Source organism: Cyprinodon tularosa, unplaced genomic scaffold, assembly GCF_016077235.1.
Source record: "Cyprinodon tularosa strain WSP-4 unplaced genomic scaffold, ASM1607723v1 ctg239, whole genome shotgun sequence".
Lineage (NCBI taxonomy): Eukaryota > Metazoa > Chordata > Actinopteri > Cyprinodontiformes > Cyprinodontidae > Cyprinodon > Cyprinodon tularosa.
Window position 1 is genome coordinate 1,737,411 of NW_024038892.1, and position 70,319 is coordinate 1,807,729.

The 70,319-nt window shown below is 37.8% G+C and overlaps 6 protein-coding genes across 12 annotated transcripts in view; 2 read left to right on the forward strand and 4 right to left on the reverse strand.

Annotated features, from left to right (window-relative positions):
- Positions 1-18,624: 18,624 nt before the first annotated feature.
- cbx5 (chromobox homolog 5 (HP1 alpha homolog, Drosophila)) lies at positions 18,625-21,887 on the reverse strand. Its single transcript, XM_038287438.1, has 5 exons — positions 21,733-21,887; positions 21,054-21,234; positions 20,693-20,918; positions 20,317-20,417; positions 18,625-19,559 (listed from the first exon to the last, which is right to left on the reverse strand). Exons 2-5 carry the CDS (start codon positions 21,182-21,184, stop codon positions 19,418-19,420), a joined length of 600 nt encoding a protein of 199 aa, XP_038143366.1. The 5' UTR covers positions 21,185-21,234; positions 21,733-21,887; the 3' UTR covers positions 18,625-19,417.
- A 791-nt stretch (positions 21,888-22,678) lies between these two features.
- On the forward strand, positions 22,679-25,199 carry LOC119785046 (heterogeneous nuclear ribonucleoprotein A1-like). The gene is made up of 10 exons (XM_038287436.1): positions 22,679-22,690; positions 23,164-23,280; positions 23,352-23,498; positions 23,584-23,794; positions 23,878-24,024; positions 24,098-24,145; positions 24,216-24,353; positions 24,443-24,580; positions 24,657-24,726; positions 24,894-25,199. Exons 1-9 carry the CDS (start codon positions 22,679-22,681, stop codon positions 24,713-24,715), a joined length of 1,017 nt encoding a protein of 338 aa, XP_038143364.1. The 3' UTR covers positions 24,716-24,726; positions 24,894-25,199.
- Positions 25,200-25,884: 685 nt separating this feature from the next.
- nfe2 (nuclear factor, erythroid 2) lies at positions 25,885-31,887 on the reverse strand. The gene is made up of 4 exons (XM_038287435.1): positions 31,190-31,887; positions 29,755-29,833; positions 29,504-29,641; positions 25,885-27,433 (listed from the first exon to the last, which is right to left on the reverse strand). The coding sequence occupies exons 2-4, from the start codon at positions 29,800-29,802 to the stop codon at positions 26,186-26,188; spliced, it is 1,434 nt and encodes a 477-aa protein (XP_038143363.1). The 5' UTR covers positions 29,803-29,833; positions 31,190-31,887; the 3' UTR covers positions 25,885-26,185.
- A 6,562-nt stretch (positions 31,888-38,449) lies between these two features.
- On the forward strand, positions 38,450-43,069 carry copz1 (COPI coat complex subunit zeta 1). 2 transcript variants are annotated; one of them, XM_038287308.1, is made up of 9 exons: positions 38,450-38,574; positions 38,993-39,061; positions 40,493-40,574; positions 40,672-40,763; positions 41,108-41,163; positions 41,250-41,327; positions 41,795-41,846; positions 41,936-41,974; positions 42,624-43,067. In XM_038287308.1, exons 1-9 carry the CDS (start codon positions 38,557-38,559, stop codon positions 42,669-42,671), a joined length of 534 nt encoding a protein of 177 aa, XP_038143236.1. In that variant the 5' UTR covers positions 38,450-38,556; the 3' UTR covers positions 42,672-43,067. The 2 variants fall into 2 exon arrangements, with proteins under 2 accessions (XP_038143236.1, XP_038143235.1); XM_038287307.1 differs by lacking the exon at positions 38,450-38,574 and having other exon boundaries at positions 38,957-39,061; positions 42,624-43,069.
- Positions 43,070-59,027: 15,958 nt separating this feature from the next.
- Positions 59,028-66,676, reverse strand: znf740b (zinc finger protein 740b). Of its 5 annotated transcripts, none has more exons than XM_038287392.1 (6): positions 66,555-66,661; positions 63,312-63,464; positions 62,892-63,125; positions 60,382-60,640; positions 60,104-60,222; positions 59,028-59,972 (listed from the first exon to the last, which is right to left on the reverse strand). In XM_038287392.1, the coding sequence occupies exons 2-6, from the start codon at positions 63,351-63,353 to the stop codon at positions 59,823-59,825; spliced, it is 804 nt and encodes a 267-aa protein (XP_038143320.1). In that variant the 5' UTR covers positions 63,354-63,464; positions 66,555-66,661; the 3' UTR covers positions 59,028-59,822. The 5 variants fall into 5 exon arrangements, with proteins under 5 accessions (XP_038143320.1, XP_038143317.1, XP_038143321.1 ...); XM_038287389.1 differs by having other exon boundaries at positions 62,856-63,125; XM_038287393.1 differs by lacking the exon at positions 63,312-63,464 and having other exon boundaries at positions 62,856-63,125; positions 66,555-66,676.
- Positions 66,677-69,844: 3,168 nt separating this feature from the next.
- csad (cysteine sulfinic acid decarboxylase) overlaps positions 69,845-70,319 on the reverse strand; it is an 11,971-nt gene continuing 11,496 nt past the window's right edge. Inside the window, exon 14 of one of the 2 annotated variants that reach the window (XM_038287424.1) lies at positions 69,845-70,176. In XM_038287424.1, the coding sequence (XP_038143352.1) occupies positions 70,003-70,176 (174 nt within the window). In that variant the 3' untranslated portion in view covers positions 69,845-70,002. The remainder of the gene's footprint in view (positions 70,177-70,319) is intronic. The other variant, XM_038287425.1, reaches the window with a different exon arrangement.

The following is a 70,319-nucleotide window of genomic DNA, read 5'->3' on the forward strand; positions in this document are numbered from 1 at the left end:
TAATGATGTCATTCATTTTTACTTGTTGACCATGTCTGGTTACACAGTTTATACAAATTAAATGACATGTTATGGTTTAACAGGTACTATTTATACCCAAGTAGGTTTTTTACCCAAAACTGTTTTGCTCTGTCTTAAGTATTGTTTGAATGACTACTTCTTACTTTATTTTTCTCTATTCGATAAAAATGTTTTGTATGACTCCACAGATATCCTCACATAAGAGTGAGGATAAATAGTTATTGCCTCAAATTGTCAGATGCATTACTACAGTTCTTCATAAAATCATGTACAACGTCTTTTTATCTATTTTTGCTCACAAACAAGCAAACCTGATTGATTCGAACTCAGACCACTAACTGGTCATTATTCTATTCACTTAAACATAAAAAATGGATGAGGGGTTCTACTGGATCCCATTCTTTATATGCCACATTACAACACTATGCATTCGCCTGTACAGGGATGCTTGACCATAAAAAGCTAGTTGCTTTGAAAATAAATCTCTTCTCTGATATCTAAGCAGCAACTTTTCATTGTGGAGTCACAGAACCTATACTTATCTCACTTTTTCTGTTTTGGGATTGTTTGTGATTTGTCCTTCACTGCTTTTCCCTCTGTTGCCTTTGATGCTAATGTACTGGCAAGCCTGACTTCAATAAGCCTTGTACGTAGCAAAAACATTTATGTCCTTTTTCTATTTTTCCCCTTTTCATCTTGCAGTGCTACATCACTGCACCAGCACCAAAGCGGAAAATAGAGCCACATTTGAGCTTCAAGCATTTATGTTTTCGTGGATGAGGTGACACCTAGTGGTTAAAGCTTAGAACTGCAGCCCTGGTCTAAATCTGACAAATGCAATTCATTGTACTGCTGGTACAGCTGGTTCTCAGCAGAGGAGTTGCCTGCAGTTATCATGTGTTTTGAATGAAGTGAATAACCCTCTTACAGAACAAAGCAGGACACGCACAGACACCTGCCACAGGTATCTCAGGCATTTCCAAGCACAAGAAGGCGTTCCTGGCCCTGATTCTTCTAATGCTTGTGAAATGACTTAATACAAGGGTGTGCATGAAGGTACGTGCGTCCCTTGGTGCTCTGCTTCACGTGAAACACCACCACGGACATTGACAGATCACAGGAAAATGTTCAATTGCAGGTTGTTGCGTCCTGCTGTCATTGGGCTCATCTGTCACGGGACATGGCTTGCTGGGAGGCAGGAGGAGGCAAGGGAGAGGGGGCGTCACTCTTCCTATGGATGATGATTACACCAGAGCTCCTGCCAAGCTGGCTGCTGGCCCTGTCTTGCTTCTGTCGTCCCTTGGAATTCCTCTCCTTTGCAGTCAGCAATAATATTACAGCCCTGACAGAGCACACTGACAGGAGTTGTGGGCAAGAGAGGGATTTCCCCTCTTGAATACACTACAGTTCTGTCTCCCTATCTTTCCATCTTTTTGCTATGGAGCTGTGTTGATGGCTCTGTATCTTTGCTTAGATTAATTTGCCAGCTTGGGGGCGTTGTTTTGGTTCAATGTGAAGAAATTTATCGCTACAAATGCCACACACAGATGCTCTGTTTCTAAGGATGAGTCAATGCTGAGCCCTGCAGCAACTTCACTGATGAGACATGCAGCCAAAGCGAGAGAGGTAGAGAGAACTCCAGTAACCTTTCACTGAGTCCTTTTTCTGCTTAAACATTTCTGTCACCACTTCCTCGCTATAAAATTCTGCTGGCATCCTGACACACAAGAGCTTTTCACATGTGCACCCTCTACAGTAAAAGTTGGGAAGTGACTGCATTTTCACATGAGAAAACATACAAACATAAAGGCCAATTACAACCCGACAGCCATCTATCTGTCAGGCATCTGACAGGAACATAGCAAAGCCAAATATACGACTGCCTCATAAATCACAGCATCTCTCTTTAACTATCCTGTCTCATGTGAATAATTAGCACTATCATGCAAAAGCATTTTGGAGTCCCAAAATACCATTAGATCACTTTACTTTTGATTTTCCATCACTTTTCTCCAAAATTCACGCACTTGAATAGCCAAATGTTCCTGAATATTTAAACATAAAACTGATTTAGGAGGCACTCAGCAAATCGATCATGCAACCAAATCGTTTAATGTTAAAGGAAGGGCCCTTTGATTTGTGGATGTGGAAGCAGAGTTCATATTCCACATTTTGAAGATTAAAAAAGAAAAGGACCTTGTATTTTCACAGTCAGTCCTATAACCATCTCATACCCCCTTGCAGCATTCCCGCCCTGAGAGCTCCACTATGAGTGCAGATGCTTTATGGGGGGCAATTTAGCTTCAGCTGCTATCTGAGCCATCTCAGGAATGGACACGCTTAGAATCAAGAGCAATAAAGCAGAGGGAAGTGCAGAGGAAGAGAGAGAGAGAGAGAAAAAAAAGAAACAGAGGAGAGAATATAAAGAGACAACAAGCTTGTCTGGACAGTCCCTCTGGACAAAAGGTTCGGGGGGGTAGGGTCTCCTGCAGACACACAAACAGTTTCAAAGCTATTTGGCTTGACGAGGTGAAGCCAAATACGTCTGCTTTTTCACATGAGCTTCCAAACAGAGACAAGATCTGATGTCATTGGCTACATGATGGGTTTCACTAGCTCAGTGTTAGGGATTAACAGAGGTTGTTTGTTTTTTCTTTTTTTCTTCATACGAGATTAAGTTTCCATACCCTTTAAAGCAGCTGATTTAAAACAAATATATATATAATAATAATCGTATCGCCTACTTTCTGACAGCATCTTTAGGGTTCAGATTTATAACATGCATTTCAGGAAACTACGGCTGTACAAAATGTGAAAAAACAGTCAATCATAATATTATTGATGAATATGGCAATTGATCTATATTTTCCACACTCTAAGCTTTAGTGAAGATCATTCCCCTGAATAACTTCATTATTGACATGCAAAGACTAAATGCATGGCACTTAAATTTAACTATTATATATTGCATCTAAGTCATTTTTTGCAATTGTGACATTGCATACATTTTATGTCTGAACCAAGCCTTGAACTTTGAGGGGTTGTCTTATCTCAAAAGTGACTCTTCTTACATCCACAAAGTGGCCAAATAGATTTCATTACTTAGGGAAGATAGCTTTCTGTGTAGAAAAAACACTACATTGTTCTCAAAATAATGTTCAATTCCTACACAAACACATGCAGCTATTTTAAACTGAGAAAGAAAATGGTATAAAGATCATAATTCTTTTCCTTTTAGTTATGACAGGCCATAAATTTTTACTGTGAATGATTGAAAGTGTTTAAATGTCTTTCATGTGCAAAGCAACTCTTAATAGAGCTCTGGTTAAAAAGAAAATAAACATAATAAAATCGGGTCCAAGAATTATCTGGTTTAAAAAACTTTGATTGGGTAACCTCAGATTATGATCATCTCAATATGATTTTTAAAACGATATTGATGTCTGGTTCTCCAAATGACTGGTTCTACATGAGAATTAATAGGATTTAAGAATTGGAACCTGGGAAAAAGAATGAGAATTTTTATGCATTTGAGTCACCAAGATAGGTCATTTCTAAATCCAAAGTGAGGGACCCCAAGGTATCTAAGACATGATGTTAAAAAAAAAGTCAATTTCTACTTAACTGTTAGAAACTTGCCTCCATGGGCCAATGGAAAAGGCTGGCCTGTCTTCAGATGTGTCCTAAGCAAGGGAGACCAACGTATCTGTGGAGATACCACTGCTTTGAGGAGCTGATACAGCGGCTTGGGTCAGGCCTGACAGGCAAGACTCATGTTTATCATTTCCAGGTTTGTATTCACATAGCAATTTAATTTCTGGAAAAAGAAAAAAAAAAAACATTCTTTTCCAATCCTTCTTAGTCAATTTCTTTTTTTTATGATCCAGACAAAATTATCAATAAAATTTAAATTTAAAGTTATCACTATGTAGTTTATTCTTTCAGTGAATATCACACATATAAATCTAATTACTGTAGATCTTTTTCTTTTCAAGTGCAGATTAAATCTAACTGGAAAGTTAAGGATTCATCTTCAGGCAACTTTAATTTCATGATGACACTTACTTGGTTTTAACAACCAATGACATTGTGTAAGGACGTATTAAAAATGACTCATAATAATAATTGCAAATTGTAATATCCATTTTTATTCAGTACATTTTGGGGACAGAGAATGTGCTTAGCTAAAGGGCGACTTAATAAAATATGCCAGTGAGGGTCCCACAAAGATCCAAGTCAAAACTTAGGCCAGTTAGTGTGTTTACCGTAACATTTGATGCTACACACTGGCTGGGGCTTTTGTTGAGTCTGCTGAGCACACAGGAAATCTCCAGAGACTAGGAGACAGATTTACACCCTTCCCCCTTGGAGGGCTTTAAAGCCTGGGACCCGACAGAGTGAGGAAGGGCCAAGAGCAGAGAATGAAAAGCAGTGTGATGAGACAGGGAGGGAAAGAGGGAAGGATAAAGGTAGAGAGAGCAGATGAAATATGGCGGAGGCCACGATTGTGATATCAATGGAATGTAGCATGGCTCCTATTTTGCTCACTGCCCTTCACCTCTACCCGCATACCCTCTCTGTCTTGTACCTTCTGTCTTTTGCCCTCAACTTATCCCCACTGCTCTCCAAGCTACAGACACACATAGAAAGCTGCGGCCATAAATCTGCCAGAGAGTGCTGCTGGGATAGAGAGACCAAAGACAGAGCCTGTGCTGTGTTTGGAGAGAATGCAGATGTACCTGCCTCCAGCGCATCATCGTCTGTCCCTTTCCCTCCTCTTCGACCTCCTCCCTGCTCCGTCTTTTTATCCTCTTGATCTCTTTCTGGAGTTTTCTGTCTCATGTTCTTAACCTCATTCAACCTTAACTTGTCTCACATCTAAGCTCTTAGTCCCAACCTCCCTTTTTCCCTTTGGCCTAGCTTTAAGAAGCAATGCTCCCCCACTTAGGAGGAACAAAATGACTCCAACTGAATCCCCTGCTTTTTGTGTGCTTAAGCAAGGCTAAGGCAACAGACAGGCGATACGGCAAAGAAACAATTCTCTCTACGAGAGGTGCCATGTGCTGCTGAGATACAAATACGGGGTCTGTGCAACCTGTGTGCTGCAGGTCCTTTGTCTTTGTGCCAGTATCCATCATTCTGTGACAGCCTAAGTACCTGCAGAGTGATAATTAGTAATAGCTATTCATAGCTATCCACCTGTACCTAATATGTGTGGAAAAAAAACTGAAAAGGTTTAGAGTGTTTTTCATGTTTGCCCGTAATGGCAGGTGTATGTGTTGAGGGGATCTATAAAACGAATCTTTGTTAGTCATGCAACACAATAAGCAAAGCTTGCGTTTCATCCCATCTGCGCGAGCCATGATGGCCTCCAGACAAATCAGAGTACAGCCAAACATTAACACTTATGCCTTGACATTATCACAGTTAGGTCTCACATTGTCTTCCAGCAAAAACAAAGACTCAAACACAGGCGCACAAGAGTAAACACACGCCATCCAAACAGATGTGGCCCAGTATGACCTGATTTACAGCGAAGTAAACGATTTAAGCTGCACATCTCACTTCAACACCTAAACACCTGACAGGGGTCTCATAAATAAGGCTGGCCAAAGACTACCTCATAATTTACACCTTGGTTATCTCCTAAGCTAACATGTAACAGGTCTACACTCCATATTTCACCAGCCAGAGCTGAGCTCTCAGTGGAAAAAGATAGACACCCAAAATGTAAGTCCAGAGGAAAGGGGGCAAGAAAACTTCAAAGACTCAGGGAAAGGATTACATTTAGGGATGTGGTCTGGATTGAAAGTAATGTATGTGTATCAATGACCCCAGCCCAGGGCGTAGCCTAGACTAGAACTAGCCACAGCCCAGCTCAGATCAAGGCCCATGTCCTGATGTCCCACTCCAACATCGCTCATAAATCGTCCTGCTTTTGTCTGTTCTCTCTTTTTCTTGGCTGAAACATATCCTCTTCCATTAAGAGTGATGGATCAGCAGCTCTAAGAGCGTGAGAGACTCTGAGGTTACAGGTCTTTGCTGAGATTGTACTTTGCCATAAAAATGTAAACGATATACACACACAAGCTTTGAAGATACAGTCTAAATTAATTTGGCTGTCATAATAATAATAATTGGAGCAGGATTTGTAATTTCATAATAAATCATTGTATCTTGGATTGGACAATAATCTTTAGTACTGTTATTTTGCTCTTTATTATTTTCTCAAATGGATCCATTCAGAATGACAGCATTTGTGTGCCCTCTGCTGGACATTTCCCGCAAGGATCCCTTCACATAACCTGATATGTTTATTAAACATCTTTAATATCAAGTAGAAAATTACAGTAACAACAAGTGGCAACAATTTAGCACACAAGACAGATGCTAAATTATACCAGCACACACAAATAGAAATAAGCTTTTCCTGCCAAAAGGACATGGTTGCAGATTTGTGTGTGCTTGCCCCTGAAGCATGAGGAAAATAAGAGTTTGGAAAGCATCATTACACGAGTTCCCCACCTGTTTGAACGGCAACTTCACTTCAGCAGCTGTGTGGCGTGTCCGTGGGTGGGTCTGTTTATTCTAAAACTTAGTAGCACTGACAGAAAAAAAAAATGTTCTCTATGTTTTGTGGGCTATGTATTAAAGCGAGGGCTGTTAAAAAAAAGATTAAACGCCCTGTATATCACCAAAGGGTTTTGATATGTTATCATTCATCATTTAAATTGCAGTATTCTGCCACGAAACAAAGCAGAGCTGCAGAAAAGTTGTAATCTTCTGGCAGTGACGTTAACTTAAGTGTTGCACAGATCAACTTTGCAGAACCCAAACAAATGCATGTTCAAATTTATCTCAGAGCTGTTGCGCAAGGCTGCAGCTGCAGGCTCCTTGAGTGATGATGCCCTCAGGTGGCGAGAGTGAGACACAGCAGTCCATCTGACGGCTCAAAGATTCACAATACCCCGCATCTTTTAGCTGCTTGTGTATGTGCGTGATATTTCTGTGTGGTAAATTGCTCTCCAATCCGTGGTGCTCATGCGCACTCCATTGGAACTGGAGATGGAGGCGGCCTTTTGTTTCGGAATGTTGCTGTCATGCGCCTGCGCAGTCTTTTGCCGGACAGGGGAGGCACATAAAGCCTGGTAAATTGCACTAGGGCAATAAAATGGCAATAAAATGACACAACAGTGCATTAATCCATCAGCAGGGAGCGCTGAAGGTACTGTAAAGACCTCTGGCTGGAGTCGGGGATGATTTCTAGGTTTATCAGCTGAGGGATGCAGCACCCAGGCAGTTTGTCAGGGGGCAGTGAGGAGCAGGAAAGGGCCATGACTGTCCCTAGCAGAAGGAACAAAAACTAAAAATGAGAAATGTAAGTAAGTAAACAGCAATACAATTGATCTCCAACTTTTTATTGAACATTGTAGCTTGTATTAATTACAAGACAATAATAAAAAAATATATATACAAATAAACAGCACTGGGACCAAGATGTAGCCCAATCTTTTCTTGCAGCAGTATCTCACATTCTGCCCCTTACATAAGCAAAGGTTTTGTGTTAAGGACCAATCCCTCTGGTATTCCACCTTCCCTCCGACTCCCTGCGGCTCCTGGAGAAAGACGATCTTTATTTTGGAGCACCTGGATTTATGTGGAGGAACAAGAAGCAGCAGGTGATGGAAACCGCTGGCACAGTAGGTTGGCTGTGGCCAGGGGGTTCTGGCAAGGTTGTAAGTGGACCCTGTGGGTCACACAGTCATTTCCTGTTTCCTTACCTTTTAGGTCTCTTTTTTTTTTACCATCTTTCTACTCCAGCCTGCTTAATCTACTGCCGTTGCTTTCCTGCCAACATTATTTCCTCCAATAGGAAACAGATGAGCAGCTCAGGGTCTGAAGTGGCCGGGATTTGCCCTTCCCATAGTCAAGGCTACACATCTGACATAGATTTTCACTTAGTCAAAGCAAAAATATCTCTTTTTGAAGTGATGCTGCCATGCTAACAAACAACAGATATTTGTCGGCTTATATACATCTGCAAAATCTTTCTTAAAGACTAATTTTTTAAGTTAATTCCAACAGGTAGCATTGAGTAAAACTCATAGAGTTGTTTTGATGCACTGAAAACATAAAAGCTGCATCTTACTGATTTGGTAATCAATCTGAAGAAAAAGTAACTTTTCAGTCTGTGGCGTGAATGTTTCAGCTGAAGCCCCAAGCTGGTCGCTATTCCATCAGAAAACAGAAAAACAGCTCTAAACTGAGCCAGGTGTGTACATGCCAGAGTTAAAAGGTCAGAAGTGAAAACACATGATTCCCTCTTTCTTCTTGTTCCCTACACTTCTGCCACTAATAGCTTCTGCCTTGTTTAAGGAATAACTTTCTTCCAAAATTGACCAATAAACATTCCAATAACACTTATGTAATGAGACATTTGGTGCCTGGTGAACAGATTTTTAAACCAAGCAACACTACTTTGGTAAAATTAAAGAAAAGAAGGGGGTTGGGGGGGTTGGGGATCAAAGTGGGTGGGAAGAAAGAATATATAACAGTTCCACAAAATGGTGGTTAGAACCATGTTTCTCACACTGTGGTACAAAATACAGCTGGTTCCATTTGTGAAGCCTTTTGATGTACCCAGAGGAAATCGTGTTTATTGTTTGGGGATGTCATGATCTTATTATTTTTTATCTCAAATCTCATTACAAGTCATTCAAAAAAAATCAACATCTGCTGAGACTAAACCTCAAGGTGATGCTTCATTAAAGTCTACAAATCCCTCCAATGTAAATTTAAGTTGGGTCCTAATCTTCATTTAAAGAACATAAGAGACAAATTTTCTACCAGCTGGATATTTATGTCCATTCATACTTTTGAGGTCCAAAGCAATTCAATTCAATTCAGTTTATTTATATAGCGGCAATTCACAACACAAGTCATCTCAAGGCACTTTACAGTTCAAGCAGATCATAGTCAAATTGATTCAAAGTTTGCTTTCTAAGGAAAACCAGTTGATTGCATCGACTCATTGACTCAAATGTTATCCCTTAAAAAGCAGTGGTTTAAAACCCAACTGAACCCATATTCAGGCTTGAATTCTGAAATTTCCTGTACCAAGTTCAATAGGAAATAATTTAGCTGTGTTTCAGAATTAATAAGCCTAAACAGCCAAACGGATGAGAAGCACAGTGAACACAGCTTTAAGCAGGATCCTCCATACACTGACAGAAATAGCGAAGATCAGTCAGGTTTATTTTTTGTTGTACTCAATTATTTGTAAAATTGCTAAAAGTGACTCAAGCTAATAGCAAACTTTATCTCTATGGTAAAGATCCACATAGATTTAATGAAGTAAGGTGTCAAAAGTTTCAACAAACTGTTTATTATAAGAGTTTATGTGTAAAATAAACCTGGACATACTGGTTTAGTTTGTCTTTCCTCTTTAACATTTTGTCCTCATTGGGCCTTCCTATATACATTAATATCTTAGAAGAAGGAAAGCGCTATTTTCAAAATGCATATTTAATCAACAGGAATTATTATTATTTTGTTTTTAGAGAAAAGACAATAAAACTTTGACCTCCGATTTGACAGATTGGTTGTTATTACACATCAAATAGGTGGAACAGCTGTAGCTCCTGTTATTTCACGCTAAACAGGCTAATTGTTGTAAGCAGTAAGAAAGCTGAAAAGCAACATTGTCATCAGTATCCTTTGAACATGCATCATAAATGGATAAGAATTTTGCCCCATTGTTTTTTTTTTTTGCAACAAAGAAGCAGAAAATGTCCAGCCGAAGCTGTTGTACTTTTCTGAATGTCTTGGCTGTGTTTTTGTATTTGGAAAAATAACCTTGTTAAGAGCTTTTTGTTATTATGGGATATATTGCGGAGAGCTGCAGTAAGAGGTGTCAGTGCTGTGGAAATGGCATGTGTTTGGTCTGCTCTGTTTCCCAGATTCCTTCACATCTCCTGGACCCCTCCATCACGCTGCTATGTCTGAGGTTTATTTCTGGCTGGCGGTGGAAATGAATGACTCAGTGTTTAGACATGAGCTGTTTGGATAAATTGGGCCACATGTGTCACAGATCCTGCAAGTAAAAGCCTGTCCTCCTGCGCCCTCAGAAGTTCGACGTCCAGGACACGTTATATTTCACCAGGCCTGCTCGTGAATCAGCTCACGGACCGTCCTAATCTATTTCACTAAGTTTTATTACGAATGTGTTTACTGCTAATCAGTGTAATGGACTCGACTAATAGCACTTCAATGTGTGTTTAACTTATATATTCCGTAAGCCTTGAGAGATGACAGGGCTCTTACAGGGATGGTGGTTGTAACATTGAATTATAAAACCTATTCAACACCCTGACAGGAGCGAACCTTATCTTATGAGGAGTAACATCTATGCCTTCTTTTATGTGTTAGATTTGTTATGCAGCATGGCTTCATAAAGTATTTATCAAGGCTTTATAAGACACTAAAATTCTAATCAGTTTTTGGAGCCACCCCCAGCAGAATGTTGTTGAAAGCTCTCTGTTCTGAGGTATGAGTCTTGAAAAAATTCAAATTTTAACACAGCCATTCCATGTGGATATATTCCCGTCCAGACTCCAAATATCCTTTTGAAATCAATATCTCAGCAAAAAATCGGAGGGATTTCATGGCGTCTCTGAACTCAAGTTCTTGGTAGAAATCGAAAGGATTTAGACTTCATGTTCATTTTAGCATCCTGTAATGAAAAAGTAAGAACTGTAGAGTTCTACAGCAGACAGATGTGATTTTTTTCCTACTCAAAAAAAAAATGAGCTGGAGTTTTATTACTCGGTTCTAATCCTTACTCACTGTACCTCAAGCATATTGTACTTCACATTAATATACAGTGTAACATTAGATAGTTTACAGCTCCGCATTATGTCAAGGCTGGCGATGGCTGGGAGCACGGATGGGGGTGGGTGTTATGGTCAGCTCTGGGTCAGAAACACTGTCAAAGCTCTGGGCTGGCAGGAGGCCAGCCAATGATACGTGTCTGCTCTGAATGTTAATGGATTAACACTAACCACCCATACAGACTGGCCTGGGAAACTCAAGATTACTTTTAACGTCAAAGGCCGCCTACAAGTCGCTGTCGTAAATTCAGGGACACATGCTGTCTGCGGTAGCACGTCCAGTCAGGAGGCACAGAGGAGCAGGTGGGTGCCTCATCATGACCTTGCCTCTACATCCAAATGAGATGTGATCAGATAATGTAGACTGATGTAGTTGCTCATCTAAAATGTAGACTTTCTGTTTGTACATTGGGCCTGACTTTTGCAGGGGTGGTAGCTTTGAGCTGTAAGGTTTTATGGACCAAAAAACGTAACTTTCTGTAGAAACCAAATACTGAATTTAAAATTTATATCACAAACAAAAAGAAAACAAACTCCTGAACCAGCAACTCTGATTGAACAACCGCAAGCCGATACTACCTATGTTTATGTATGACAATGAAAAAGTCTTTGCATTTATTTTTCTTCACTTAATGATGAATGAAGATGATAATCCCCATTTTAAAAAGAGCAAAGGTGGGCATAAATTAGGTATAATGTAGTGAAACTCCCACCCTTAGCTGGCAGAAAAGGGCTTTCAATAAAAATATGTTTGTTATGAATATGCACAAAACAGCATTAGTTCTGATTATAAACTATTAAGGCCACAAGTGATTGGAGTTGGATTTATGGCATTGTTACATAAAAAGAGTAACTAGTTGAGTATATCTGTCTTTGAAAATCAGAGTAACTAGTAACTGTGCAAAGTAACTGTTCAGTTACCTTTTTTTTTTTTTATCTTAAATGCAGATTAATTTGGGCAACTTTCATGTTTTTGGTACCTGAATTCCTTTTTTGAGTATAATTATTAGATACAACATGTTTAAGATAACTGAAAACAATGTACACTAGTCTACACTTTTTTAGTATGTTTAGTGGGGCGCAAAGTCAAGACACCTGAAAGCTGCAATATATTTATGAAAATATAAAATTTTAAATTCATTATTCACAATGACACAATATGTATTAGCACTTGATATTTCTGCACAAGCTATGCCTGGTATACTGCAGGTGTCCTATTAGAAAATCATACAAATCAAGCAATATAAAAAAAAAATCAATAGGACTCAACTTGTTATCTCTGTATGAACAATAGGTAGTAACACTGACAAATTAAAGAGGAATGCTTTGCACAAAATGGTGTTGTTGACAGTTGAGATGATGCGAGGTGCTTCATTACCTGTTGGTTATTCACATGGAATAAGTCTCTTTTTCTGGACACAGGGGCAAGTAACGGGAACATTGTGCCTCTGGCTTTAACAATCCAAAAATAGTGGCTATGCTTTTGGTTTTAGAAAGCCATCATAGATTTTTCAAAGTTCTATATCATTACGCTTTTTTTTTTTTCTTGCTCTCAGTTTATGAGAGCAATCAGCATTTGCTGAACACATACAGGTCTGGTGAGTCTTTGGCAAGTCTTTGTTTATGGATCATTTGCAGAGGTCATGCATGTTTATGAGAATCTGTTTGAAATACCCAAATAAATAGTGGCGTATGATGGCACAGCTGTTATTGGTGCTACCTTGCACCAATATGTTTTTTTTGTTGTTGAAAACCCAGCCAGGGTCTTTCTGGAGGGAGTTTGGATGTCTATAACTCTATCTCTGTTCATTATGTGTTGTAGATATCCATCAGCCCCTAGAAAACCTTACCAGGGATAGGTTGGTAAAGAAAATGAATGAGTGGTTGGACAAATACATATGATAACTGTTGAAAAAATGTTGAAAAAAATAAATTAAGTGAGAATGTGCCTACCTATTAATCCATTTGAGTTCCTATGCATAGGAAATAATCTTCTTTAGGTAAGCAAATAAGCTGACTCTCTTTCCCAAATCATGCTAAATCCAGCCCACCTCCCACTCAGTATTTAAAAACTGCAGTTTCAACATTTTTTATCTCAACTCAAGGCCATTATTTGACAGAATTTTCTCTTAACTGCTGTAAGCAAACAACTTATGCTTGTCTAATGTGAATTCCCACATGGTAAAAAGAGCTGTCAAGAAAGGGTGCAGCCACAGCCCCAATTGCTAAGTGTAATTTAGCAGCAGGGGACAAAGAGCTAATCTTGCAGAAAAGCTTATACTACCAATTTAAAATCAATAAAGAAGCATTGTTGTTTTTTTTTAATACCTCCAGTTGAGTTGTGCTGTAAATAAGTGGCTTGGTTTGAAGCTCACAGTCATCTGTCCTCGGTGGGGGTGGGATTTCAGAGAGCGGCATTTAAAACCACTGACTGATTTAACTGCAAAGTTTCACACACATTTTGGCAGTAATGTACCCAATTTTTCCGAATCATTTTGCTGTTGCACTGCAAGCAATTGGGTGTAATTATGTCAATGGATAATTTCTGGTCATGCATTGATGAAGTGAAGCTCAGAAAAAAAATCATTAGCTGCATGGTTTTAAATTGCTAAAAGAAAAACAAGTGACATGTCTTGGGAAAAAAACTTATGGTGGTGGAATTTGTAATCCAATTATCTTATTCTAGTAAATAAAACACTGTAGTTTCCTATGATTTTCTGTCTCCGGTCTCCATAGACTCACTAAATGCCTTCAATCTTTTTCTTTTTCTTTCTTTTGCTCTCCCTCCTCTGTGCAAATTAATTTATGGTCTAATTACAAGACAAGCCCCCAGATATGAAGGAACACAAATCACTGGTCCTTACCAGATGGCAGAAAAACGGCACAGGATAATTGAAAATCTCGAAGTGGATCAATATTTAGAAGCCCAAGGTTACACAGAGTGTGACACTACTATTAACATGGAAATATGATGCATTACATCTGCAGGCAAATTGGCTTATGTGATTTGATGCTGGATGTATTCTATCAGGAAACCTGTTTGTGCATATTCTTCAATGGCTGTAGTTCTTAGCAGGTATCACTCTGCTGTCATAGTTCCACATGCATATGGGCAGCCATATTCAGACTACTGCAATCCTGCACCACACTGACCAGTTAGTGCTGTGTGGTGCAGGACTCGGGATCTCCTTTATGACACAATAGTGCCATGAAATCTTTAAGCCTTACAGTGTCACAGACTATCTCTGCCCACCCAACCCCTCTCTAGCATTTACCTCTGGCCTGTTAAAAATTATATCAGCGCATGGAGGGCAAGCATTAGCATTTGCATTTTATTGGAAGCACAGAGATTTAGAGCAGAGGATATATCAGCTCTGAGCAGACAGAATTAGTTAACAATGCATTACCTGCCTTTTATGGTGGCTATAACTCTTACCCCCTGGTGGGGAGAGGAGATGAAGGCAGGAGTGTGGAGGAGGAGAGGAGAGGTGGGAGGTGGAGGTGGAACCACAGCCAGCAGAAGGTGGGTGTTGAGAGCTGTGTGCCGCGCAAGAGGGGGACATTTAGAAAGTAGAGGCTTTGTCTGTGGTGCTTTACTGCACGTTAAGTGTGATCGCCACACAAATTAGAGCATCACTTTGCAATCACCTTCACACAGATCAGTGCTCAGCACCAAGGGGTGATGAGCCGGTTGTCACTGCAGACATTTTTATCTGCATGTAACAAGGAAGAGGAGACCCAGCTGGTTTGCAGCTGTGCTTACATGTTCTCAACAAAATACAATTTTCGCACTACTTTCATTTTCTCAATTCTTTGCTTAATTGCAACCAACTGGAAACCATTCATCTTTTTTCTTTTTTACATTTTTCTTTTTTTTGCACTCTGACATGAGTTTGTATTATCACATTTATCTCTTTGTTGTTTTAGTAGTATCCTTGAGCAAACTTTGACTATGATTGGACCCACTGCGTCACTCCGTTTTCCTCTCACCACAGCTGCATAGTAGCTCCCCCGGCACTCGTTTATTGTAATGTTCTTTGCAAGATGACCCCACCTCTGCTGCAGGCAATACCCTGTGGAACTCATTTGCACCTAGAAGTTACTAGTCAGAAGAGTATATCTGAAGTGCAAAGAGCCTGTTGCAAATAAATAAAAGAAATTACAGCAAGGTATAATCGCCATTAACACAAAGAGGGTTCGTTCCAGGATACACATGCAAAAATTGAACATTTGTCTACTTTATATGTAGGAATTAACAATATCAGGAATTGCCTAAGTCAAAAAAGGCATCACTAAGTCCTCTATAGCCTGGACCTTCAATACAGTTTGCATTTGAATTACCCTAAAAGACCTTTTTAGGGCAGTAATACCTTGTTTTTATTATTATTATCATTTATTAAGAAAGTGCTGCATGGTGGCACACTGGGTAGCACTGTTATCTTGCAGCAAGAAGGTTCTGATTTCAATTCTTTTTGCATGTTTGCATGTTCTCCCTGTGCATGCCTGGGTTCTCTTCAGGTACTCCAATCCCCCAACCCCACAGTCCATAAACATGGCTATTAGATTAATTGGCTTATCTTAATTGTCCTTAGGTGTAAATGTGTGTATGATTATTTGCTCTGTAACATAGTTGCGACCTGTCCAAGGTGTACCCCTCCTTTCTCCCTTAGACTGCTGGAGATAGGCACCAGCCCCACCGCTGCCCCGATGAAGAAAGCGGGAGAAGATGGATGGATGGATTCATTTAGAGTTCGACCTGCACTTCATTCTGTAGTTCCATAGATTCTACTGACGCTATGACTGGGATCCATTTGAGTGACCACAGTGGTTTCTTTAATAATAAAATCTACTGAGCTGAGTTTGTCAGCAAACTGTTTCAGGCTCCATAAAAAAGCCTGCCGTTCTCTGCCTTTGCCCAGCTTAATGGTCCCAAGGGTTGGATATTTACTAGTGACCTTTGCATTCCATTTGGAGTGTAAAAACCCTTTTGCAAGGAAAATTCCATTACTCTCAGTGTACCGTAGCTGCACTATAGGTGTGCGGACATTAAAAAGAGCTGCTATCCAGGCAAGCAAAAAAAAGAGAGAAAGAGAAGATAATAGAGGATAAAAAGAATAACCCTTGCAGTTCCTGTATTCTTGTGAAACAAGATTCATAGATTAAAATTGTGTTTAAAAATACATTTGTAAAATATTATATTTCCATTTAGAACTGAAGCCAGTTCAGGTTAAAAACCTCCTTTATACTCTGGCATTTGTATAAATTAGATGGAAATTCAGCTGCCTCACACATTACAGCATTCCAGTTTTCCATGTGCTGAGCTTGGTATTCAGGCTGTGTTATTTTCCCCTCGCTGGTATTTTTCTGATGCTCCATCACTGCCTTGGAATCGACCATGCATGAACCATAACGATCAGCCGGTTCACATCCGACCTTCACTGAGTCACACTTCATCTCCTTCTCCGATTATTTTTGCACATTTATCTTAGAGACAATTCCATAAGAGAAAAACAACAACAAACAGAGGCAGACTGACTTTGAGTGTTTTTCATGTACATGCGTTGTGACACCAAGCAGCAACTTTTACAAAGGTTTGCCTGTTTGTGTGGGTTGAAGGAAACAAGATGACAATCTCATTGCTGAATCTAAACACACATTAATCTGAGAGCTATTTTAGATTTTTCTCTAGTGAGAATATACTTATTCTGTAATGGTCACTGGATGCAACTAATGGTGCCATCTGCTGATTGAGAACAGTTAGTGCAACTCAAATTCTAAGCCAAAAATGTTAAGTAAAAAAAATCTCTTTTTAATCTCAGTCAATTGCTATAGTAAATTAAAGTATGTCTATGTCTAATAATAACAGAGATAAGAAAGTTTACAGAGTCATTTAACACATATATTTTAAGGGTATTTTTTTAATATAATTTAAATGATTATGGATTTACAGTCAGTTAATAATACCCACAAGAGGATTGCTTGTTGGCTTTTGTTCAGGTGTGTTTGGTGAACAGTTAAGCATTGTAATAACATGGTAACCTTAGCAGACTACCATAACATTCTACTCAAGTAAAAGCAGTAATAGTTCAACATATTTTGACTCGAACTAATGTAAAATGTCATTCAAGTTACTCAAGTATGAGTACAAAAGTATTTGGTTAGGTCAGTACAAAAGTACTGAGTGCTTTACTGTTCAAAATGTGATCAGATCATAGTATCATTCATCCTGTTTTAGAGACTAAAAGAACGAAATTAAGATACATATTTTGAAAATTGAACTCACTGCTCCAAATGAAATTTTTACTTAAATCATACAAGACCCTGTCTTATATATGTAATACATGTATAGTAGAACAGGGTACCTCCAGTGATAATATCCATTGTTTACTTCTTACTCTATGTTGTAATCCCTATCCGCAGTTAAATGTAATTTTATGTTTGCAAAACAAATAATTTTTGTAAAATTTGAGCTATGTCTGAAAATATTTAGAAAAGGGTTCTCTATTCAGTTAAATTATCCACATATTTTGTTCACTGGTACGTGACTGCTCTGATTTTGGACTAGAGAAAATGTGGGACAAATACCAACAAGTCAATGACAAATTTACTTTCCTTTGCAAATATTTTTGGCTAATGGACAGTCCAGCCTTTTTAGCTAGGCAAGACATTCCTAACAGACTCGTTGGTTCGGGTGAGGCTTAAAACAAAAATAAAAGCTCAAGCCCTGGTCCTACATAACTGTACACCAACTCTTGAGCCATTTAATTTCCTGCAAATCTTTAAAACGCTGCACAAATCTGCAGACATCCTTTTCCATACCTCTATCTGTATATGTTCTTTAGTCATTTGAGGCTTATCCTTCTAAGGGTTTAAAATAACATCTGCTGCTTAAGTCTTTTCCACATTCTTCCTTGGGACTTATGTCATATTTCTCTTAATAGTTTTACCAGGACTATATATTTTACCTTTATGGAGGGGGGGGGGGGGGGGGGGGGGGGGGGGGGGGGGGGAGAATAGATTCTACTATATCTAAACAGACATGTTGGGGGAAAAAAATTATTTGAACCAAATTACTAAAAAAAATAACATTAAGACATTTCCAACTTAGCTGCCTGGAGGGAAATCAGCTCAAACGTGTGGCACACAAAAGCTCAGACACCTACTTCAACACACAAAAAAGAAAGTTTTATTAAAAGGGGGCTACTATACACATACCTGTAACTTTCATTTCACACACACACACAAAAAAATTTGAAAAAAAAATGGCAAAAACATTTCTGATCAAGAGGGGGAAAAAGTTATACAATGAACTATTGGTATAAAAAGAAATACCATCACCCCTTTCTCAGGGGGAATTTGGAATTGGCTAAAGATTTGGTCCAAAGTGAAAACCAAACCACATCAATGATGTGTACATTAAAAAGTTTGTCTAAGCACCCATAAGATTTTAACTGTTGAGTTTAAATGACCAATTATAAACCACAGACATTACCATCAACATCCACATTTTCTCAACTTTGACACGTTTCACCATAAATGCAAAAATTTGGTTCCTTAATGTTGAACTCTGTAATTAAATTTAGCTGCCACTAGGTGGCAAACTCTAATAGGGGCCAGGAATTTTTTTCCCCCCCACCCAAGACCTGTGGATATCAACCTGTGAAATATTCTGAATAATCTCAGACTACAGCAAGAAGAAAAAAAAAAAAAAAAATGTAAAGAGAGTAAAATGTTTTATTGTACTTCATCACAGTCATGTGACGTTTTTTAAAAATTACAACATATGAGGATAACCGGCAACAAAAGAAAATACAAAAGCCACTATGCAGTGAAGAGAGTCGTTTAAAACTCAGAATATTTTGGAAAACATGAAAAACAAAACTATACGATTAAAAACAGCTTTTAAAAGTGATAAGCAGTCCTACATGATTAAAAATAGTTCTTAAAAGGATGCGATGAAGCAGTCAAGAAAATACTGATGCAGCTGCTTCACAAATACAAACGCTATTGTTGTTTTACTATGGGGAGACACAGATCAGTGATTTAAAATTTAGAACAGGATGCCATGGTAATACAGTATGCACCCCGCTTCTCAAAATTAATATGCTTATTACATCTTAAAATTTAAATTTGTGCATTTCTTTCTGCTATAATCGCATCCTTTTTAGTCCTAAGAACATATGCTAGGATAATAAAAAAAGTTAAATCGATATAAAGACAAAGACAGTGACTCTTTCCCCCTGTAGCACATCACCCACAGCCACTGCAGCTCCTTTTTGGATGTACCCCCACCCCAGCAGTCTGTGGCCATTGCGCTCTGATCAGGGCATGGATAGAGGAAACGACAACCATGTCTGTCATCTTCGTGTCAGTTGACATGGTATAAGTGAAAGATGGGGGGAGATTTCAGGTGTTTGAGAAAAAAAAAAAAAAAAAACTACAAAAAAAAAATAAAGTCTGACTCAAGGTTGTCCCTGCAGTGGAGTGTTCCTCTTGAGTCGAGGCACTCATGCGGTGACAGCATCCTTCTCCTTCTTGTCGCTGTCTTCGTGCCAGGTGAGACGCTCTTCGTAGAAGGCTATGACGATCTGTGGACACTTATGATTGGCCTCCTTGGCAAGTACAAGATCCGCCTCATCGGAATCTTTCCTGTAAGAGAATTAGAAATCATCTGTACCATCCTCGGATTTTAGCATAAGTTGCACACCTTCAGTTTTATTCATCTGAATCTTTCGCTGCAGATTACTGAAGAATAGTATGAATAAGCAGCAAAAAAAAAACACACATAACGCTGATTGATAAGCATTTTACTCTGAGGCCATTAGAGCTACCTGCAAAATCCCAGGGTTAAAATTCATATCAAAATATGGGTTTCTATACAGTATTAAAAAAAAGAATCTAAATATACATGCATCACTTAACCCCTAGAAACTAGATTGTTTCACTACATTAAACACAATACGCAAATGGAGAAATCTGGAAGGTTAATTTCCCCGCAAATGTGGCTCATTTATGGCCTTATGTCATAACACCTTTACATTAGGATTAGGACAGCAAGTCTCATCTAATAGCAGAAACTAGAGAAGCAGCTGAGCATTTAATGACAAACATTCCCATTACACTTAAATACTCATTTATGTTTATCCAACTTTATTTGGATACATCTCACTTTGTGAAAGTTGCTTAAAAAAAAAAAAACCTAATTTACCTTGATGCAAGTTGGGTCTAATGATTTAATCCAACATTGCACTACAAGTTTGCAGATAGACACTGCATTGAGGGTATGAAAAATATTGTCTAAATGTCAAATTCAACAATTTATCATCCTAAAAAGGTCAATGAAAAGTTATTGTGATGCAGTGATCTCAGCAGTGCAAAGTGCTCCTAAAAATATGTCAAAACCTACCACTTCATGAGAAACATCAAGTCTCCACACGAGTCAGTTGCTCCGATGATCTTCTCCGGCTCAAGGCCCCTCTCAAACCCACGTGCCACTAGGATTTCATCCTGAAACAAAACCAGTGTCATCGAAAACCATGAAAAACAAAAGCTAAAATATACAAAATATATATTTCAACTATACTTCAACATATCAAATACATAAATAGAAGTTATCAAAGTAAAATTAATAATGAACCATTTGAAAATCTCACTTAAAGACAAATCAGTGTCAAAATTATTTCCCACACCCCTTTATAACAATAAACAAAACAGTCCCAGGTGCTATATCAAGCTGAACGTATACATACAAATGTGCTGCATTACTATGTGCATTTACGTACCTCTTTCTTTTTCTTGGGCTTGCTACTGCCCTCTTCATCATCATCAGAGCTCCTCTTCTTGGAGCTGCTGGATTCTTTTGAACGCCCTGAAGAACCAGTTGTAGATTTGCTGGCCCCGCTGCTTGGTGCAGAAGTCCCACTATTGCCTTTCTTGTAGGTCTTCATAAACTCTGCTATCAGCTCAGGACAGTCCAGATTCTTTTCTGGCTCCCATGTGTTGTGCTTGCTGCAATATAGTAGAACATGTTCTGGCTGGGTCATGGTAAGAGGGTTTTGTACCTAAATTAAAGGCTTTAAAAATATTATAATCATCATGGTGTGCATCATATCATATGCATGTAGTCCTCGATTCTTAACTTACTCTGAGTATCCTTTCCATTTAAGGAAAAACTCCACTCTTCCTTTCACCACCCTCCGATCCAGCACCTTCTCCACAACATATTCTTCCTCTTCAGAGGATGAGGATTCTTCGTCGCGAGACTTTTTGCCCATGGCACAGTCCGGAGCCTAGCAACACGCTGACACAGGCCTTCGATACTTCCCTGTTCACGAGGATACACAAAACAGCGTTAACCCAAATACAACGCAACCTGACACATAATATATTTAAACAAATGCAAATACACCCCAAATGATGCATATCCTACGCGAAAGTTATAGTTAAGTGGTACCTAATGGCCCAATTTGACACAAGAGTAGCAGAAAGGAAACGTTTTATTGTGGTGTATCCCTTCTGCAACATGCTATCACTGCGAAAATGGGATGCATCCAAAGTGAAATATCGACAAATGTGTTTTTTATTTCAATGCTTGGAGCAAATATATACCCAAACTAAAACTGTGCAATATAGCATTTGCACAAAAGCTGCACATTGCAACGATGTTTGATGCCGTCCTGAGCTAGCCCAGCCCTTGCTTTCCAAGTTAGCTTGTCATGTAGCCTGGCTAGCTACCGTTTTAACAAGCATGCCGTCTATACATATCAAACAACTAATTCATACTTCCAATATTAATCATCTTGTTGGCGGAGCATTTCCTTACCGTACGGACAGTAAAAAGGAGCGTTTTTCGGGCACTTAACGGCAGGCTTGTATCCCGTCTATTGTGAAGCAGCAGAGAGGCCGAACGCAAAGGCTACTTTAGCATTTAGCTTCCACACAGGTGCTGTGCGCAGAAAAAGCGCGCCTTAAAGCGTACAACGATTGAACCCGCCCCTTTTTCTCTGATAACATGTGCCATTTTTAGGAATATTTTCAATTATTCTTTGCCTTTTAAAAATTCTGTATCGATTTTGGTTTATTTTTTGTCATTAACGTTTAAATTTCACCACATTTAGGAGGGTTTCATGTTGTTTTAATCCTTCCAAAGCCTATTATTTTTCAGTGATTTCATATAAAATACGTATCCTTTAAACTATTTTCAATTTGTTTTGGTCTTTATATAGTTGATCTTACTTAAATATTAAACACATTTTCATATGTAGTTTGGCAGTACTAGAGGTTTGCTAAATCTGTTTGCGTTATTAAATCTTCCTGTGAATGGCTTTTATGTCCTTTGGGATAATTAATTGTCTGCCTTTCTCAGTGGATCTATTTGGGCCGTTGCAAATGTTGCAAATTATTTCAAAAACGTGAATGTATAGTAACTTAAACTAGATCAACCCCAGAATGAATTCTGCAATTTCAACTAATTTGTGGATAAATTGATGGCATGGAAGTCACTAGATCGCCATTTTCCTGTAATTTTAAAAAAAATGTTCTCCTGTCTAGTGATTGGTTATTCATTGTGATTGGCAGAGCGAAGACCAATTAAAATGCGACCCAAACCGATAAGCCGACGCAGCGGGAACCATCACCCAATGGTAGCACAGAAGAGGCGTATCTTTCCCTATTTATTGTGCTATCCAGAAAAAAGTCCGGTCTCGCCTGACGCAGAATCGCTGCTCTGCGGCTGTACTACAAGGAGGCTTCAAGGATAAACCTACAAGATGTCGAAAGACGTAAGTTAGACGTATTTCTTCACGCATTTCGGCCCGGTAAATATATCCTATACGTCTTAAAATGGCTAAAGTTTGGATTTGATGCTTAATTTGTTCGATCGTAGACACGATGTCTTCAGCTCCTCTCGCTTACAGCAGAGCGGCCATTTTATAATATCTGGGGCTCGTGGTCTTTTGTTCTCGTCGCCAGCGGTTGACGAAATTTAAAAGTGAAAAGTGGCGTTTTACACTAATACACATTAGCCCTCTACAGATATAAACTAAAGTTAGTGGTTCAGTAGTTCGCATTTAATACGTAGCATTCCATGCCATTAACCGAGCGACATGCGTTAATGGCGGCGACGGCTCCCTCCTCCGCCATGATGAAGAGGGGGAGGGGGTTACTTATTTACACACATTTCACTTATTATGAAAATGTTATCAAGAATGCATTAGCTTGACCATTATGAAGAACTTAATATGTGTCTGTTTAGGTCCCTCGTGAACCAGAGCAGCTCCGCAAGCTGTTTATTGGAGGCCTGAGCTTCGAGACGACAGACGAGAGCCTGCGTGCTCATTTTGAACAATGGGGGTCCCTTACAGACTGCGTGGTACGTATGTGTTAAATGCTTTCATTTATTGTAGTTTAAAGTGCAGTTGTTTAAAAAGGTTGTTTCTTTAGGTCATGAGAGATCCCAACAGCAAGCGGTCCAGGGGTTTTGGCTTTGTTACCTATTCCTCAGTACAGGAAGTTGATGCGGCAATGGCTGCCCGTCCTCACAAAGTGGATGGGAGGGTCGTGGAGCCTAAACGTGCTGTGTCCAGAGAAGTATGAAACATGCAATGGCAGTCGTAATTTAATCAATGTAGTTTACAGATTTCTTTTTGACTAATACATTCATTTGTTCTTTTAGGACTCAAACCGCCCAGGTGCTCACGTAACTGTGAAGAAAATCTTTGTGGGAGGCATCAAAGAGGACACTGAGGAGTGTCACCTTCGGGATTATTTTCAACAGTTTGGCAAAATCGAGGTCATTGACATTATGACCGACCGCGGCACTGGAAAGAAGAGGGGCTTTGCTTTCGTCACCTTTGATGACCACGATTCAGTGGACAGGATTGTCAGTAAGTAAATGGGCATCCTTGTTTCAATGGGAATTTTCTGTTGCAGACAGTGCTGATTTAGTTTTTTCTTCTCTCTTGTGCAGTTCAAAAATATCACACCATAAACTCTCACAACTGCGAAGTCAGGAAGGCCCTGACTAAGCAGGAAATGCAAAGCGTAGGAATGGGAATGAGAGGAGGACGCAGCAGCGGGGGAAGGCCATATGATTACGACAGAGGCTTCAACCAGGGTAGGACTTGTGAGCAAAACTGTTGTTATGGTAATCTCAATTAAGCCTCATATTGTTTTCTTTGTGATTTAAGGTAGCAGAGGTAGATATGGAGATGGTCCTAATAATTGGAACGATGGCGGTAAGTGTCTTGGTACGCATTTATTTTGTATTTTTGGTGAATCTTGGAGCTAAATCGGTCTGTGTATTAGGTTATGGAGGTGGCCCTGGAGGTCCTGGTGGATACGGCAACGGTGGAAACAGGGGCTATAACCAGGGTTACAACCAGGGTGGTGGAGGCGGCGGCGGTGGAGGCTATGGTGGAAACGGCTACGACAGCAACGGTTATGGTAAAGACCTACAGAGCATTAATTTACGTTTTAATAGTGTTTTTGGTACACCTCGCTTTACTTTTTTTTTTCCGCCTTTTCTGTTCAAGGTAACTGTGGTGGCGGTGGTGGAGGCGGCGGCAGTGGCTACAACAACATGGGCCATTACGACCCCCAGGCCTCTAACTTTGGTCCAATGAAGAACAACTTTGGAGGTGGTGGCGGCGGCGGTGGAGGCAGGAGCTTCGGTAAGCATTTTGATTTTCACATTTGGTGAAAGTATACCTACTGAGCCTATAAGTAAATCAAACCTGTGTCTCTCAGGTGGCTATGGAGGCGGCTCCAACAATCCTGGTGGCTATGGCCGACAGGGGCGATTCTAAGACTTCGAGTGGTAAGGATCTAACCACTTGTTTTAGCTTGTATTTTGTCTGAAAAACCAAAGTTTTATCATTGCAGGACATCTTTGAGTAGTGATAACTAAAAAGAAAATACACTGTGGATGTCAGGTCATACAAAGTCAGTGCATAGTTAACAATGTTGTTCCATATTGTTCAACAGGACTGATTACTTAGGAGAGGAGAGCAAGGAGAGGAGAGCAAGCGAAGTGACAGGGCAGCTGCAGGTTTACCTCCTAAATCTGCTCAGCCAAGCAGTTGTGGCAGGTTACAGCTGCTACAAGAAGAGATGAACTTTAGATAAATCATGGAGGGCCTTCAATTAAACGTTGTCTTCTGTTTTTTTTCTTTCAACAAAATGTGTTTATAAAAAGCATTCCAATGAGGGTTTTATGTTTTATCTTTGAGTCTGGTTTTTATTTGTAACTGCTTCAAATCACTGAAATAAACCCACCTTTCAGTTTTTTAAGTCGTGTTAGATTTGTTTATTTTATGTAGTGGTATGGGTAAGGGAGGGTGCACTGTTAGATGTTGTGCAGAGTGGGGATCAGGGCAATACTGAATGATTGCCAGGGCAATGCTGAATGAGGCATTTGGGAAGGAAAGGAGAACCCAGCATCTACAGCTCTGGTTAAGAAGTGTGCAAATACTATCATCATAAAGAGGCCATCACTTGGTACAGACTCTACCCTCATTTCAACAAAGATCAACTGGAAGATGCTAGCTTACATCTAAAGTGAGGCTAGCCATGGAAGCAAGCTAAGGGAGAGAAGTAGCAAAGCCATCGCCAGGATCATTGAAGCAGGGGAGAGTGAGAACAGAGGCCTGAGGCTAGCTGAAAGAAGCTACCAAAACGCTTAAATGCTGTTCGTAGGTAAGACCAGACTTCTCAACAATACAGTAAATCTAACCTTTGAATTGTAGCTGGTAGTCGGTTTTATGGCCAGCAATGGTGTAAACATAAATTTATTCTTCAGTGTCGATGGTAACATTGACCTCTGTAATTGTGAATGGAGGTCAAATATTGCATGCATTAATTTTCTCAATGTGAAATACTGCCTGTTCACTCACTTAACTGTTTCTTTCCAGAAAGTTCCAGTGGTGCCCAAAATGTGACTCATTTCCACGACATGACTCAGACAGGTATTAAGAAACACACTTACATTTGTCCTTTTATTATAAATTATTCATTTAATCCCCTACCCCCCCTCAACAGGTTAACTGGACATGTGTTCAGTGCAGAAGTGTTAACTTCACTGAAGACTGCTGTGCAATCTTTTAATTCTTTTTACATCCTTTTTTAATAAAGTACTTTTATACATTTTATAAATTGTGTGGTCTTGCTCATTTTTAGGAAGTGGATCTTTACAGTTGCATATTAGGAATGTGGACCAAAAATAAGTCACAAATGGCTAGTTAGCCCAGCTTGATTTTAAAAAGTAAAAACGGCAGGAATTAACATTGATCTCTCTTGTCCATTGAGTGGGGTACCAAATAAATATTTCCATCAGGGGTTTGCTGTAAAGAATATTCATCTATGGAGTAAGGCTGGCCATCTTCATCCCTTAAGTGAGAGAAAACTTCTCTATAGAGGTCTGAGAGTCGGCATTTGATGAAAGCCAAGCTACGTTGGAACTCCAGCCGCTCTTGCGCCAGGTGTTCTCTTTGGGCCTGCAGGTGATTCAGTTCCCTTTCAAGATGGACGATGCTCTCCAGCTTTCTCTTCCTGCAGTTTTGGGCTGCCACCTTGTTCTTGCCTCTGCGTCTAATGTCTCTGACCAGTGCAAGTTGAGTATCTGTCAAAGTATACTGTGTGAGGAGCTCGTTGAAGTCATCGACTGGGAGGTTGATTATCTTGTCCAATGGGAAGGGAATCTTCAGAGCCATAGCTCTGCGCTCATCTCTGCTAAGAGGAGTAGGATTTGAACTGCCTCCTTGTGATTTTGTGTTCATGCCATATGAGCTCCCTCTGCTGGGCATTGTAGAATTGTATGGGTCAGCCATAACGCCGGTTTGTGTCAGGGGGCGGGGATTCATGGAGCAATTTTGTGTGTGAGAGAAACTGGGTTGAGGTGAAAAATAAGGTGGATGTCCACCAGAGTGTAAATATGGAAAAGTTTGGCTCTGGTAATCCATTGGGTAACTGTGACCCCTTCTGCCATGCTCATTCACTCTTTCTGATTCACAGTCTGCATAAAGTGTACCTGTATCTATGTTTTGGTAAGCAGGTGCACTAACAGGATTGTCTGGGGAGGCCAAAGGTGGGCTGGATCCCAGTGAGAGACCAGAATCTGATTCCAGGTCATCCCCTGAGCGGACATGTGCGTTGTGTCCATGTGTAGTCCACAGCATGTGCCTACTTAAGCCCTGAGAGGTGCTGGTGTTGGGTCTCCTATGACCCTGAATGGTGCCTGACATACTTATAACCGATGACTGAGTCTGAGAGGAGATGGGTAACATTCTTTGAGGAAGTTGTGAATCTGCATTTCCATACACTGCGCCTGTATTGCTGCTTAGACGATGGCTGGAAGGCAGCGCTCCAGGGTAGCATCCCTCATATGTGTCAATGGTACTCAGCTCACAAGCAGTAGAAGGGGCCTCTGAGTGACCCTGGGTCATCCCAAACTCTCCAGCAGGGGCCACAGGCTGCATAGACTGATACTGTGCAGCTTCGTATGAGCCTTCACTTTGGGCTTCAAACTCCTGTGACAAAAGATAAAAACAGTTAATAGCATTTTGCCAGTATGCCATAATTGGCTGTATGTGTGTGTATATATATATATATATTTTTTTTTTTTTTTTGCTTTAAGGGGCATTTACCAAATGTTAATATTAAAGTTGGATTTTCAAAAAGGCAGATATCAAGATACATACAGTACATTAAGGCATTTATTTGTACTTCATCCATAAAACTTACTGGGAAATAAAAACAAATCCCTTTTGTGCTAGCCGGGCAAAATATGAACCTCCATAACTGAAAAAGGCGTTTGATAGATTTCTGTTTGTCAACAAGACAATGGAACGTCTTCACTACTTGCCCTAAAAAAGTTAAAGTTTTGGAATAAAAATCAGGCCTCCTGAAGGTAATGTAATGTCATTTAGCAGTGTGCATATTATTTATAAAAAAAAAAAAAAACTGCATTGCTGCGTACTCTTAATGCTATGAGTGAGGCAATTTACGACAACCACTGATAAATCCTACCTACCCTACCTAAATAGCAAAAGGAAGAGATGATAAGTTTATGAGCTCTTTGGACCTTTATGTTCTGCTGCTAGTAATTAAAGCCAAATTCTTTCATACTGCAAATAGTTGGCTTAATCACTGAAGCCTGTTTAAGTGTGAGATTCACTTTGTCGTTATATCTGTAAATCCACAGTAAATATAATCATATCTTAATTGTAACTTGTTTAGGGCCCTCTTTTAGTTTGCAAAAATATTTAATGACCCTTCCATTTACCCCCCGACCCACCAACTTTTTAAACAACCGAATAAATCTCAAAATAGTTTTTGTTTACAGAAGTACTTTTACGTTAACTGTCTGAACTAAATTCTCTTTTTGAAGTAGTTTTATTCTGCTAACTTTACTTTTACCTGAGTAACATTAGGAAGTAAAACTTCTCTTAATTGAGTAAAATGTTTTGCTGTTTTTTTTTTATCCGAAATGCAGCATACACTACAGGTTAGTGCACAAGCTTTGTTGGTTTTATGTTACTTTCTATCTTAAAACCCATCTTTAGATAAACACACAACAAACAGATGATATTTAGATATTTATTGATATTTAATTAAAATGCTTTTGTACTTTATGCTATTTTGCCAAAAGTATTAAGGCACACCTCCAAATCTGGAACTGGTTGTTCCAATCATGTCAAAGGTTGCGGGTTGGTAAAGTTTGACAGGCCTGCACAGATACCTGCCATCAGTGAATAAAAGCAGATTCTTCAGTTCTTTTTGTTTTTACAGGTCATTATGAACCATTGCAAACCCTGAGGAAGATAGTACACAGTCACAGTATATTTAAAGTTGCTTTTGCGGAGCAGGGATCCATCAACAAACTTTACCTCATATTAGGAATATTGTGTTGTCAAAGTTCCTGTAGGCCCACGTATAAACCAGGTAATAAAATACCTAGGTAAAATAGTATATATACAATAACTTTTATGTTTTGTTTTTTTATTTCAGTCTTTAAATCACCAGAATTTGTACACAATATATGATTGCTTGTTTTTTTTATAGTATTGTACAGTCATGGTACAAGTTACAACAATCTACAAGCTTCACTTCCTTTTCTATTTGCATGAATTCATTTTCTAATGTGTTGCTTTTGTGAAAATGTTTAAAATTAATAAAGAGCTTTTTTGATTTTCAGAAAAGATTATTGCACTTCTATCTTTTTAATTATTGATTGATTTAAGATGTTTCCCATAATGAATTAATGTCAATTGTTATATTTAGCAAAAAAGTTTATTAAAAGTCTAAATGATGCTCTCATTTGAATTTTTTTTTTTATATGCTTTGGCAAGTAAAATCTTTTTTCATCTTTAGGCGTGGAAATAATTGTCACCAGTCTGTTTTGTTTTTTTTATTAATCAGTTTCTTTAGTTAACACTTAGTTATGCCGTCTTTTGCATGTGTCAAAAAAGAAAAAAAACAAGATCCACTGCAAAAACAAGTATATTTCTACATTACTTTTAACCAGTAGATAGAGTAATTGTTTTTAAACTGTCTGTTGTTAAAATGTTACTAAAAATAGTTTTGGAAGTCAGCTTTACCTGGAGCTCAGTGATGGCCATCAACTCCTGCCAAGCCATATCCATCTCTGTGTCCTGCAGATGTCCATGAGGCCTGACTCCATTACAGTTAGCAGGCATGGATACCCCCCCACACAGCCTGCCTGGAGTAGCCACAACCTTGTATAGAAAAACATCATTTATTTGTATGTATATATAAAAATAATTCATTCTAGAACCTATACGCTGCATAGTATAGAGGTTCCTGATTTTCATATTGTGTGTGGACTTACCTCACAGGGCCTCCTCAAAGGGAGAACGCAATTGGCTGTTGAGCACATTTAGGAGAAGCTTGCACTGCAACATGTACACCTGGTGGAGACACAGAGCAATTTGTGATCTACTGTCCTCTCATCACAAACTGGTGCACCACACACATCTCAAGAAAATTACACATCTGTGAGCCTTTCAACACTAATAGGAGACTGTTCTGGTGTTCTGAAGGTTCTTCTGTAGCTCATAAAAGGATAATTTCAGTTGAATTGACTTCTCCTATCAGCTGTTCCAGGGTGCAGCTATGTCAAACCCTGATAAGGCAAACTGCGTCTTCAGAAAGAGACTGAGGACAGATGGCTGTTAAGGAAAATTTGCTCTCAATTTCTGCAAGTTTGATATTTTTTTTAAACTGATTTAAATGGAATTGGAAGGAGATCATTAGTAAAATTCCTTTCAAATTTATTTAGGAACTGCTGGTCTATTCTCACATTCACTGAATAATGGATCAATTACTCAATGAGCTATATTCTGTTTAAGATCCTGTAAGACGGAGCCTACTTTTAACCCATTTTGAAGATACTGTGTGTCTTGTAAAATGATTTAAGAAAACTGAAAAAGAAAAAGGGGTTATAGTAATATGTGCTTTAAGACTAATTCACTGACAGTGATAAAGAAAAAACTGCAGAGTATTTTCTAAAACACCTAAAACTTATCGTTGCCTTCACCTTTTTCACAATAAGTTTTTAAAAAGAATATTATTTTTTCTCCCATGAATTATGAATATTAAAAATAGTTTGAATAATAACTAAAGGACTTGGTATAGCCAAATATATCCATGTATTTATTTATATACATTCAGTCATTCACAAAGACTATTTCATGTCCTTTATATGGACATATGATAAGCATGAGATACCAAATTTCATATAAATGTTTTTTGTTTTGATATTGCTTGTTTTTTGTAGGGATTTTTTTACATCATAATGCATAAATTAAAGTAACGTACATTTTCAAACTTTCTTTTAAAAGATTTGACGTGCAGCTATTTAAAACTGCCACGTGTAAGTTGTCTGCCAATCTGTGATTATGTGAAATAGGATATTGTGGCAAATATGTTATGCAGTAAAGATTTCTGTCATATTATGGCTTTCCCCCCTCATTTAGTTATAGGATCAAAAGCATCTATAGGAATTTTCTTTTCTGTTTTTTTGTTGTTGTTTTTTTTTGTTAAATGCTTGACTTAGAGTTAAATAGAAATTAAACTTTGCTCTGAATGAGTAATTATATTGATTAACGCATGTTATACAATTGTTAAATTTTTGATTATAGTATTCTGACTTTTATTTCTATATTAAAAATGCATAATATGTGAAAGTTTTGATACAATAACAATCTGGATAACTTGGAAATAAAACATTTTATAAAGCAAAAGGGAATTATAAATCTACATACCTGAGCAACATCTTCATCATCTCCAGCAGGTGATGAGGAACAGAAAACTTATGTGAGGCACAGTCCCAGAGGTGACTACGAGAAAATTACTCAAAGCCTTCGTGACCGATGACAAGAGGTGTGACACATGAGGCCTCCTGCTCTATCTCTTCTCTAACTGTGAACCTCTGTTCAGCTGCACATACGGCCACCAGCATAAATGGGATGGCTCGGTGCAGACAAACGCAATCTTCCTGTAAAGCACCCACACCAGCCCCCCTTTTTTTTCTCTTTTCTTTGCACTCTTGTATCCTTAATAGCAAACCTGCACCCCAGCCTCCAAATTTCCCTTTTGCCCTCACAAGAAACCACAAACCAACAGTCTGGCACACACCACGGCAATCATTCTGTCAGTCAACAGTGTGGTAGGTAAATGTTTACAAACCTACCAAAATATGAAGCCATTTTCACTCTAATTGTGAAGTATACACCTAAAGGGATCAGATCAAAGAATTGAACCAGAATTAAAAAAGCTGTGTGGATGTCTCTGGTCCAAAACCACACAAAAACAACGTCCTCCAAAATCCTCCAACAGGGAAAAGGTATGATGAGTGTGATTTGAAGCACCTGGAGTCAGAGGCAGCATTGCTACGAGGGCCTTGCTGAACGCTCGGAGGCAGGACTGAGACTCAGTTTAGTGGGGCTGGAATGCACACCCCTCCGACAGGTAAGAAAGACAGCATTGTTCCTTTATCTGGCAGAGCAACCGCCAAGGGAGATACAGGAGCAGGGGAAGAATGAAGGGGAGCGTGTCTTACATAGCAAGTGACCATTGAAATCCCACACAAAAAATCCCCCTCATTGCCCGGATCTAAAACCAGAAGAGGGAACTTACAAAGGCTTTTATGTTCCTTGTCACCATTGTATTTTACTGCACCTCTCACACAAATTAGTGACTAATAATATCAAGCTGATTTATTATTCATTTTTTTCCTATTTCCATTCGGCTTGCATTAGAATAGACAATAGCAAGACCATGTCCTACATTGACACAGATGACTATAGAGTTATGATAACAGTCAGTCAACACATTTTAATTTGAACTCTAAACCAATGATTAACTGTAAAAATCACTTATTATAGTAGAAAGTGCATCATATTCAGTTTTTTTTCTGAAACATTTTGTGAGATCTTGTGCTTAATTAAATTATATGCTCTCATAATACTCTCATAAACTATGCATTTTTATTTTCACCAAATAAAAAAAGAACAGCATAGTTGCAAGATGAACTATTAATTTAAACTATATTGCAATACTACCAGGAACTTGTAATGAAAAATAAAGCTTGTTTTCACTATGTTAAAATAAAAATGTTGAGCAGATTCCCTGTTGAAGTATATTGCATAATTATAGGGGCACCTACATCACTTAAATTTAGATTTAAAGTATTTCAATTTCAAAGGTTTTGTGGCATGATATTATTGCAGTATAATACTCCACTTAAAATCACAAATGATTTAGTGACAATGTTTTTGGTTGGGGTAGGAAATGTAGGTGGGTGACAAAGTCAAGAAAGGTGAACATCTACCAGGAATCCAGATAGGGACTTCCCAACTCAAGTTCCTAGCACCCAGCCCCTGACTCAACCAATGCCACAGCATGCCCTGTTATTACAGAAACCACAGCGGTTTGAAATCTGGACACAGTTCCCAGGTCAACGCCCACATTCCCAGTTTGTGTTTGTTTGCTCCAATTAGTCTTTGACATCTCTGTTTTACTGTCTGCCTAGAGCTCAGATATCCCATCGGAGTTTGCTTTTCATACTCCTCACGGGTGCACAGATGATTTTTCTTTAAAAAAAAACACAGCAGGCGGAGTTGTTGGTAACACCCATAGTTGACTAAACTCAAGCTTCATTTATCTTAATGGCCCTGAAACCCAAAGGCTAAACATAGTAGCTTGTGTCTTGTTCAGTTTCTTGCACACGATACAGCTCCCTTTTATTGCTTTGTCTTAACTTGGTTTGTGTATCTAGGAAAACTATCAGACACAAATGGAAATCACTATGCAGCAAAATGGGTTCACACAGAAGGTTGTGGTATCAAAAAAGGGAATGTTTTCAGAGTCAGCTTCTGGGAAGAGGGGAAAAAACTAGTGACAGCAAATCATCTTTGATAAATAGAAGCCGGGGCGTGTTCTGAAATAAAAAGAATTACAGTTTCATGTTTTTTAAGATGAACAAAGCAGACGAAAAGAAAAATAAATAATCAAATTACACACAAAACAAAATCAAATGAAAATTATGTACAGCTGCAGTAAATTTTTAAGCATGTCCTAAATACATGTTTATTATCAAGTGTAGCAAATTGCTCCAGTTTGGATTGAATTGTGATTTTCCTTTAAGATGGAAAAGTGCTATTTTCTTGACAGTGGACAGAATATTATTGATCTGTTGGACCCTGTTGGTCCCTTAGAATTTTTAGAGTGCGATCTTATGTATCATTTCAATTATGTGTGTTTTATTTTATGGTTGTTCAACTTTAGCTGTGCCTATACAAATGGAGAACAGTAATATATATTCAAGGTTGAGATCGTAATTTCTCTTGATTTTTTTTCACTCTTCAGATGCCCTATAAAACTAAACAAGCCACTTTGTCTCTTGCATTTTTTGCCAATGTCTTCTGTTTAGCATGCTTTTATAAAATACATTATCCAGGAAATTTGTATTCTAGTTTTAATTGTGTATTTCTCTATTTCTGGAAATCCCTTTCAAACTTAATTTGTTTTCAATGAAGAAAAGCATTTATGTTTACTGTAAATCTATCATTTGGATATGGAATCAAGGAAAATAAACAGGTTAGGTATGTTAAGAGGTCTTAAATGTAAATACTTGTTTGGATTGAGATTAGTAAAGTAATAAATAATGATTATGGATGGGTGGATATATTAGAATTTCATGGTGAAAAATTATTTGTATGTAAGCGGCTGCTGGAACAGCTGACATTTGATAAACCAACAAGCCGAGAGATGTTAGGTTTGCATCTTTTCATTTTTATTGAATTCAAAATCTCCTTTACGTAATGACTCCACAAAGATGTTTACTAAACTTAAATTGATTTTAATTATAGCAAGTCCTCTGTCGTTCTTCTCTGTGACAACTATTAATGTTCACAACGTTGCTGTGACTTGAAGGTGAGAAAATGAGGAACCTAAACATGCAGCATCATTCTTCTGAATGTCTCAATAAAACCTGCGCTTATCTCAAGATGTCCAGATTATGATAACGTTTTGCAACAGCAGCATTGCACTTTTGGATTATTTTCCGATAGCTTTCAGTTGACATTTGTGCGTATTTCTTTCTTTTTTTTTTTATGCAGCAATTGTGTTAAAGAGTTGGTTTTACTCTCAGACTTACACTCATCATGTAAGGCTTCATAAATTTTTGTGTATACATGCTGCATGCATCTTTTTGTGTGTTTAAATGCAATCCATGTGCTCAAAGCATGCAAAGCCTGGTTGACAATATAAACAGAGATGGAAGGCAGGGAAAGGAGGATGTTGGCTGGCGGAAGCTCTGCTTAATGCTGATAAAAGGAGCGCTTGGTTCTGAGGAAGGGAACTGCTAACTGCTGTGGTTGCTGGCATATGCAGTGGAGAGGGGAACAACCCACACTTTGACACCACTACCCTTCTACTTATGTAAAAATGCACATTATTCAATATTTGTGAGAAATACTTTGAGCGATTGACAGAAATGACACATATAGAGCAAAAAATGCACTACAGGTGTATAGTTTTTCAGAACAGAAGAGCTTGTTTTTTTGTTGGAAAAAAGGTGTTTTTTTTATCGTGAGCTTTAATCATTATTCATTCTCATCTCACCTCAAAGTTAGCAAGCATTATTTATTTTCTGTGTGCTAAATTATGCTGACTCATTTGTCAATCTTTACTCATCACCCACTGTAATTGTCATCATTATTACTGTGGTAAAATCACCTATAAACTCCAATATATATTTAATAAATGAGAGGGCATGACATCCAAAGATCGTTTTACCCTGTCTGAGTTAAAAGCAGCATGCTGTTTCCTCTCCACTCATGGCAATTTTGAAATGTTAGGGGCTGTATTGTGTAAACATAGCGCTGTCTTGCAACACTTCATAGTTCTTTACCACAATACTGTTATAAATAAGTGTCAAATAAGTTTATATCTCTTCATTGCACTAGTTCTCTGGAGGATTAATTTAGGTACATCGATTTCTTTCCAGTAATATTTGAAACACTTGACCAAAAGGATCTAACAGTAAGACCAAACAATGATGTCATTTGTGGACTAAGATAGAGGGAAATCCCCATCAACCAGCCTTTTCCAAACGTTTCCCAGAAGTGGGAAGTAAGATAATTGGAGTTGGTTAAATGTGGGAGGATCCAGAAAAAAAGATGCTTATGAGCAGGAGAAACTGAAAAAGTCCTGTGAATTTAGCAAATTCTGGTTACTATGTTGCCCTACAACAAACAGCGAGTTCTACGTGTCACAGAACTTCTGGTTAAGCACAGCTGAGATTTGATTTCTCAGTAGTCCTGTAATTCTATTCAGTCTATGTACAATCTCTAGTTTATATAAATAACAAGTATTTAAACCAAAAGCTTTCCAGTCAAATAACTTGATTACTGACCAAGATGTGGAAGTAATAATTATACAACGTTAGCAATTGTGAATGTTACCAATGATGTTTCCATGGATTGTATTGTTGGAAGTTTTTCTTCATTCGCCAGCTTTATTATTTACACATTAGCAAAGGGTTGGAACCCCTTTGTCTATACAAGTTTCTTAATTTGTGTCATAGCCTTAGCAAACGATATTTTGCTTCATTTTTTTTCTTCTTTATTTTTTAAAATAATTCTTCTTTTCTTCCATCTCCAGTTGAGTTTGTTGTCTAGCTGAACATCAAGGTATTTATACCCCTCCAATTCTTCTCCCATTATTCTAATAAAATTGGATTTGTTCCTGTTTCTGCTGAAATCTACAATCATCTCCCTTGTTTTGTTCACATTCAGGGCCAGATGACTGTTTCCAAACCATGCCAGAAAGCAGTCCACCAGCTCACTGTACTTAGGTTCTTGTACATTTTTGTTACACTCAGTGACTGTAGAGTCATTTGAGTATTTCTGCTGATGACAGGATACTGTCCTGTATTGGAAGTCAGAGGTGTACAGAGTAAAAAAATGATGAGAGTGCCATCCCCTGTGGTGCTCCTGTGTTGCTGAATATTTGGTAAGATACTTGACTGGTCTCAAAAACCGTGATCTCTTTGTTGGAGAGTCTTTGATCCAGGCAATTGCTTAGGGCTCCTCCTGAGCCTTCTGGTGTGTCTGACAAAGTAGATCATAAAGTAAACCATATTCTGGAACTGCTGTAGTGTCTTAAGATCTGTTGATTGTGGAAACCATTTGAACTGGGTTTAAATGAAAAATCATTTAAATTTTGCAATGTGGTGCATTACTTTGATAGGAGCATTTTGGCCATAAAAAGATTGAACAAGCTCAATAGTTTTTAGGCTGTTGCATCAGGTTAGGTATGTTAAGAGAGACAGCAAGGCCATAGCTAAGTCTGTAGCCATAGCTAAGACTGTAAGACTTAAGTTTGTAATAAGGCCCCAGCTGTAGGCTGGTAGATTTCAATGTTATGGAAGATAAATATAGAGGCCTGAAATGCATACTTGGGATGAAACTAAAAGCAATTAGTTGGTTTGAGACATAATTAGACATGGACGTCAATAGATGGCAATGATGAACCCACCACTGCTGAAGATAACTGCACATTAAGAGAATGGCAGCTATTATCTCTTCTGGAGGAAGCATTTGGTAAAAAAAAAAAAAAAAAAGGTGATATTGTGCAAGCTTACTTACATGGAAGTTTTAATAACTGATCACTCAACCCTACCAGTAATACCACGGATGGGGAAAAGTTAAAACCACTGATTATCTCTTTATCAAATGACCTCGTAATCGCTTGGATGTATCAGGAAGGTATTTTATGTTCAATGATGATGTGTTAGAAGCAAGCAAATCAGCATGAATCAAGGTTTCAGCTGATTTTATGAAGAACATTTTATGATAACTTGACATTTGGGACAAGTCATTCTGGTCAAGTTGTTCACTCAGTGGTTGAATTAAAAACATGTATTGGATGACTAAGGCTCACTGATTAATGGGCAGGGAACTCTGGATCATGTGGTTTGATCCAACAGTTAATATAGCTCAGCTTGCTTAAAAACTAAGGGTGGATTTCTTTGAAAGGTTTAACAAGTATTTCAGAGTTTTTGACAAAAGCATCAAAAACTGACCAGACTCCAAAAGATATGACTAATCTGGTCTTTTACATTATGTGGATACATGTGTGTCACTCTCCTAAGGAGCTGATAAAACCAGGGTTCACAATGGGTAAAGGGTAAGCTGGTGGAGGCAATGCGAAAGTTGTACATTCTGCTGGGAAACTTAAGTTGCTGCAATCAAAGAGAGTGTCTACTCTGACATGCACCACCCTTCTAAGCGTTTCAAGAGAACAAAATTGCCTGACATTTGCAGCATTGTTCAGGAATATGGTTCAGGAATGGTTTATGGATCACAACACAAAATGTAAAGTGTTAACTTGGCCTAAAAATGCATCAGTTTTCTTTACTATCAAGCAACTGTGGGATATTCTAAACAAGCAAATCAGATCTATTAATACTTTATTTTACAGTTAAAAAAGCAAAGATTTTACCCAGTTTCTTATAACTTGGTTCCAGATGCAGCAGAATAATTTCAGGAGTATAGTGGATTGCATGGCTTGATGAGTAACAGATGTTTTGGCAGAAAAAGGGATGGCAATACACCATACAGACATAAAGTAATAATGTTATGTTTACTTATGCATTTTGTAGCTACACAACTAGAATGGATTGAATTTAAATTATGAACTGGACATAAATCCGTCTTTTTATTTATTAGTTTTTTACTACACTGGTGTAAAAACTTTTAAAGTCAAATTTCCTTAGATAAATAGACTGAGCCTAATAAACAAAGATCATTGTTCTCATTATTAAAAATAAATACATTAGTTTTTATTGGGTGGACATTTGTGCAACAGTTACATAATTTAAATTAAAACGAGCTTCGTATCTGAATAATCTTATTATATTAATTAAAATATGTGTACCAACAACCAAATGTTTTATTTCTTAATTTTAATAGCGAACACAAACTGCCAGCACACTTAGTAAAGTGACCTTTGCCCTTTACGTCAGCACGGCGTGACGCGCTGCGTCAGCCAATCAGGAAGAGTCCCGTTTGGACGTCGTAAGCTTGATGTTAGCTAGGTAGCCTGTTTGCTAACGAGAACGAAGATGGATTCTCCCATACTGGTATGGTTTCCTCATGTGTTTCTTATTGCATAATATTGTTTTGAGGAAAAAAACAGTTACAGTAATAACATATTAATGACCTTACTTAACAGTTTAGTAGACATTTGTTTTCGTAACGGAAGTAGCTGTATAACAGACCTAAGTAGCATAAGCGCTGGCTAACCAGTCAGTTAGCCTCCCCGTTCATTGCTGATGTGGAAGTCGAGCGTAGTTTTTATGAGTTGCTGAACATTTTGAATTGTTTTAAGATATTTTACATTCATTTCATGATAAACGGCTTAATTCGTTCAATCAGCAAACATATTCCCGCCCTGATATATACTATTTTGTTTTATTCTTCCTCTTCATTGTGACAAAAGTGTTTAATTTCCTATATATTCGGTTAAAAATAAGAGGAATGTTGTTGTTGTCTACACAGGAACCTTCCTTGCATACTGTCAAAGCTGTACTGATTCTGGACAACGATGGAGACAGGCTTTATGCCAAGGTAACCGTTTACATAATTGTTATTAAGAATGTTCATAACTGAGAATTTCCCAAAATTTAAATGATTTGTTACATAAAACATCCTCTTAAATTAGTTGATATATAAATAGTGTTTTTTTTTTATGATTTCTGAAAACATAAATTTGTAAACCTAAAGTTTTATCAGGGAAGGATGCATCAACCGGATATGTTCTTTCGAAAAACTTGAACCTGTTCCCTCGAAATGGTAGCTACACTAACAGGTTCTGTCCTATACAATATACTGTACAATGGCAAAAAAATTAATTATGTTATTAAAGTTTACCCAACAGTCGGGGCTACAGCTCTGCACAGCTCATAAACGAAATCAATTTTTTTCAAATTTCCCCTTTCATTTGAGGACTAATATATTCAGCTTTTTTTAATCAATGTGTGTTCAATATTTGCGACTATATCCCTTTTTTATGTTTGAAACATACATTTATTAATTTCCTGATTATAGCAGCATTTCTGTCTGAATAGTGTAAGAAAAGAAATGGTTGTATTTAAATAGAATAGTAGAATATTGATTTGATGCTGCCAAACGTTATAATTTTGCTTGTGTTAATTCTTTATTTATTGATAATGCTTTATAGTGGTGTTTAAAAAAGTACTGGGATGTTTTCCCACCACTGCACATCTTGGATATCCATAGCTCAGTTTGTCATCAGTTCATTACGTTTTGTCTTCAATAGGGCTGAACCAATTAATTGTATTAATCGTGATTAATCGATCATTGAAATAATCAACTAATTTAGTAATTGATTGATTGTTAACTGGAGTATAGAGACTCTAAAACTTGCCTTTAACTGACAGAGCGACCCACTTAGAGCAATAATTATATCAAAATTGGGAAAAAATACATAAACATTTTGCGTTTAAGATTGAAAAGATGTTTTCGTCTGTCAATATGCTCTATCCAGAACTCTTGTTGAAAAGTTCTAGTTTCGCCTGGTTTGATTTGTTTTAGAAATCTTCTTTAAAGAACCTTTGGATATCCTATTATTAATCAATTAATAAAATAAATAAATAAATAAAATCAACAGATTAATCCATTTGCAAAATAATCAGTAGTTGCAGCCCTAGTTTTCTATACACTCTCATAACAGATATACTAATTTACTGTGTAACACCACTGGCTGCAATTTTTATTAGCATATTTATTTTTATTGTTTGTTTTGAAAGATTATTTTACAAGCTTATTAATAGCTTGAATGTTTTAGCCCTTTCAATTAAAGTTACCTCCCAAAGGGGATAATTGAAGCAAACACTAGTTTTTGAAAGTAATATATATGATTTGTCATTATTATGATTTGTTATTATTAGCATACCATTTAAAAAAGGGCTACAGATCTTATGGCTATATTTAGATATTCTATATTAATACACTAACTTAATATATATCTGTCTACAGTATTATGATGACACATACCCAACAGTAAAGGAGCAGAAAGCTTTTGAGAAGAACATATTTAACAAGACTCACCGAACAGACAGTAAGCTCTACTCATTGTATTACCTCTGTCCATTTCTTAAGAACATTGTGGTTTTTGTGGTGTCTGATTATATTTTTTCTTTGTTACATCCTTAAAGGTGAGATAGCATTACTGGAAGGCCTGACTGTTGTGTACAAGAGCAATATAGACCTCTTCTTTTATGTGATTGGAAGCTCACATGAAAATGAGGTAAATTTATTGTTTAGTTTGTGCAATGTACCTTTAAAGATCTTTCTGAAAAAGCCTCTTGATTTGAAACCATATCTATCTATCTAATATCTTTTTATTGTTTCCTTCTTTTGTCTGTAGATGAGAATTACATATTGAAATGAATAAGAACTAGCTATTAATAGTGTTTTACCTTTTACATAAAGTCAAATGTCGCCCATGTTATTATAATCCAAGGGCTTTAGGATCCTGAACGAGTTTTAACATACTTTTTTTTTAACTTTGCAAATTGATTGCATTAGTTTTTTTTTTATTTAAAGTTGGAATAGAGCTTTTAATGTTGTCTTTTTCTCTGTTCTCTGCAGCTTATGCTTATGGCTGTTCTAAACTGCCTTTTCGATTCCCTCAGTCAGATGTTGAGGTATTGTTTTAGCTGAATATCAGTCGACCATTTAATATAGCATTCTGGAAACTCTGCTTAAGATGCATGTTTGTTTTTTTCTGAAGAAAAAATGTTGAGAGGAGAGCTTTATTGGAGAATATGGAGGGACTCTTCCTGGCTGTCGATGAAATTGTGGATGGAGGGTATGTACAAAATTTATATATATATATGTTTTAATAATTGATTAATTATTAAATGGAGTATAGTATAGAGATTCTAAAACATGTCTTTAGCTGACAGAATGACCCACTTAGAGCAGTAATTATACCAATGTTGTAAAAAAACATATCAACATTTTGCATTCAAGATTAAAATACACTTTTTAAGTCTGTCCAGATGCCCTATACAGAACTCCTCAAGGGGAAAAGTTTGAGTTTCACCTGATTTGATTTTGTAAAGAGTCTTCTTTATGGAACCTCTGGCTATCCGATTATTAATCGATTAATCAAAAAATAATTGACAGATTAATCTATTTTTTGAAATAGAATTAGTTATTTGCATCCCTTTTAAAAAAAAAATATATAATATATTTATACTTTTGACGGATAAATCTGTAGCCACGTATCTTTTTGTTTGTGCTTATTTATGGAAATATTTGTGTTGCTTTCAGGGTGATCTTAGAGAGTGACCCGCAGCAAGTTGTGCACCGTGTGGCTCTTAGAGTAAGCTCTGCTTAACACATCCTCTAACAGAAATATTTTAAGTAGTATCTTTGTTGCAAGTGTGAAAATAATATCATTTTTTCTTGTAGGGCGATGATGTACCTTTGACAGAGCAGACAGTGACCCAGGTAAGTAAAATACCCTTATTTCGATTCTCATTCTGCTGCAAAGTTTAAAATCCATCAAATTATCGACGTTAAAATTCATTTTGAAAGAAACTTGAATAAAAGGTCTGCGTCTTGCGTCATACTTCTTTTCTCCTGTTTTGTTTCGGCCCTGAGGCTGCCCACTTTTCGTTGCCTTATATGCACAATAGGGTGCATTATAACTAATTATTCAGTGGTAAGGCAGAAGGTAGCCGGCGGTGGTTCCTGTCTTTTAGTTTCTATGCAGCTCGGTCTGTCTTAGGGTGTGAGCTCTTCTTGATTAATGTTGTCATTTAGGAGGTCTGAGATCGGCCAACGCCATTCCATCTATTGCAATGATTAATAGCTGTGTCCAGTCTTGATGTTTTATGGTTATGATTTGGCTTTCATTCAATCAATTAAGATGATTAATTAGGTCTTAGTAATTTCGTTTCATTTATATCACTTAGTCATTTTTTGCTGGATATTTTTAGAAAGTGTTCATTTTTTATCATTACACAAGGTTACATTAATTTAGTTTGTTTTAGAGCATTTGTATGTCTGTTACATTATGGTTAGTCTTCTGCTGTGGCCTTTTACTGTAAATATTAATTAAACCTTGTGTGTAATTAAAAATATTTCCTTTTCACAGGTGCTTCAATCTGCAAAGGAACAGATCAAGTGGTCACTTCTCCGATAATTGTCAGTGTAACCAGGGAGCTGCTGCTCAGCACAGACCATATAGCACTGATCTCCTCCAGCTTACATTTCGTTCAAAGCTGTGAGCTGTACAAATGGCTGATCCAGTCACTCTTTGGGACTTCTACTTTATAAAGTTTCCTTTTTCATACATTTTTTTGCTTTGTTATAATTGATCAAAGTGAGGATAAAAGGTGTACATTCCAATAATGAATGCCCCGTTCGGATGATTGTTTTTTTTTCTCCTTTTTTTGCTGTTATCTAGGAATGTGATTAACTGATAAACATCACAACCTCTGACACCATTCCTTGTATTGCTCTACCCTGATGTATAATCCTTTCAACAGCATGATGTCATCCACAGATTACTGTAAAAAGAATAAAGTTGGGTAAAGTTGACATTCTTGTTACTTTCTGAAACCAGTACTTCCAATCATTCCACAATATTTTGAATTATTACCCTAATAGGCTGCTATTGTATGATTTTTTTCTAAGCATTTTCAAATATTGGGAAAAACACAAATGTTTCATGTTCTAGATGGAACATTTTTTTTATTCATATTTCATACCCTTTTATATATATATATATATATATATATATATATATATATATATATATATATATATATATATATATATATATATATATATATATATATATATATATATATATATATATATATATATATATATATATATATATATATATATATATATATATTTTTTTTTTTTTTAAATCTTCTGTGGAGCTTGACTTCTTAAAAAAACCTTAGTGATGCCTTTTCACTGAAGTGCAAGTGCTCCATCTCCTGGTGTTAGGGTTGAATTACAAAGTTGACTAAAATTTTTGTAGGAGAGGAAGTGCAGTTTCTGCTGCTATAATTAAAAGCTGATGTGGAACTTTGTCAAATGAAAAGTTTTACGAGATACTTTATGAGTATCTTTCTACTAAGTGCTAGCACATGCATCTTTGATGCCGTGGAGCCATAATCCCCATACTGTAACACACTTGCTACCTTTATTATTTTAAAAACATTTATAAAAGGTGGCCAGAGAGGGATGCATGAAAAAATCACCATAAAATCAAGCAGTCCAAATATATATAGTGGATTATAAAAAAACACTTCCATTCTTGGTTTTCTCTTTTAGGTTTAATTTGTGTTTTTAACAGATCTTTGCTTGAGAAGGAAGCATAGGTTTAACCCCTACAGGTCATGTGCATTCTCATGTCTTCTCATCAAATCTACAAAGATTACTTTATATTCTTCAAGAATAAGATTTTAAATTAAAAGATGACAAATACAAATCAGTTTGTCATGTTTGGAAGTATAAGATTAAGGGTTCATATACTGTGTTCTTACAAGTTAAAGGAGTTTTCAAAACCGTCTGTTTCACAGCATTTATTAGCAAAACGTTAGCCTGACCCATAAAACATTTGGCTTGGCTCCATTTTGTCAGTCCTTCAGTTTGTTCCTCTTTCTGCCAGCACATGGCTTGAATCAAGGGCTGAGATGATGCTTACAGCTTAGTGTTAAATTGACAAAAGTCAAGACAATAATTAATTTAATTTTACCCCATTATTACACATTTGTTGTTACCACCCTGCTGGTATGAGTACAGCTTCTGTTTAAGTTTTTAGGCTTCAGCTCAAGATGTGGCCGCAGTGGGAGGTTTGAAGGTTAAAAGGACAAAGCCAGCTCATGTAGAAAGCAGTTTATGTAATTAGATAGAAATCCCAGCCTAAGCACAGAAATGAAGGCATAGTGTTAAAACAGGATCCAGCTCGGGATTCTTGTCCAAATTCCCACTTTTCATTGAGATGAGACTGCGGCACAATCGACAGCTCAGTGACTTGCTGTCATCCAGTAATTACAGTTGCACCATCATAAAAAGCAGCCAGGTAATTTATTTTAATTATACAAGAATGAGTACAGCAGTTAGAAGCGCCATGGCCTGACATACTGTACATAACATGCAGTAAAATTGTCAGAGACGTATGCGTTAGAGTCTTGTAATTGATCGATGCATACAGTGAAGGAGTTGGTCCTTTCTCTTGTATTGGTGGGGGGGCAGGGCTGTGAAAATTAGTCAATAAATTCTCCTCATCTGCAAGCCTGGAGAGTCTTTATGTCATAGTCAATGGGCCCCAGCACACATTCAATAGCATGTCCAGGTAAACGGACACAATACAGGCCAACTATGCATGCATGGAGTAGTACTTAGACCACCGTGCACAATTAATAGCACCCACAGTAAAGATGTGTTCAAAGCCTTACAATAAATTCTGGTTTTATTGCACACAGTGTATTCTTCCACTAATAAAAAAAAGTAAACCATTAAATAAATGTATTATTTATCATTAGGTAGTTATTCCAGAGTTGAAAAAAAAACAAAGTAATAATAGCAAAAATGTAGGCATATAAATGGAAAGAAACACTTAACTTTAAATAGCAAACAAACATGCAGAAAATTTTGAATGAACTGCCTGAAGCAAACAGGTTATCAGTCCTAATTTCAGTCTCTCCACATCATACGTTTTGAGTTTGTTAGAGAGCTGAGAAGAAGCTCTGTGTGAAGGTCTAATCATGGGAACATTGTGGAACTGCAGAGTTGAGATGGTTCATACCTGTAAAGCAACGCTCAAACACAGTATTTACTGTCATTCAGTGCCCTGCAAGGGTTCAAGTGCAATTTTCAGATCTATTCTTCAAGCAAAGCATCAGAGTAGTGGTTTAAGGTTGGGTGTAAAATGATCTATTTTCCTGACCTGGTCAGACTCTGGTAGCAGTATTCATTTAGCAGCACTTACTGCTTTTTCTATCTCTAATTTTGACAAGAAACGTTTCAAGAAATTCTTTAAACAGTGATGTTTAAACTTTGACTCCAGCTCTTCAAAACGTCTAAGCTTCTTTCATTGCTTTTGTGGTTTCATTAATAACTGAATCTTGTAGAGTTGTAATCGGCAACATTTTGTTTTAATCCAACATTTTTGGATTAAAACATGACCATGATAGTATGGACACTTCAGCTCAGTGACAATAAGGGACTGTGGTTATGTACTGACACATAATTTCCTTTCATCAATATGAATTTGATAAGAGATGTTTTAGATACACTATATTGCCAAAAGTATTTGCTCACCTGCCTTGACTCACATATGAGCTTAAGTGACATCCCGTTCCTAATCCATAGGGTTCAATATGACGTCGGTCCACCCTTTGCAGCTAGAACAGCTTCAACTCTTCTGGGAAGGCTGTCCACAAGGTTTAGGAGTGTGTTTATGGGAATTTTTGACCATTCTTCCAGAAGCGCATTTGTGAGGTCGCACACTGATGTTGGACGAGAAGGCCTGGCTCTCAGTCTCCGCTCTAATTCATCCCAAAGGTGTTCTATCGGGTTGAGGTCAGGACTCTGTGCAGGCCAGTCAAGTTCATCCACACCAGACTCTGTCATCCATGTCTTTATGGACCTTGCTTTGTGCACTGGTGCACAGTCATGTTGGAAGAGGAAGGGGCCAGCTCCAAACTGTTCCCACAAAGTTGGGAGCATGGAATTGTCCAAAATGTCTTGGTATGCTGAAGCATTCAGAGTTCCTTTCACTGGAACTAAGGGGCCAAGCCCAGCTCCTGAAAAACAACCCCACACCATAATCCCCCCTCCACCAAACTTTACACTTGGCACAATGCAGTCAGACAAGTACCGTTCTCCTGGCAACTGCCAAACCCAGACCCGTCCATCAGATTGCCAGATGGAGAAGCGCGATTCGTCACTCCAGAGAACGCGTCTCCACTGCTCTAGAGTCCAGTGGCGGCGTGCTTTACACCACCGCATCCGACGCTTTGCATTGCACTTGGTGATGTATGGCTTGGATGCAGCTGCTCGACCATGGAAACCCATTCCATGAAGCTCTCTGCGCACTGTTCTTGAGCTAATCTGAAGGCCACATGAAGTTTGGAGGTCTGTAGTGATTGACTCTGCAGAAAGTTGGCGACCTCTTCGCACTATGCGCGTCAGCATCCGCTGACCCCGCTCCGTCAGTTTACGTGGCCTACCACTTCGTGGCTGAGTTGCTGTCGTTCCCAAACACTTCCATTTTCTTATAATACAGCTGACAGTTGACTGTGGAATATTTAGGAGCGAGGAAATTTCACGACTGGATTTGTTGCACAGGTGGCATCCTATCACAGTTCCACGCTGGAATTCACTGAGCTCCTGAGAGCGACCCATTCTTTCACAAATGTTTGTAAAAACAGTCTGCATGCCTAGGTGCTTGAATTTATACACCTGTGGCCATGGAAGTGATTGGAACACCTGATTCCAATAATTTGGATGGGTGAGCAAATACTTTTGGCAATATAGTGTATATATGTTACTCTACAGTACATCTGAAATAAAACGGGTACACCATTTGTGGTCTTTTTCACAATAATTCAGAGCTATAAAGAAAAATGTCACATCCTGCATAATCTAAACCACTTTAGCAAGGTAACAGATAAATCTCCCCCATTTTTTTGATATTCAGTCACCATACAATGATTAGCTGTGTCAAATAGCAGAGATCAAGCCGCAATAAATTAATGTCACAGTTACAGCAACCACATTCTTGAAAGAGCTGTACAGCAACACCTAAATGAACAAAGATGACAGATAAAATCATCAATACACGAAAAAACTCTAAAATTGAAAGTAAATTATATTTTCTTGTTTGAAAATAAAGCATTCTACTTCAATCAATAATTTTGGAAAGATTTAATTTAGTCTCAAATAAGTGCCTACAGGTAAGATTGGAAACTGTTCTGTTATCAATACCCATCAATGAGTTGCGTTGAAAATCTCAGCTACTACAATATAAAGAAGAAACATAAGCATTTTTTTTAAAAATGAGAACACCTTCGTTTCTGTCGGAGAATATGTCGGAGAACAAAGCTTTTTTTTAAAAAAAGTAAATAGTTAATCTAGTTACCTGGAGGCATAATAATACATATGCACAAGATACACCAATGACAATACAGCAAAAAGCAATAACCATAATGCTGTTGCAAAAACATTTAGTCATTAAAAGCTGCTCAAAGTGCAGGCGGTTGTAAATGTGTGCATGCAGAGTAGAGGAGATATGTGCCCTGGCCTGCTCCCCCATTGCCTTCACAGCAGCATTGTGGCAGCCTGACATGGTTTATGGCCCCAGTTGCCCTCTCTGGCTCTGTTTATGGATTCCCATAGAAAAAAGAATCATGGCCACTCCAAGGAAAGCCAGCCAAAAACAACACCTCCACCATTGCACTCCTGCCTGCCTTTGCCATAACTCAACTCGCTATTTATGTTTCTAGAAAAAGGAGAAAAAAAGTTTTCATAGTAATGACATAAGATGACTGTAAATTCTGATGATAATGTTTAATTTTTTTGTGTCGTTGTAAAATAAAAATGTCTCCACATGGGTGTGGTTTATTGGATGTCATAATAAGTTGAGTGCAAAAAAAATGTGGGATTTAAATTTTTTTTTTTAAGAAGAACAGCTCCCAAATTCAAATTCACAGAACCATTTATTCCTTAATGGTACCTGTAAGATTTAGCTCATGAAAATGCTCAACTCTGATTGGATAATGAAATCACATCGCCAAGGGAGTTGTTGGTTGAAGAACTATTCCATCAGATGTATTTTCGATCTGGTGGGCTTTTTATACGTCCTCTAGCTTATAACTCTTTTCAGAAAGCATTGTAATATAAAATCATAGAGGGGGGTTCACTTTTCTGGCTTTACTTAAATGCACTATAAGCATATACTGAGCTTATTCTTCGTCTAAAAAAAAACAAAAAAAAAACCTCCAGTGTTAATCTTTGTTTAGGTTTGCTTTGCTGCAGGGGGAATTCCACAGTGTTCTAAACTTGCACAACTGGGGAACATCTGGTTGGATGGGCTTTAACTGGACTCTGGTTTACCTCCTGCTTCAGACCCACACAGGCAGGCTGTAATCCATAGGGCCCGCTGCTACCGATTGGAGCTTTGTCCCAACAGTCAGAGGTTACAGCTGTTATTAAACAGTAAATTTTTTTTTTGGTGTAGATATAATGCAAAAAGAGCACAAAAAGACCATCAGTCAGTTTTTTTTTATTGTAAACAGTCAACATCAGAGACATAGAGTACATGGTGGTTGCAAATCTTTATGGGGGCAATTCCTTATTTTCAATTGCATCTGGAAGCATAAAAAAAACCTTTTTTTTTTTGCTATTTTTGCTGCAGTATTTGCTCTTTTTTTGCTTTGTTTTAGTCTTCTAAGACAGATTTCCCTGCATACCTCCACCTTACCTCTTCCCCCATTCACTTTCCTAATTCTGTCTCCCCCCTCCCTCTGGATGGATTCCCCCAACCACACCAAGACACCGTTAACAGAGCAGCCCAGACAGATTTACAGCCATCGTCTCTCCATTGGCCGCCACTGTGACAGCCGAGATTTAAGGCAGACTCCTCATTGGCCAAGGCGAGACAGGTTAATTTACTGCTGCACTGTGATTTGATGCCTCCTGCCTTTGAACTGAGTTACTGCTCTGTCGCTCATAGGACACAGAAACGGTGTCAGGTTGCAATCGTAAAAATCTTATCCCTGAAGGGATGTGGCACTGGAGTACAATAGTCCTTATATCACTAGAGCTTCTTGCAAGCAAAGAGCTAGAACAGAAAGAAAGAAGTCTCCATATACAAAGTTCTTCATTTAATAATGCTTTGAATAAAACATCATGTCTGTACCCAAGAGCGTAATCTGATTATGATTCCAAATGAAAGAAAAGATATTTTCCATGTCTGCAGAGCAGGGATGTTATTTATAGCCCCTTTTGATTTGAGCATACCCATGCATGAGTTAGATTTTTTCCACTTATTCAAAATTCCTTTGTCCTGTATTCCTTTATTTATTGCAAAAATAATAACTTCTCAATACTTTAAACCTTTTTCTGGCATCTATTGGAGCATCCTCATAGCATATGTCTAGCATATGTCACCAATTCCTTTCAGTTCTTATTAGATTAGCAAGGGTCCATTTTGGTCTTTACTTTGGTAAAATCATAAAGTGTGGTATACAACAACAACAGTGTACAGTTAAAATAACCTACAAACTTGAAAGTGCAGCTAACAAAAACTGCAGAACCACAGCTCCAGACTGGAACTATATTGCCTCACAGCAAGAAGCTCGTCTGTTCTTTCTAAATCATTTTTACATTCTATTCATACAGCATATGTATCCTTTTCACCCAAGCCTCCATTCTTCATCAAAAAATGTCAAAGTTTAGGTTAAGTTGTCTTTATAAATAAGCCTTAGGTCTTAATATGTGTTTGCATAGTTGTAATATAGTTGGGCTGATAATTTGTCCATGTTGTACCTCACGTCTCTGCCCATTTAATACTAACGTAGGCACCCGCCTCTCCAAGACATAGACTAGATTAACTGGATGGATACAAAACTTCTAATACTAGTAAAATATTTTAAGGAGCAATTTAATCCAATGTTACTACTGTAGATATTCATGATGTCCTTTCTAGTTAGCAGATCATTACCTTCCAGGATAACTTCAGTGTTCTATTATTTATTAGTTTTTAGTTAAGTATTAATGTAAACAATATGCTTTACCAGAGTAATATTCTTTTAGGGCATTCTGTGAACTTACACTGGCTCACCAGTAGGTGACATTGAATAGAGTGAAATACCCATTTACAAAGCAAAGGCATGTTTGTAACTCCATCATTAACATCTAAAAGTATACAATTAAAAGAGTAGATGTATTGAACAGCTGGCTTCTACATTTATTTTTATATATGAAAAGTTAAGTTCAACAAGTTTCTTTTGTTCACTTTTGGGTCATGGGATCCTAAACAGTCATAGTCACTATCTGCCTGTTATATCGGTTCATGCAACACCATCATCTATCTGCAGCCTATCTCTCCATCAGCCTGACAGACAAATTCAAGATGATGCAGAATGTGGCCCTGTAACGGCCTTGACCCAGGGAAATCTCTTAAGGGGAAATAGCATAGGTGCCTCGCCTATCAACCCCAAACAAATTCATGCACCGCCCCCCCCATTGCATTTCAAACCCCCACCTTTTACTTTCACCCTTCACAAGCCGAGGTTGTGCACTCAAGTGGAAAATTGTTGAAAAATAAAGAGACGGAGGAAAGCCCTGGACTTGCCTTGTCAAGTGGGATTGCACAATTTCACGAAAGAACTTGATAACTTTAGGGTTACGTAGTTTACCCGCCCCTCCGACATCGAGCCATGCGGGAGAGAGAAAACAGGTTCTACATCTTAGAGAGACATGATCTCTCTGAACTTTTAGAGGTGATGGATGGTTTTGCGGCACTTTAGAAGAGGCTGTGACAAATATGCCTTTATAGAGTTAACCATTACTATAGGGCCTTTCTTGCACAATCATGCTATATTCAAACCCTTACCTTAATTATTCTAAAGTGCCAATCAAACAAGAATCTTTGGACTTATTTCATCTTTCAATTTTAAGCATACTGGAAAAAACATTTAAAATGGGTAGTATTTTTTTTTTTTACAAATCTTTTTGCAGAAAAGGAGATTGGTATATGACTTGATACCTTTTACCTGATCCTGATAAAGTTGGTATTCCGGATCTAAAAATTATGGCTTCCTGAATGAAGTATGCCTTTCCACAGGATAGTCACCATGCTCCATATTCAGATGGAGTTCTCATAGTGAAGACAGTTGTGTAGAGTGTTACAAAAAAGAAACATTATGTTCTGCTTTTTTCTTATCATGTTCTGGGTACTGACAGCCAAAGCAGCCATGGGAGTGACCCATGCACTGGTATACAATCATCAAACAAGGTGTAATTCATCTTGTGGTGGACATGTACATGGAAATGTATCAAATAAGTATCAAATAAGCACCCTATTAAGCTCAGAAATGTCTTAATGTAAAGAAATAGGAAACTTCCAGGGATTACTAAGATAACATTGATACTTATATCAACATTACATAAGTTAGATTTATGTTTTTACCCAAACTGTCCATTGATTATCAAGAAATATTTTAAAGGTGAATTCAAAACTTTTCAAATTATCTGTGCAAGAATTTTTTTTTTCTTGCCCAGAAAAAAAAAAAAAAATTCTAAACATCAGAGACATACAATGGCAAGGCAGAAGTTACATGTGCTTTTATGGAAAATGCTGAAAGAATATGCTGAAAGTGAACATGTGAGCTGATGAGCTGAAACCACTGGTAACTTATGCACACACCACTGAGTAAGTCTAATATGAGAGTGAAAACAAAAATATAATTTCCGGAATATAAGAAAAAGGGCTTAGCTCTTTGTCACCTAGAATGGGCTAAATGTTGATTCATTTCTAAAGTTAAGACTATCAAATAAAATCAAATGTGGCATAAGGAGGGAAGTTAAAGGATTTTAACTACTGTAGTTGACCCAGTTAGCATAGAGAGCAAATGCCTGACTCATCTTATGGTCAGCATGCAACCACTGGTTACACTTTGTTTTGTACTTTTTTCTACTTACTTTATAACATGTTAAGTATTTTGATTTTAAGGCAAAGGTTTGATAAATCAAGCAATAAGACAAAAAATAAGTCCCAATCCTTTTTGCTTGTTGCAGAAGAAACATTACATTAACTAAGGGAGTGCCTTAGATATTTCTTTTCTTACCTCCTGGATCAGTGTTGATGCCTTTATGGTTTAATTTTGGCCAACCAACTATTTATACAAAAGATCAGTAACGCTCCATACTTTCTCTGTTTTTGGACTATCGCTACTGTTTAAATAGCTTTAAAACAAAAATAGAATGATCTTTCTTAGGGTTTTAGCCTACTTCATGCTGGCATTGGAGGTTCGATATAATAGAATTCTATTTTACTGTTTAATAAGAATGTGTTCATGAAGGCTTCCTGCTGTGAGTAGTGATTAACTTTGTATAGAAAATTGAATTTATACATTGCTTTGTTCAACATACAGACAACTAAAAGTCCTTTACATTACACAGCACATTGATAGACTCAGCAGCTTTATCACATTTGAATACTGACATACAGTATCAGTCCATTTTTGCCCAAGGGATGCTCCAACATCTGCTCAGAGAACAGCCACAACCATCTGGAATTCCTTCAAAACCCAAGGTAAAAAAAGGGACTCCTCCATTTTTTTCAATCCCAGATATAAGACACTGCCTACTGATAACTACACTACACATCCTGAATTTCAAAGTACAATAATGTGGTATAAATGGAAGATGGACTAAATGTAATTAATGTTTTTTTTAGTCATACTGACCACTCACATTGCACTACAACCACATTCCCTCATTTCCTTTACAGACGCTTACACAAATAAGTTAATAATGAAGAATTGTTCTTTTTGATGGTGCTTCTTAGAGGAACAACAAACAACCTAAACACTCTAATATAACACCATGTTTTTTATCCACTGTGAACATAGTCTGATATACTGTATGTATGAGGTTTATGGATTCTGACTTCGCTGGAAGTTGATTTCTTGGATGAATATTCATGATCTTGGCATATCTAAATGCATGTAGGCCAGTACTAAATTTTCCCCAGTCGACCGTCAGATGGGTGATAGCTTTCGCTCCTCTTCTCCTCTGTGCCATGTTTTGAGTCCTGGGAGTGATATGCAGATGCTAATTAATCTTGTTGAGTTACACTAATTAGAAAAGTAGTGGCACACATTTGAATATGGGACAGTTTGAGGAATGAAATGACAATGTTCCCATCTAAGAGGTTTGTTGAGGGAGACAGCCCCCTGGTATGTTTCCAAAAATGTATTCGAAATTTTTTAATCCAGACAGCTGTGATAACTCTCTATAAAGAACACTGTTTAAAAAAAAAGCAAAAACCGTTTCAGACCAATACCAAACCACTGCTGTCAGCCAAGACGTGCCTCGTTTCACACGGCCAGGTTTCAGTTTTGCATCTTTAAAATTTTCATGTTGATGCAATACCTTTTGGTAATAGCACAGAATGGAATAAAGCTATAAATAATTTATTTATGAATCATTGCCCGAAGTACAAGAGAACACTGCTGTATTTTGGTAATCATTAATAAATAATCCATTCCCCCTCTCTCTGCTCATTGATTTAAGTGAACTCTGGATTTATAGCAAATTTCCTAATGTAATATAAAAATAATTGAGCAAAAGAACAGTCAATTAAATTAATCATTTCATATTCCAATTGAAAAACGGAAAAGTTTAAAATCAGAAAAGTGAGTGAAACAATGTTCACACAAATTTCCTTCATTTTCAAACATCATTATCATTATTATTATTTTTTTTGATTTCTGCAAGACATGCATTGGAGTTGTGAGAGCCTTAAAGGACACATCTGTGAAGACGTTGCAGAAATGGGAACAACTTGGAGAGAGAAATTGACATTTTAATGGAGAGCAGCGGCACCACCACAGCTGACGGCCATGCAGCACCTTAGACAGCTTAAATATCACAGCTAATTAACACAGAGAGGTAGGCTGTCACAGGCATGATGGATGCTTAGAGGGCACAGATTGTTGCTTTCAACCAACCAACGATTCCTTTATTAATCAAAGCTGGAGATGAAAAGGCTCTCCCACACCTCAGGGAGAGGGAGATAGCAGGAGCTATTGTTGGGAGGGTTTCAATCACTTGCTGTGAGCCCTGTAATGTGTTTGAGCAGGGTACAGCCAAACATTTGTAGGGAGACAGAGTGTTTTCTTTTTGCTTTGCGCTTGTTTTGGTAAACCGCTGAACCACCACTTTGTTAACAGAGCCACGGTGTGAACAGGCAGCTTAGATTTACTGATTGTAAGGGAGATTTCCGCTTGGAGGATGTATTTTTTGTACAGCACTGACAGGAGAGGGCACATAGAAGGCCACTATCAGTCTTTATGGGGAGTCTTCCTCCTTGACGAAAGGAACCAGGCTGAGAACAAGGCAGCACTCCCCCACTTCACCTCCCAACTGACTATATGATCAGTCAGAGATGATTTCAAACCAAGATGATTTCAGCACTTTGTGCATGAAGATGGAGTGTTATCTCATCCTCTGAGATCTCCTCTCCATCTCCCTCACTTAGGAAGGCCCTATTTAAGTGCCAGGGGGCTGTGGGTCCCGTAAATCAGGTGGCAGAGGGAGGGGATGTCTCCCATGGGGGGGAGAGCACACTTCCAGCAGCCTTCAGGCTGATCTCATCTTACCTATCCTAATACAGTAATTAAAGAAGAAGTCAATAACAAAGAGAAAAGTGCTAAAGGGTATGATCTGCACCTCCTACCTCACGACTAATTTGCTAATACAGACACAAGTGCAAATACAAGGTTATGGACTTTTCACCTTCATAGCCAAAGAATGTGAGTTTAACCTAAAGGATTGTAGGGAAACTATGAACCTTTCCTTACACAAGATGTGTTTTTACTTCAGGGCAAACAAATAACACTTTTCTTGATGTTAGTCAGGGTTACTTCTTCTCAACTTAATGAGTTGAATTTAAGGATAGTATCTGCAGCCTTCAGAGATTCATCCCCCATTGTTTTACTTGGGTAATTAATTGTTGTCCGTTTCAACTGTGCAGTCATGGAAAAAATTATAAGAGCACCTTTGTAATTAAAAGAACTGATTATGCAATCACTAACTCCTGAATGCATCATGTGATTACAACAAAAATACATCAAGGAATGCCTAAAAGTAATGTTTTGGCAGTAGGCCAGAGCTATAGATAAGAGAACTCAATTGATTTTGGAGGGTGTTAAGAAAAAATGGAAAATGGTGAGATATCAACTCTTAAATGTAACACTTATGAGATATTTGTTTTAGGATTATATTCGTTAAAAACAGTTGTATCTTGAGTTGTACCTGGCATCAAAATAAACTAAAAAGTAAAGGATTAACAAGGGGGATTTATTACATTGATATTATATCATTATTAAAACAACTGCATAGGCCTATTAAGTTTTCATTTATATACAGAGAAAAAAAAATAGCCAAGCCATCACAAAAAAAAAAAAAAAATGTAGTCACATTATTTTTTAAAATCCTTTTAGATCATTTATTTTGATTCAGAATATTATAACATTGACCTATATACCCAATCTTATAACTGTAGCATGGGACAGATTTTTACCACAGATTAAACCGAAATATCTAAGATCTGTTTTAGAGGCATTTTTAAGGAAAGTTTGTACCTTTGCATCATAAAGATGGGTTAAAATTGTCAGCCCAACAATGCATATTATTACAGATGGACAACTTTATAAAGAAAAAAAGGGTCAGTATAAATAGAAAAGTGAAAGTTATCTTGAAAACAAAACCATTAGATCTTCATTATATAAAAAAAAACTTGATAATGAAGATCTAATGGGAAATCGGGTAAACAAAAATCTAACTAATGTAAACTGCTAAACTGTATGGTAAAGGACAGATTATAAGATGACATTTTACAAGTTCCATATACAACAGATACACAAATTTACATTGCAAGATATTGCATGATGTATACAAACCGACATCAGAAGGCTCATCAAAAAGGGAAGGTTCCTTCTAAAGAATATAGGGCATGTGATCTAGTTACTTTAGTGACAACTGTCTCATTGTGAACCCCCCTCACTGTAGACATGTCTGCATCAGCGATTGAATCAATACTCCAGATACTACATAGTTGTGCACATTGCAAAAGCCGAACCTACCTGTGCTAATTTCTATGTCCAAGACTTGCACATGGAGCAGTGTAGCTGCACTTCACTGGATTTTTAATAGCTTTCCAGCTTAGAGACCCTCAGGTATGAGAAAACACTATGTGCTAAACACATAGATTTTAGCACATGCTAACCAAGTAACATTGAATTAAAATAGTGATTCTAACTAAACTGTAATTCATTCATACAGTCAAGTCAGTGTGACAAAAATACACCACATAAAAGACTTTCCCACCTCAAAAACATATTTCTTTTGGCTTTTTTGATTTGTACATTTATAGGGGGGATATATAATCTGTGTCTGCTGGTTATAGGGAGGGGCCAACTGAGCATTTGCAGTATCAGTATTATCAATAAAGTCAATAAAGACTTGTTGCAACCATTACTTGCTCTCACTTTTCCCTTCATCATTAACTAAACTACTCTGTTATAAAAAAAAGTTTGGGGAAGAAATCATGTCAAGGTTATGCTTGTTTATTTTTTTAATTATTGGGTAAGTTGGTTTGATTTACGCTTTTTATTTCCTACTTTCGTGAGAGTAACAAATGCATAAAAAAAATAAAAAAAACTGATGAAAAAAGTTAACTTTCAAAACTTTTATTTTGAAAGCAAAGAAGCTGGAGGAAGAATGAAGATGCAGAGAAATAAAGATGCAGGGGGGGGTAAGGTGGGAATTTTTGGGGCCATGTTATCTGCTGGTGTTGTTCCAGAGTCTGATCAACTCTATAGTCAGCACATCGAGGAGGTTTCTGAGAACTTGACACTTTTCTAGTCTAGAAAACAAACTACCATGACCTGTGAATCCACAAAGGCTCTACAGAGTAATGCCAAGAGAAGGGTTGGAGGCTCAAGAGTCAGGAGTCTTGCATTCAAATGATACACAATAAATAAACGGATCTGATTTCATATTTTAACTTTCTTATAAACTGAATTTCAAACTTTGATAAGCTATGTGCGGTAATCAACATTATCAGAACATAAATCTTAAAATATGTCCCTTAGTGATGAATTATCAAGCAGTTTGATCTTAAACAAATTTAGCAAATATTTTTGGTGATTTTTAAACTTATTTTAAAATTAATCAGTTTCTTAAATTTTTGCAGTTTGAAACCCTAGATTTTCCTGCTGGGCTGAAAGTAATGTCCTCATATGGTCATGGCTGCCATCTGCTGACATAACTGGGGCACTACTTATTTTGAAGAAAATGACAGTTTACAGCCTGAGCTATATTCAACCTATTCTGAATATCAGTCTGGGTTATCAGATAGATGATCTACTGTAAAATAAGTAATCTTTATTCACAAAGAAAATGTCCAATAATACTTTTTGTTGCAGCAGTGTACATGAGCAGCCTTTACTGTTAAAAAAATAGACAACAAAACAAAAACCTTTACTGGGAGCTAAAACTGACCTTGTTTCAATGTTGACACGGCAAATGCTGAAAACCTTTATTTAAAAGTAAATAAAAAAAAAAAAACTTAAAATAAAATCTATACAAGCTTATTCCGCAAATACATGCAGATAAAACAAACAACAAAAAACCTCTAACTAAGAGCTGTTTTTTAACTGAAATTTCAAAGATAGCTGCTTTCACGAGACTACAGACTATACCCTTGTAAAAACTCTGGTTAACTTTTGGAGTTCAGGTCCAAAAAACTCTATTTCCTACACCTAAGACAATTTGAATATATTTATATATATATATATATATTACCTTCAAAAGCTGTAAAATGTAAGGGAGAGGTCCTATACTTTAATCTACATTGCTAATTGCAATAGAGTTACCCAACTATGACAACATTTTAGTCTACATAACTGTTTAAGTTACACGTTGCATCATGACTGAACCAGCATCTTCGGTCCAGTGATTACGGTCCCATCTGAAGTCTTTCCCAGCAAAAATCATCCATCTTCACTGAAGATGCTAAAAGTGTAAGGGACCAAAAAAATAAAATGACACTGCAATCAGCTGATGGGCGGAGGCCAAAACTGGAAATCTATGAAGGAATTTTGGCTTTAACCATTTCATTTGATATCTGCAAAGGTAACAAGCAGGAACCAGTGGAGAAAAATGACCAATACTAAAATATATTGCAGGACTGGCACCAGTTTAATCTATTAAGCTTCCATATTGATAACCTGAATGCCTCTATTAAGACAAAAGTCTGTTGAAGTCACAGGTGTCTTTGCTTCATGAACAGGAAAAACAAGACATCAGCTGAATCTAAATGCATACCCTAACGTCTAAACCACTATATAGAGCGGGGGGCTTTATAATAGACTTTATGAAAAACTCTCAGCTGACCATTCACTGGACATTCGTGACCCCTATATAGTGCTCTATAGAGGGGTTAGGGCAGATGTTCAAACACAGCCATCATCTACTAACAGAGAATCCAGATGTAATGGTTCCAGGGTGCTTCGTATTGCAGGCATCCAAACATCTGTTCCCGCCCCCCAAAAAATATGTTGAGCCATCTAAATGTTATGACAGAGTAGCAAGCAATATCAAGGGAAATCCACTATAAAGTAAAATTAATCCACATGGTTAGCCATAGGTGCAATAAGTCTGTGAATAAAAACAATAATTTGACGTTTTTCAGGTGATTTCTTTCTGCAAGACCGTGTAGCTGTTTTGTAGTGGTGAGTAGTGGTGGGAAAATAAACTAAAATAAAAAAAAGTAGTGGTGAAAGTACCACTGGTAAAAATAGTAGCAGGAAACACTAATCTAAGTGAGAAAAAGCCAAGTAGGTTGGAAAGTTTCTTTTAAGAGGAACCCATAATCCAAGCATGCCTTCAGTCAGTTTGGACATTAAATGCAGTGAGACTGAATGCAGTAGGTTGAATATTAGATTAATATAAAAATAACATGAATAAAAAAAACCTTTGGGGAATTTCTATTATATTTTGAGCAAAATTTTCCAATTATAATTTGCTGGATGTTGATCCTACAACAAAATGTTTGTGATAAATCGTTTCTATTTGAGTTAGATGAAAAAAGAAATCTGCTCCATGCATCAAAATAATCGACTTTCTTGAATTTTGTGTAAATAAACCCATATAAATACTTTACATGACAAACATATCAGCAACCAGCTGTAATGCTTTCTTAACTGTAGAACGCTGATGAAGGATTTTTGATTTTGAACTGAAATATACTGAAATTCCACATTATTTCATTTGAGTCTGCCCTGTGAAGTGGCAAGCAGGAGTGGGTTTGCATGTCGTTCGAAAGGATTGCAGTTCTGCAAAGTACCAAGCATTGCCTTTTTGCAGTTCACCCACTGCCATAACCTTATGTCCAAATCAGTTCATCTCTGTCTTAGCGTCTATGAGATGTACAAACTCCACTTCATAGTTGTTATGAGTCTTCAGCTAAGGTTGTTTTAAGGGTAAAACTCCAGTGATGTCGTGAAGCTGGATGCTGGGATTCGGAAGCTGAGGGTCAAACAGTGAGACGGTTGCTGGAGGGGTGGAGGGGACTCCAGGAAGCTGTATGGGCAGTTGACTCCTGGGAGTACTGGTTCTCCTCTTTGTTCACACCAGTCGTACACAGTCGCCTGTGTCTCAGCAGCCTGTCAGTCCGAGAAAAGTTCTGCAGAAAGGCAAACAAAATCTTTTGACAAAATGCAGAAGACAACAGCAGCTGTGGGATTTTAGTTCGCCATAAAGTTGTAGAACATCTCATAAGATTGTTGTTTGCAAGGGAAAACATTTTAGACAGACCTGATGGCATCGATCACACTGATAAGGCTTCTCTCCACTGTGCACTCTCTTGTGTCTGTCCAGGTGGTACCGCTGGATAAACCGCATATCACAGGCATCGCAAGCATATGGCTTTTCCCCTGGAAACAATTGCAGAAGTGAACAAATAATCAAAATTCTCTAGAAGTTGCTGCTTTATAAAAGTTAAACTCAAGGAAACTTCAAGGCAGGTTAATCTCGCCAATTTTTTATTTTGTTTTTCCAACATCAGAAACAGAAAACTGCCTCTAAATTCTCACCTGTATGCGTGAGAATGTGTCGTTTAAGGTGGTAGCTGCTCCGGAAAGCCCCGTAGCAGTGATCACAGATGAAGTTCTTCTGAACTCTTAAGGAACTGTCATCATCCATATCCATGTTTGGAATCAACACTTCCACTTTCTCCTTCACTTTGTGGGACGACTTTTTGTGCTTCTTCTTGGGCTGAGAATTCTGGTTTGTCTGGACATCCTTCCCATCAATGATCCTTGATGTGTGATACTCCCCATCTTTGCGGATAAGCTTTAGAATAAGAGAAACATAGCAATGACTGGATATTCAAATTCAAAGCCGTTTGTCATCCTGAACTGCAGCAAATAAAATATACACTAAATCTTTAACATTTAAAAAAAGCACAACATGTTATAATCCAATTTGGAATAAACAAGACAAACGTATTTGTCGACAATGAGGCTTATACTGACTGATTCCAAAGGTGGAGCCTAGTGATGGAAAAAAGACTTCCTGTAAAGTGCTGGAAAACAAAAACTGCGAAAACAGAGCTAACGAATCTCTGTCTTTCCAGTTCCTCGCTATGTTTATCGAATGCAAGCAGGGTTGTTTTAGCTTATTATATCAGGCGTGATTGGTGCGTTGTTATGAACACTGAGCTCAACGTCATCAGGTAAATTTGCGGATCAACCTGGGTTTGGTGTTACCACTGCTTGCCGATTGGAGCAGAGCCGTTTTGAATGCATTTTTTACCCATGTCACTTGCAGAGGTTGGATATAAATTTCTCACTCAGCATTTCAGTTGGCGGTAATACGCTTAAAGTGGGTTTGCCGCCACATACAAAGATAAAGAGAGTCATAGCTGGGATGAAATATTGGTTAAAAAAAAATGTAGTTTTAATTTTCTAAATATCCTTCAGCCCCACAGAGGGACAGGATAGTTTGGAAAACTCTTTCCCTTAATGACTAAAATTATGATTTAAAGGCACACTATGCAACATTTTTCAGTTAATTAATGTGTTCCATAACATTTTGGATGATTAAATGAGTCATTTCAGGTTGAACAAAGGTATTCTCGGCCGCCCTGGTGGTCTGTGGGGGAAAAACCGCACTTGCAATTGCAGGAGCACCGACCCGCACCCACAGGCTCAAAAGTCTCTCGAGAGTCGGTCTTGCTTTACGGCGAGAACTGCTACACGCCCCCAGTTAAAAGCATGCTCGTTGCTAGCACAGTGGCGATCTTTGTGCAGCGCTGCTTTCACACCGGACACAGCAAAAGCAGCAAAATCGCGTCTGCTGCTTCCTTTTTGCTGCTTGTACCATTGAGTTCTGACGCGCGGCTGAAGCAGCTTTGCTGCTCTCGCTGCGCGGTGCAAAAGTGTGTCTGACGCGCTTTGGGCGGAGCTTCACTATCCTTTCTCTGCCTTGCAGCTATATTTGCTGTGATCAGTGGGAATAAAGTAGTTTTAATATGTTTTTAAGTGAGAAAATACACCTGAAAACGTCATCAGTGCAGTCAGTTCATTCAGATTATAATCCTGCCTTCCAATATTTTTTCTGTCGGAGCCGCTCAGACCCCCACATACCAGCGGTGCGCCGACAGTAGGAAGCCCTTCATCAGCAGCCTCTGGCTGGGTCGCCTCCTCGCGGTTCACGGCGGCAGCTGGTAGGTGTTTTTCATCTAAATAATCCAAACTGGAGGCAGCAGGATAATAAAAGCGAACATATTCTGCTGGTAGATTTCTGCATTTTAAGTTAATTTAGGCGTCAATAAACCGTTTAAGAGGAGTGATAATAGCGCTCTGATCATCAGCGCTGTGTCTCTCTCCCTGCCAGCTCCCAGATCAGCTTCTCTGATTGGTTTACGCGGTGCATCGAGCAGCAAAAATAAAATTTTTCCATCTCGAGCAGCAGCGCGTTTGCGGCGCGTCACAAGCGTCAGATGCTTAAACGCGCCCGACGCGCTGCTTCAGCTGCTCAGACGCGCTGCGCCTGCTGCTCAAAACGCGCCGCGGGACCTTTTGCTGCGCCTTGACGCGCGTCAACCATTGACTTTGCATGTAAACTCGCTGCTTCTGTCACGCCAGCTGCGTTCGCCTGTCTGCTAAGCTCAAAACAACCGCGCCTGGCTTGACGGAGAAACTAGGAAAACAGCTATGCATATTTACGACAGTGCACTTTTACTTTCGCCCTCTGGGGGGAGCCTCGCTGGAAAATCAACACCGGTTGCATAGTGTACCTTTAAATACAACTTTTTTTATTTACTTATTTATTTACTGCCTGAACAAAGGAAAGATAAAAAAGCAAAAAATTTAAGAAATGTGAAGGGGTAAATGCCTTTTCACAACAATAATGCAGTTATTGGAAATCTCTAGATTACAAAACACTGTAAATAATTATTAACATTTCCACAGTCTTAGTCCTAGACCAAATGTGTAACTAAATGGTTTTGAACAGAGCGAAATCAGAAAAAAAAAAAAAAGCAGTAAAAAGTAGATATAATAACCTTCAGGCATGGAGAAGTGAGCTGCATTTCTCTCACCAGTGGAGGACAGCTTCCTTCAGAAGCATGTCCCATGTGACTGTGATGACCTTGCCCATGGTGAGATTGGTGCCCTTGATGGTTTAGGCTGTGCTGCGAGTGCGTCTGGTGGCCCTCAGGACTGGACCTGTGGCTGTGACCTGAGGATGACATCATCTTCTTCTGGCTTGGGATGTTGTTGGCTTGCATCAGGGCCATGCTGGACAACACCGCCTCACAACCCAGCAACCCAGCCTGGCAACACAAACAGCAACACATCAGAGCAATCAGAGGGGGAGGCGAGGTTGAAGGACTCCTCATAGAGACCTAGAGTAAGGGAGAGGGGAAGCTGTAGGTGGAGGAGGGGGGGTTAGTATTTGGAAATGACAGAACAATGCAATCGTGAGGGTGATTTTTGGAGATGAAGAGACTTCCACTGACCCATTTCATATGGTCTCGAACTGAATTGGAATGGTGTGTCATCGCCGTGGTTTGAATGCGTGTGTGTTTGAGGGGATAGAGGGGGGGCTTCACTCAGGATGAGGGGGTGACAGGAGAGACCACAGTCCCCCCCAAATCATCAGGGGCCAAAGCCTGAAAATAAAGGCACACGGATGGATTTGTAACCAAGTATTTAGGTCAAACCTTAATGAGCACTTCTTATTGGGTAAGAAGGCCTCAGGTTTGGCACACATCAAAATGGAAAAGAAAAAACAGGTTAAATCAAATATAAAGAAATGATAAGACAATAAAATAAAAAAATGCATCTGATTTTTTCTTTTAATGTTATTATTATTATTAAATATGTCCCAAGCATGGGAGTATAAAACAATAGAAAACAAAAACTGAGCTGGAAGATCAAAGTTGTGCAAAAAAAAAAACAAAAAAAAAAAAAAAAACTACTCCAACACTTAAACACTTAACACTTAAATGAAATATGCTCAATTTGAATTACCTTAATAACCAACAATTATAATTTAAAGGAGGGTAAGGAGATAGATCTGAATTCATAATATTTGCATAACTGGTTAATTTAACAATCTGTTTGTCTTTTAAAATAATGGATACAGCTTCTTTGACATCATTTAAATCAGGCAACCTTTACTTTTCTTTATAGTGAACAAATACAGATGAAAAAAAGGAGTAAAGTTAAAGGTATAATTTGGAAGAATGAAAAAAAAAATACAGTTCTTACTTTCACCTTGTATTTTTGCCAAACCAAAAGTGCTTATTAATAAGATTGTTGCACAGAAGCAAAGCTAACAGAGAAAGGGGATAAAGCAATGCAGATTAATTGTATAACAGTCTGGCATCAGTTCATGAGAACCCACAGTTGTTGCAGAAACAAGCGTAGGAAAATCAAATTTTTTGAACAACTGCCAAGAGAGCTAACAACACAGATGGTGATATGATTATGTTAGATCATTTCATAAAAAAACAACAAAAAACCAAAAACATTTCCTGCATCCAGAATGGCTAAAGAAGAGGGATAAAAAAAGAAAATTGACCACCTTTTCATGTGAAAACAGCTACAAGCAATTCAAAACTAAATGCTTAAATAAAAAGGATTTCACAAGATGTATGTATATGTGTTTATACAACGGTTATCTGGTTCCTATATCATCCAGAAGTGGCAGCGTAACATATTTTACCTTCTAGGTCCCTGAATATCAAATGTAACAAAAACATTTATTCGCATCAGCTGCTGTATTTTTCTACAATGTTTTAATGTTTAAAGTGTGACACCCTTCTTTTCCATGAACTGTGTTACATTCTTCACTGGTTCATTATTTCATAGTTGCTCAAAGTTCTAGAATCTTTAGGAGAACAAGTCCTCTAACTGTAAGTTCAAAATGAAAAATTCCTTAAAACCCTGTAAAATGTACAAATACAATACACTATACAAAAACAATACACTGAAAGTGCCTTGCAAAGATGGTAAAACATCTTTAAGTTTTACCAGTCCATCATCTAACATTCAGTGTTTCTATTTGTGGTGAATGCAAAACATCAAACACAAAGTAGCTAGTAACATTTGGAGCTATAAAGATTTTTTTGTATATAAATTTTAATTTTTTCATTTCATTTGTTCAATTTCCTGTATGTTTCTTTCGGTTCTGAAGAGCTATAGACTGACCCCAACCGGTTCCAGTTGTACTTCAATCACATATAGACACAAACCCATCTGCTGCTGACTATCAAAAAGTCCATCAGCCCCTTTCATAGAATGAACTGGCTCAGATGTTTCTGTGATGACAAAGTTTCTTGATTCTTTTGCTGCCTTTCTTTTTTTTCTTTTCTTTGGATCATATTGCTGGTGTTTAGCTCTATTCCCTTTCTTTCCAACTAGCTTTAGACACCTCCCCAATAACATGATGCTACAACGTACATTTTTCCTCTGTGGGGACGGTGTTTTTACGCTGATGTGCAGTGTTACTTTTCACCAGGTGTAAAGTTTTGCATGCAAGCCAGGAAGATTAACTTTGATCTCTTCTGACAGAAAATGCATTTAAGGTGTCTTTCACATGGCTTAATGCAAATATATTCAAGATAAATGAGGTTGAAGTTTCTTTTACTGTTGATTTTTCCCGTGAATTTTACATCATATCAATATTTGTGTAGCAAACCTAAGTTGTGGATCTTTGCTGATTTTCAAAAGCTTCTTGGCAGCTCTCTGATTAATACTCTAGCATTAAGTTAGCAATCATGAATAGGCAGTTATGTGTTGAGTATCCAGCAGGAAAATGAACAACCATCTCAGTCTTAGTAACAGTATTTCCTATTTTGATTGATGGCTTTTATAATAGGATGCTCAAAAATGCATTATACACACACACATATATATTTATAATTTTTTTTCCCCCTAATGCTGTTTAAATTACTACATAAATATATTCCTGAGCACTTTAGTGTGATTATTCTGTCTTTTAAACTACTAAACCAATATGGACGCGTTTATACACAGTGTGTAACTCTGGATTACATTTTGGTATATCAGAGTAAAAAGAGGCTAAATGCAAACGCATGTCATATTTTTAAGATGCATTGTTTTCCTCAAAGGAAAAAAATCGTTTTATTTTTAACTAAACTTTACATTAACATCCCATTTGAATTACATGAAGATATGTGATTATAAAATGCCAAAATTTAAGAATGATTGAGGCGTACGAATTATGGTGACCAAATTCCAAATCCCCTAAATAGCTTTAATAAAATGTACTAGAATGGCTCCATTTATCGTTTATTTAAGAGCCATTCATAAATTCGTGCTTCCAAGCAATCGTTTTACATTTTAAATGAACTGTTCAGAGATTAATGCTCATTAGCTGTAAAAACACGCATTATAAATAGGCGTAAAACAGGCTTTAGCTAGAACTGATAGCGCTTGTAAGCGATAGAAAAAGCTTAGATTTAAAATATCCTTCTGAGTCCAATGTAATGACATTAGCAAAGACCACAGTATCCAAGAAGCTCTCCAACAATAAAGGCTTTGGAACAACTCTGGTGTAGCTACACTGGACCCCCACCCCCCGACACAGACAACAACAGCCAAGCAGCAGGCAGGCTGGCAGGGCGGGCTCAAAGCCTCCCTCGTCGGCTGCAGCGGCCAGAAACGGCCGAGAGGAGAATTTCACGTAGCGCAGAGAGCTGCGGATAGAAAACACCTCTGAGTAGAACGCTTACCTTTCGAATTATACGGTTTTTAGGAACAATATTTCTTGTCGTGGTTCCAATTTTTTCTCAGTTTACAAACACTGACAGGAAGTACTATCACCGGAAGTGCTCCCCGGAGAGCGCTCTGGTTGGTCATATGGAGGAACACGTGACCTCTGACCGCCTCTTCGGTTAGGGGCCATATGTGTTTAGGAAAAAAAAAAAAACATGGGATAGATAAATTTAAGAAAAATAAATAAAGGTTTTCAGGTATTAGTTGTATTGTATTTATTTGTTATATGTGCATAAATATGTAAACATTTAGCAAACTAATTTCCTGACTTATATCAGAGATCTGATTGTTCCTTATGTTCCTAACAGAGCACTTCGCTCTCAATCTGCAGGTTTACTAGTGGTTCCTAGAATTTCTAAAAGTAGAATGGGAGGCAGATCTTTTAGTTATCAGGCTCCTCTCCTGTGGAACCAACTACCAGTTTTAGTCCGTGAGGCAGACACCCTGTCTACTTTTAAGGCTAGGCTTAAAACTTTCCATTTTGATAAAGCTTATAGTTAGGGTGGCTCAGGTTATCCTGAGCTATCTCTATAGTTATGCTGCTATAGGCTTAGACTTTTGGAGGACATAGGGACCCCTTTTTCATCATTCTGCTTCATTCTCTCTCTGTTCTCCTATTCTGCAGAATCTGTTAGTTCAATCTCTAACCTTCTGCTCTCTCTGCTTTTCCTCAGAGTAGCTTTGCCTCGTCTGTTCCTGTTTGGCTGTGACGTCATCCTGGAAAGAAACATCAGCTGTGCTGCTTCTATCAACACCCTTGTTTATAGATGTTGGAGATCGGCCTGTTTTCCAGTATGGTCCTGTTTCTCTGACCGTGACTGAGTGGATGTGCTCTCTTCGTCCTCTGGCATGGGAGCTGCCTTGGAGCTCGTCTGCCTGGCTGTGTGTTTCCTGGACGGGGCCGCCTTTTACAGCTGCTTTTTGTATCTCTGCTTCTGTCTCCTTGAACCCCAGTCGGCCTCGGCAGATGGCCGCTCACACTGAGCCTGGTTCTGCTGGAGGTTTCTTCCTGTTAAAAGGGAGTTTTTCCTCTCCACTGTCGCTACAAGCATGCTTAGTGTGGGGGATTGTATTTGAGTCAATGAGTCAATGCAATCAACTGGTTTTCCTTAGATAGAAAACTTTGTATCAATTTGACTGTATGATCTGGTTGAACTGTAAAGTGCCTTGAGATGACATGTGTTGTGAATTTGGCGCTATATAAATAAACTGAATTGAATTGAATTGAAATTAAAGGCATTCAATACAAGACATGTATATTAAATGAAAATACACAGAGGCGTAGCCAGAAAATACTAATAGGGGTAGCCATTGAATATCCAATGAACATTGAGGAGTGGCCGAAAGGCACCAGAACCTCAGGGTCAATCTACACCACAGGTTTCAAACCGGTTCCAGAAAGGGCGTGTGGCTGCAGGTCTTCTTTCCAATCAAGCAATATCACACCAGACTCCAGTCACCTCATCAAGTGAGTCCAATCTGAACAAGATGACTTGATGAGATGACTGGAGTCTGGTGTGATATTGCTTGGTTGGAAAGAAGACCTGCAGCCACACGGCCCTTACTGGAACCAGTTTGACACCCCTGATCTACACTGTTCCAACAGGAACATGCACAACATCCATATTTTCTAAATAAAGACAAACTTTACTTTCCTGCAGCCTTTGCTAACAAATAGACGCATATATTTAAACATCTACGCTGTGTAAAAAAAATGTATAGTGGGCAAAATTCTTTTAGGTTTGAGTTCTGGGGCAAACATATTTCAGTTGTCATTACCTACTTTTATCAATAACCATTCTGAAAAAAAAAGATATTTAAATATACTAATATCCACATTTAATGAATTTTTATGTTATTAAAGTAGTTATTTAGCTATGATTTCACTGAAGACTCCTAGATGACCTGCAGATGCATGCAATTTTTATCTTTACCCCAAATAATTAAAAAGGTAGTTCTGAAAAGAGCATGAATTCTATATCTATCATCTTTAATGTTTGTATATTGATGTGCAAAGAAGACCTGCAGCCACACGGCCCTTACTGGAACCAGTTTGACACCCCTGATCTACACTGTTCCAACAGGAACATGCACAACATCCATATTTTCTAAATAAAGACAAACTTTACTTTCCTGCAGCCTTTGCTAACAAATAGACGCATATATTTAAACATCTACGCTGTGTAAAAAAAATGTATAGTGGGCAAAATTCTTTTAGGTTTGAGTTCTGGGGCAAACATATTTCAGTTGTCATTACCTACTTTTATCAATAACCATTCTGAAAAAAAAAGATATTTAAATATACTAATATCCACATTTAATGAATTTTTATGTTATTAAAGTAGTTATTTAGCTATGATTTCACTGAAGACTCCTAGATGACCTGCAGATGCATGCAATTTTTATCTTTACCCCAAATAATTAAAAAGGTAGTTCTGAAAAGAGCATGAATTCTATATCTATCATCTTTAATGTTTGTATATTGATGTGCAAAGAAGACCTGCAGCCACACGGCCCTTACTGGAACCAGTTTGACACCCCTGATCTACACTGTTCCAACAGGAACATGCACAACATCCATATTTTCTAAATAAAGACAAACTTTACTTTCCTGCAGCCTTTGCTAACAAATAGACGCATATATTTAAACATCTACGCTGTGTAAAAAAAATGTATAGTGGGCAAAATTCTTTTAGGTTTGAGTTCTGGGGCAAACATATTTCAGTTGTCATTACCTACTTTTATCAATAACCATTCTGAAAAAAAAGATATTTAAATATACTAATATCCACATTTAATGAATTTTTATGTTATTAAAGTAGTTATTTAGCTATGATTTCACTGAAGACTCCTAGATGACCTGCAGATGCATGCAATTTTTATCTTTACCCCAAATAATTAAAAAGGTAGTTCTGAAAAGAGCATGAATTCTATATCTATCATCTTTAATGTTTGTATATTGATGTGCATGATTAACTGTAGTGTTTCTGTTGTCAAGTAGTTGTTATTATATTAACATATTGATATTACAAATTTTAATGTTTAATAAGTTTGAACATTCCCCTTCAGAGTATTACTGCTGCCACAGTCTGTATTAGAACCAAAAATGGTAGGGGTGGCCATAGGGGTGGCCAATGATTGGCTAAGGGTGGCCATGTCCACCCCTGGCCTCCCATCTAGCCCCGCCCCTTAAAATACAGGGAACAAAGATAAATGTAAAGAAAGTCAGACATACCACAACACTTATTTATTTGTTCATCTATCCAGTTGTGATGCAATATGTGTGATGTTATACAACTATACTTATACAGCAGGTTTAGAAAAAAAAAACAAAAAAAAACAATTAGTATTTTAGAATTAGTATTTTTTATGTTTAACCATTTTATGTGGCTACAATTATTTCTGTCACAAATCTTTTCCCAGTCTCTCTATTTCATCAAGGAAGAAGTCCATGTCTGCTTGGGAAATCAGGGGGGAAAAAACTGTTATGCGGAAAAAATTGACCCTGTCTCCAAGAGGTTGGTAGCCGACCATCATAGTGCCTTGCTTCATCATGCGTTCCTTGATTACTGGAGCAACCTATTCATAAAAAACAAACAAACAATTATACCATTTATAACTAGAATTAATTTTTTTAAAAAGAACGCTTTTCATTGTTACAAGCTAAAGCTAAATTTTTACACAGATGTGTATAAATTACTTTAGGGGAAACATTTACTCAG

What these genes read in the sequence shown, in the direction of transcription:
- nfe2 (XM_038287435.1), bottom strand. Translation starts at nt 29,802, where the DNA reads ATGTGCTCAACAGCCAATTGCGTTCTCCCTTTGAGGAGGCCCTGTGAG. An exon ending in CTTTGAGGAGGCCCTGTGAG is followed by an intron (nt 29,642 to 29,754) that starts GTAAGTCCACAC and finishes TTTCTATACAAG; the next exon opens with GTTGTGGCTACTCCAGGCAG. An exon ending in TGGCCATCACTGAGCTCCAG is followed by an intron (nt 27,434 to 29,503) that starts GTAAAGCTGACT and finishes CTTTTGTCACAG; the next exon opens with GAGTTTGAAGCCCAAAGTGA.
- LOC119785046 (XM_038287436.1), top strand. An exon ending in GGTCCCTTACAGACTGCGTG is followed by an intron (nt 23,281 to 23,351) that starts GTACGTATGTGT and finishes TTGTTTCTTTAG; the next exon opens with GTCATGAGAGATCCCAACAG. An exon ending in CGGTGGAGGCAGGAGCTTCG is followed by an intron (nt 24,581 to 24,656) that starts GTAAGCATTTTG and finishes TGTGTCTCTCAG; the next exon opens with GTGGCTATGGAGGCGGCTCC.
- znf740b (XM_038287388.1), bottom strand. Translation starts at nt 63,191, where the DNA reads ATGAGGAGTCCTTCAACCTCGCCTCCCCCTCTGATTGCTCTGATGTGT. An exon ending in TCACTTCTCCATGCCTGAAG is followed by an intron (nt 60,641 to 62,855) that starts GTTATTATATCT and finishes CTTATTCTAAAG; the next exon opens with CTTATCCGCAAAGATGGGGA. An exon ending in AGTGTGATCGATGCCATCAG is followed by an intron (nt 59,973 to 60,103) that starts GTCTGTCTAAAA and finishes GCCTTTCTGCAG; the next exon opens with AACTTTTCTCGGACTGACAG.
- copz1 (XM_038287307.1), top strand. Translation starts at nt 38,972, where the DNA reads ATGTTGTTGTTGTCTACACAGGAACCTTCCTTGCATACTGTCAAAGCT. An exon ending in GAAGCTCACATGAAAATGAG is followed by an intron (nt 40,764 to 41,107) that starts GTAAATTTATTG and finishes TGTTCTCTGCAG; the next exon opens with CTTATGCTTATGGCTGTTCT. An exon ending in GATGAAATTGTGGATGGAGG is followed by an intron (nt 41,328 to 41,794) that starts GTATGTACAAAA and finishes TGTTGCTTTCAG; the next exon opens with GGTGATCTTAGAGAGTGACC.
- cbx5 (XM_038287438.1), bottom strand. Translation starts at nt 21,184, where the DNA reads ATGGGCAAAAAGTCTCGCGACGAAGAATCCTCATCCTCTGAAGAGGAA. An exon ending in AAATGGAAAGGATACTCAGA is followed by an intron (nt 20,919 to 21,053) that starts GTAAGTTAAGAA and finishes ACTATATTGCAG; the next exon opens with CAAGCACAACACATGGGAGC. An exon ending in TTGATGTTTCTCATGAAGTG is followed by an intron (nt 19,560 to 20,316) that starts GTAGGTTTTGAC and finishes ATTCTCTTACAG; the next exon opens with GAAAGATTCCGATGAGGCGG.